The sequence below is a fragment of the Nothobranchius furzeri genome, chromosome 1 (assembly GCF_043380555.1).
Source record: "Nothobranchius furzeri strain GRZ-AD chromosome 1, NfurGRZ-RIMD1, whole genome shotgun sequence".
NCBI classification, from domain to species: Eukaryota; Metazoa; Chordata; class Actinopteri; order Cyprinodontiformes; family Nothobranchiidae; genus Nothobranchius; species Nothobranchius furzeri.
The window spans coordinates 93,705,658-93,777,746 of NC_091741.1; the positions used below are offsets into that span (position 1 = coordinate 93,705,658).

At 41.8% G+C, this 72,089-nt stretch overlaps 2 protein-coding genes across 3 annotated transcripts; both read right to left on the reverse strand.

Annotated features, from left to right (window-relative positions):
- Nucleotides 1-3,515: 3,515 nt before the first annotated feature.
- Nucleotides 3,516-18,974, reverse strand: fbxw11a (F-box and WD repeat domain containing 11a). Of its 2 annotated transcripts, XM_015945253.3 has the most exons (14): nucleotides 18,819-18,972; nucleotides 16,495-16,599; nucleotides 14,287-14,355; nucleotides 13,977-14,196; nucleotides 11,994-12,180; nucleotides 11,698-11,788; nucleotides 10,622-10,759; nucleotides 8,622-8,740; nucleotides 4,984-5,233; nucleotides 4,791-4,909; nucleotides 4,280-4,390; nucleotides 4,117-4,195; nucleotides 3,708-3,872; nucleotides 3,516-3,616 (listed from the first exon to the last, which is right to left on the reverse strand). In XM_015945253.3, exons 1-13 carry the CDS (start codon nucleotides 18,855-18,857, stop codon nucleotides 3,711-3,713), a joined length of 1,689 nt encoding a protein of 562 aa, XP_015800739.1. In that variant the 5' UTR covers nucleotides 18,858-18,972; the 3' UTR covers nucleotides 3,516-3,616; nucleotides 3,708-3,710. The 2 variants fall into 2 exon arrangements, with proteins under 2 accessions (XP_015800739.1, XP_015800746.1); XM_015945260.3 differs by lacking the exon at nucleotides 16,495-16,599 and having other exon boundaries at nucleotides 18,819-18,974.
- Nucleotides 18,975-20,170: 1,196 nt separating this feature from the next.
- etf1a (eukaryotic translation termination factor 1a) lies at nucleotides 20,171-26,367 on the reverse strand. Its single transcript, XM_015945272.3, has 11 exons — nucleotides 26,230-26,367; nucleotides 25,737-25,847; nucleotides 23,086-23,261; nucleotides 22,811-22,950; nucleotides 22,530-22,668; nucleotides 22,220-22,410; nucleotides 21,657-21,786; nucleotides 21,404-21,577; nucleotides 21,259-21,323; nucleotides 21,024-21,171; nucleotides 20,171-20,880 (listed from the first exon to the last, which is right to left on the reverse strand). The coding sequence occupies exons 2-11, from the start codon at nucleotides 25,820-25,822 to the stop codon at nucleotides 20,798-20,800; spliced, it is 1,332 nt and encodes a 443-aa protein (XP_015800758.1). The 5' UTR covers nucleotides 25,823-25,847; nucleotides 26,230-26,367; the 3' UTR covers nucleotides 20,171-20,797.
- Between the last annotated feature and the right edge of the window lie 45,722 nt (nucleotides 26,368-72,089).

Genomic DNA, 72,089 nt, shown 5'->3' on the forward strand with positions numbered 1-72,089 from the left:
AATCTTACTATGATGGTTACTATAATTATGATAAAATTATTTCATTTATTTATTTCAGCTCTGTGTGCAGCAGTCTTTCTTGACTCAGTAAACCTTACAGAAACTTTTCAAATGCCTCCCAGACTTTTCTTCCTCAGCAGTTTCAATACCCGCTCTTCTAAGATTTCCACTGGTCGCTTGGAGAAGTTGAAAAATTACACAGCAAAATAGGGACTTACAATCTTTTTTTTTCTCATCAAAAGGCCAAACATTGGCAGGTTCCAGCTATAACATGGGGTTCTGGTTGCTTGTTTGTTTATATCGTTGGAAATCGGGAATTTGGTACTCCCAGACGGATGGAAAACAAATAAGCTCTCTCCAAGGATAACCTTTGAAACTCTAAACAAACACCAGGTAGGCAAAGTAAATACAATTTCAAAGCAATACACAGAAAATTAGTCATCAGATTATGTTCATGCACCAAAAAAAAAAAAAAAAAAACATTCCCACATAATTGTGGGAATTTAACGAGTAAGACTTTTTAATTAAAACCCTGGGTTGGGATGATTTTTCTTGTCAAGATTCACCAGATTTCTATTAACATAGTTCTGCTTTTATATTAAAATTTCTTTTATGTTTGAATTTAGAATCCCCAGAAAATGGTTGATGCCGAGTCCGAACAAAACATTTTGCTTTAAGATAGTAATTGTTTAATAGTCAGCAATTAAATACATTAATTAAACTAGTAGGTATCTCCTCTGTCAAAATAAACAAAATGGATTATTTGAAAGCAAAAGCCAAAGAGAAATTGATGTTTACTTTCTTCAAACACTTGAAGAAGTGAATTTATGTTGAGCAAGAAGTTAAGGAGTCCAAATACCAAACCTTGAGGAGAACAAAAGAATTCAAATTTCAAATCAAATAATTACAAAGTTAATATTTTCCAGTCTTGATCTGCAACCATTTTAAAAATGTTTTAATCCAGATTACATTATGAAGAAAGCTGCAATCCCAGCAATAACAAACTAGTTTTCAGTTTGATGTGGTGAGGCAGTTTCATGTTCTTATCTCGTGGTTTTGTTGTCCACGCTGCCCATTCCTCCTGCATCCTTATCAGAGGGATCACACCCGGTCTCATCAACAGCCACAAACAGCTGATTCAGGAGGAAGGAGGTTGCCCTGAGCTGAAGGGGTGCTGGTTTGAGGAGGAGACTCAAGAGGTAGAGGAGAAACCGTCTGTGAGGTTAAAGAAGAGAGAATATAAAAAGGGGGGTGGTGCTGGTGTAAGCTGTTCACTTCTGGAACGTTGCTTCAGTTCCACTTGGGAATGATGGAAATATTCTGTGTAGCCAAAACCCAGAGTGGAAGGTGTATGGTAATCATGTCGGGGGAAGGAATGCCAAATATGTGCGTGAGAACGGAGCTGTGACCTGAGAGCTGCAGGAATTATGGGCCAAAATCCCACAGACCCAGAGGAAGCACACACACCCATATCCAACACACACACATCATATATTAATGCTGCTCCACCAAGCACAAATCTATCCCATATTACTTACTCCCAGAATCTGAAACATTCTACTGTACAGAACCTTGAAACCTAAAAAAAAAAGACTCCCTCATTGGGTGGAAAAAATATTTTCATAGTTTTACACTAAAACGTAAAACTTAAATTCTTTTAAATTTACAAAATGAGTGTTGACAAGACTGATTATGAGACCTTCTGCAACAGGTTGAGACTCCAAATGTGGCAACCTGACAAGCCTTCCATAGATCTAGTTTTAGGCTAACTGTGAGCTTACACTGCCACCTGGTGGTCATTTTCACAACACAAGCAAGTCATTCACGAAGTTCTGACAAAGTCTTGGTAATGGGTAAAATACAAAACGTGATGAATCATCAGACGCATGTTTGATAAAATGACAAACATTTAGAAATCCCATATTGCAGTCAGTGAAGCATCTTTTTAAGTTATTCACGCATCAACAAATGTGTTTGGTGCGTCGTACTTTTGTACTCTTGATCAGCGATCACCAAGACCAGTCCTAGAGGGCTACAGCACACCTGAACCAAAGAACTAATCACCTCCCCCCCACCTTGGACAGGTGTGTTAGAGAAAGGATGCAGGAGTTAGCATTCCAAGGACTGGAGTCTGACTCCTGCTTTGCTACTTTAACGTTAGTCAAACTTTTTGACTCTGCTTTCCAACTTCTCCTTCATCAGAAGATTAAACCATTTTTTTGTTCTTCTCTTTAAAATAAATGTTTATATTATCATCAGTTCTACAGACAATACCCAGTTAGCTCACCGCTGTTTGAGAGGAAACCGTGTTTTCCATCTAGGGGTGATTAAGAGAGACTAAAAGCCTCAACGCCCGCTCGCACACGAGCGGGTAAATCAAACACTCGTTCCTGTTAAGAGTTGGCTCAACAGTCCACCAATGTCAAGTACTTTATTCACAATAAGTTTTCATTTTCTTCTTTAAAAAATCATTTTAATATACAACACAATTTTTGACAAGACAACTCCGTTTACAACTAAAATCGAGCTCTTGAATTCCAGCTTCTCTCATGACCAAAGCAAGCACTTAGATGGTGGGAGAGAACAATGGCGTGAAAGGGACAGATGAACACAGGAGGAAGTAAAGAAGAAAGAACGAGGGGGAAATGAGAGGAGGAATAAGAGTGTGGCCGGAGGACTATGTTTAGTATGATTTCAACTTTTTTCCTTGAACTAAGAAACAAAATACTCAAATAAAATTAGAAAATAACAGTAAGAAAAACAGTAAGAAAAAGTTATGAGGAAAAAAGCAGAGGTGTGCCATGACGCCGTATCCATGGCAACCTCTCATGCATGTCTGACGCTTCTGCTCCGTTCTGCCATTTCACAAGTCCACATAAACAAACACACACGTCCTCGAGTGTGTGTACCCCCATGATCCTAGCAAGTGTGCACCCCTGGAGGGGCTGTGACCGGGAAAATGGGGGGAGCGGGGATGGGGGGGGGGGTGGAGAGGAGCGAGGAAGAGTGAGAGGGAGCATGGACGCCAACATCTCCCTCCATCTACCATCCTTCCCTTCTTTCCTGTAGCTGTGTAAAGAGTCTCTGTCTCCCACATCACAGCTCCGGTCATCCTCTGCCCAACTGTGCCACCGTGAGTCGGGTGTAATGTATATATAAATATATATCTATAAGCAATTCCATACCTGTGGAAACCTGTTTTGGCCACGGGGGGAGGGGTTGAAAAGTGAGGAGCTGAAGCTGCTTGTAGTTTGAATCAGGGGAGAAAAGGGGAGCTTGTGACATATACCAGGCCTACATTAATACTGTCATTAGTGTACTTTACAAAACATAAATTAGTGGTTGGAGCTGAACTTCTGGGAGGGATTTGCATTGGTTCTGTAGTAGGAATCCTCATCGGTGTTGACCTGTGTGCATCTCACTGTTTGGTCAGGCGTTGGGCACAAGCGTCAAGTCTGTCGGAATGGGCGGGGCCGGACCAGTTGGAGGAGGGGGGCTAAGATGGACAGAGTGATGACGAGGAGGAAGGGAAGAAAAGATGGGCTCTGTTGCACCACAGATGCACCCATCAGCCAGTCAGCCCTGGATGTCCTATGAGTGAGCTTAATGGCGCCACCTAGAGGGGAAAACAAAGTCATTCAAAAGGCCTGCTCTGCAGAGTTCACTGTGTGGTTCCTCTGAACATGCAGATTCAAACTGAAGCACACCTGCTATCTAGAAATGTAGGTGTAGGTGCGAGATGGAGACCGTCCCTCTGACTGGCCATTAGGTGAGACGTTCAGGAAGTCCCAGATCAGAATGGTGTCATCGTGAGAACTGCTGATGATCTGAAACTCGTCAAACTGCAGGCGGAAAACACGGCCAGAGTGTTCCTGGAAACACCAGATGTGGGAAAAACCATTTATTACACTATCCTGCATTTATACATGAGTGAGTGAATGAATGAGCGAGTGAGTGAGTGATGGGCATGGAGAAGTATCTTATGGGCCTTTTCTATCCTCTACAACACACATCAGCTTTAATCAGTGAAAATATGAGGTTTAGACAGACTTTCTGGAGTGCTGCCGAACGCATCGCTAGTTCTAGTCAGTGAGAGGAACAACTGGTGCCACTCACCACTAGAGTGCGGAGACATAATGTGCTGGCGGGGGCCCTTGGGTCAAGTGCAGCTTGCAGGTCCCACACCTTTATCTTACTGCAAATACAAACATGGAACCAAAACAAAGTCAGAAAACAAATCGGGCCTCTGCTCAGAACTTTGTGACGAGACAATACGAACCCGTCGTAGGCACCGCTGACAATCCTTTTGTTGTCGAAACGAATGCAGCGCACCAACTCCTCGTGACCTTCCAGCACTCGCAAACATGCTCCGCACTCAATGTCCCATAACCTGCAGGGAGACGAGCATTAGTGTCCGAGCCAGTAGTACACCTGTCCAAACGACATTAATATTTATACCGTTCATATAGAAATAAATATTTTTACAGGTGCACTTGTAGTGATGCGAGATAGTTTCTCTAGCTGCATCATCACAAAACTTAAAAAGCAATTAACCTTGATAGTTGCTGAACGTGTTCTTGCACTTGTATCGTGAGTTTGACTCATTAAACTCAAAGTGCATGAGACAATGAGACCAATCATGCAAAAATAACAATGGAGGTACGTTTGTTAATCAGATTTCGATTTACTGCAGTTTAGGTTTGAATGAAAAAAAAAAACAGCTTTTGCTTAAAAGTGATTTTAGCCGCCCATGTTCACAAACAACAACAACAAAACTAACGAAAACTTACCGTATTGTGTTATCAGACGAGCCACTGACTACTAAACGGTCTCTATACTGTAAACAGGCGATTCCCCGCTTATGACCATTTAGAGTACGCACAAACTCACACGTACTGGTGCTCCATACCTGCAGAAGAGGAAACACACGGCTTTGTAAGAAAAATGTTGCGTAACTTAACAATTTTAAATCATTTAGCCCACCTTGATGGTGCGGTCCCCTGAGGCGGACACAATATATTTGTCATCAAAGTCAACAACGTTGACAGCAGCACGATGTCCTACAAGGACCCGACGCAGGCTGATGTCAGTAGGCGAAGCCATGTCCCACACAGCTATAGAACGGTCTTTGGAGCAGGTGACCATCAGCCCATTGGCGAACCGCAGGTGAAGAACCGCCTCATTATGGTGGATCAGCGTGTTCAGTACCTCACCCGTCGTCACCTCCCACACCCTGAAGACAAAGGAGGACACGGTTTAGGGACAAATAAACACAAGCTGGGACAGATGTTCCTGTGGTGACAAATGTTTTATAGAGAGGAAATAAATAAATAAATGGAGTAAAACTAGAACAGACATGACCGACGGGAAATAAGTAAACAATGAGAAGAGGACTTTAGTAGGAAAGGACAAATAGGAAGACAAGCAACAGAAGCAAAAACAAAAAAGTACGTGAGAAAATTGAAGAAATGCAAGGCTGTGTGTTTGCAAAAAAGTTGGACACACACACACACAGAGACAGAGAGAGACAGAGAGAGAGAGAGAGAGAGAGAGAGAGAGAGAGAGAGAGAGAGAGAGAGAGAGAGAGAGAGAGAGAGAGAGAGGTTAATGCAAAACACACTGGAAAAGCTGACAACGACGTATACAAAGTGCACATCAAAGCGTTGCTAAGGAAGTGAAGTCATATTTTCCTTGGATACAATCCAGTATGGCTGAAGTGTGAAGTAATAAGGAATTCATTTGGAGCTTCTGTGTGTGGCGGCCAAGGAAATGTCAGCATATAAACCCTGGGTAGGATTTTAAAGATGCCCCGTAAAACACACACGTGTATTTAGTACCAGCAGTACACCTGCTTATTTATGGATGAATCAGCTTTAATGATCTGTTTGTTTCATGAAATACCTGCACTGTGAAGTTTGGTAGGGAATGGGCTATAAATGGGCACAAACCAACAAGTCACAACTGGCAGCTACAGAGAAAGTAATGAGCTGTTTGATATTCAAATCCTAATAAACCAGACAGATTTAACAGGACACCAACTGTGCAGGAATTATCGCGCTGATTTAACAGCAGCAGTATTTTAATCGGCAGGAAACACTAAAAAGATGGAAATAGACAAAAAATAACACAGTTACTAATAAGTTTAAAAGCTTTAATTATTACTTTACAAACACTTTGCAATGCTAAAGTTTTGTCTCTACTACTAACACACGCCTGGAGGAATTCTGCTGTCTGGTGGAGATGCTAATGCTAATGGTTAGCTGTTACTTGTACGCTAAGCCAACAACTGCGAGTCCATGAATGCAGATTTTCATTGTGTAGTAAATCTGACGGGCTTTTACGATCAGAGCGTTTTTCTCATTTTTTTCCCCAATGGCGTTTAATGCAGGAAACTGGTATTTTCATTCAGTTTGCATGCAGTCTCTCCCTTACATAGGCGTAGCCATGGCGGCCCGCCACAGCTGAAATCCCAGCGCCACGCCTACAAGATCCCAAGTTTTATTTATTTTATTTTTTTGCACTGTTCCCGAAGAAGCAGCGGGAACTACTCTGTTGTTGCTTGTGATCACAGCCGGCAGGCAGCAAGGAGGCGGCGGTAGGGTGGTTACAGCTAGGGATGAGCGGATAAAGCATTTTTGACGAATACGAGCATGAAACGAGTAAAACTCGTAAATATCTGCAATCATGCTGAAGGAAAATCCTCATTGGGTAACTGACTGTCTTCATGCTCTGATTGGCCAGTCACAGAGCGCCCGCCCCTCCCTACACACAAAACTCTGCAGCCGGGAGCTCAGTCCGTCCGACCCCGGTCTGATCCATCCACGCACACACACACAGACAGTAACGGATCTCTCTGTGTTTGCTTCACTGTTGCTCACGTTTCTTAAGTCTCCCTAGGTTTTCTTCAGCTCGCCTCTTTTTTGGTTTAATATTTAAAGTTACATTTTTCGTAACGTACGTGGTGCATTTGACAAGACAGAGCTGAAAACGACTCGTGCATGTGTCAGTCACTGCCTCCGTTCCGGTCGTTTTTTATTTTTTTTTTTATTATTTTAACTCTCTCTCTCACACACACCTTAATCAACATTGTTTTGTTTAACTGTATGTGGGAAAAATGCCAACGTCGTTAGGAAAAAATCAGTTAAATCAAATTAAAATAAAAAATTTTTAAAGTTGTATCTGGTTCTAGTATTTCATATTTCCTAGTTCCTACTGCATGAGTTCAGATGCCTTAATTCATGCACTTAAATAATAATGTTCTGATGTTACTGAAAAGCTTGTTCTGTAATAGTTCCTTTACTATTGTGGTCAAAAATATTTAATCTAAATTCTGAGGCTGCTTTGTAAATAGTTTTCAAATAAACAATACACATAGCAACTTCTGATAAATCCAAATCAATTTCAGATTTAAAATAATGTATTGATGTAAACCACACCCACTAATTTCTAAATAATAAATAAGAGGTGCATTCATCTGTGTATCTCCTTTGATCCGCATTAGTGATATTTTCAGCACCAGAACAATGAAGCAAAGAAACAGATTCCTGAGTTTATGTTAGTAATTTTATTTATTAGGTGCATCTGACCTGTTCTATTTTTCTCTGAAATGAGATCAAATCAGTGCTTCTATGGGTTGTCTCCTCTCTGCACTAGAAAAATGTACTTTATTATAATGTTCACTGTAATGCATCTTGATGTTCTTAACAAATAAATTAAATCAAAGATATTGGTCAGTAATGCAGCAGTTGCCAGATTGGTGCAGTTCAATGTAGAGTGCCTCAAATAAAACAATATTAACATAAAGGTAAGACGTGTCATAATTTCACCCCCCACCCCAGTTGGAAAAATTCCACTGGCATGTGAAACAAAACGGTTTAAAAAATAACTAGTAAAACATGGTTTCTCAGAGAACCTGCTCTTTAAACAACTGAACAGATCAAAACATATGGTAAGTGCATTTTCATTGAGTATATTCAAGTTTCAAAAGATTCTTAGTTGAAACCTAATTTCACATAAACCAGGAGAGAAATCCTGGATAAAGGAGGAGTGAGCCAGGTCCTAAAAACAATTGTGAACAATGGGAGCACAAAGAAAGAACATCTGAGGTTTCTGGTGTCAGAACATTTTGAATCGATTCTCTGGATCATGTGGGATGTTGGGTGGGGTCGTGTGTATGAGCTTTGGTTCCAACAAATACCATCAGAACTCTATTATTATTGGTATCTGGGTAGGTCTTTTAGGGGTCAAGCTCTTTACACCCCTTTGCATTTTTTAAACTGACTTGCTACATGGTACTTGTTTACATAAGTACCTAAGACCAACCAGAATGGAGATTTTCTTCCCTCTGTCCATCACCAAATATAATATTAGGGTATTTTAGAGTTGAGTCAAAGATGTGGTGGGCGGCCATTTCTGCCTCCTGTTTTACTGTAGTAGCTCAGGAAAGTGAAGACATGATGTTGACGCTAGAGTGGATTAAATGGTTCATACTGAGGGGATATTGAGGTTAATTCTATTTATTTACAATCACTCATCAAACCAAAGCTATAATATTAGTTTATTTCATCATTCTTGCTTTCAGAACACAATAAATTCCTGCTGTGGAAGGACGGACGTCATACCTGACAGTGGAGTCAGAAGACCCAGTGACAATGACCCTCTCGTCGTATTGGAGACACAATACTGAGCCTGTGTGACCGGTCAGTACCTTCAGACATTCCAGTGTCTGCTTATCCCAAATCTAAAGGGCAAACAGAAGAGAGCAGCGTAAATTAGTGTGAGAGCGATTTAGGCACATGACAGATAAGTGGAAGGAGAAGTGGTTCTGAAGAGGACGCAGATTTGGGTCTTGCTGAGAATGGCCCATTCTTACAGAAACATTCATGCCCCATTTCCTCATGGCTGTGCTGAGCTCTGAGTGAATAAAAGCCAACGAGCTTCACTTCCCTGGCGGTGTGCCAGCCTCCACCTTTACAAAAAATAAAAAGAAATGTGCTCCTTTGCTGGTGTCCACCCTTTAGTGGTCCTCCTCCTCCTCATCATCGTCGTCATCATCTCGTCTCCCAGGTCAGACAGATAAGTGGAACATACAAGTCTGGAGCTGATCCTTTTATCCAGTAATTTACTTTTGCCCCGTCTCAGCATCTGCCGTTTCCGTCCAGAACCACACAAGGAGTTAATAAACCACTCTTATCTGTGCCGGGAGAACAACACACTCAGAAACACACAAACATCTCCCGCTCTCAGGGAATACTTTTTGGCCCCTGCTGCTGGTGCTTGAACACACAGTTGGGATCAATTGTAAGGACTTGAACAAGTCAGCTTTGGCCAGTGGTTGCAGACTGTAACATGGCAACAACGTCTTTAACTGCCTCAGCTCCATACAGCACGACCGGGTAGCCCAGAAACGTTTCTCTAACTGCAAAAGTTAAGATTGGTGGCTGTACACCGTCAACATGTTAAAGCAGGAGGAAAACATATAGTTCTATATATGGACATAATGGGAAAAGAGAACAACAGAAGTGATTCTGCTGCAGTGCATGGTGCATCAGATCTCAGAATGTAAAACTTCCTAGGATGTAGTTACGTTGCATTAATGTCAGCCTTACAAAAGAAGGAAAAGTTTATTGACCCAGGCTTTTCCCTCAGACTTTGAAAGGCGCTATACCAGTGGGAGTCTTTTTTTTTTCTAGAGGTTTGAACATTCATGAGTTCACATTTATGGAGATGGCAAAAGTCGAATCGTGTCAGTAGGGGGCAGAGTTGTGCCGTTTAGTGGTGAGACAGCAAAAGTCTGAGAATAAATTTACCTTCATCATAAAAGCACTTTACAACACAGCAGTCATTCACACACACACACACACACACACACACACACACACACACACACACACACACACACACACACACACACACACACACACACACACACACACACACACGGTGATGAGCTACAATGTAGCCACAGCTGCCATGAGGCTCACAGACGAAGGCGAGGCTGCCGTACACAGGTACCAGCGGTCCATCGTACTGCTCACTGCCATTGAATCGTCAGTTGCATTTTTTTTTTACTGTGTGGGCGTCGGAACGAGCCCCCGCACCGTGAGAACAAACATCCCAGCTCTAAAGCTGATCTTCATCGTACGTCACGTGATCAGGAAAAGAAAATCCATGTGTTAGATCGTTTTGGGCTGCTGCTGTAAAAAAAAAAACCAAGGCACGAAACGGAAAAGCTTCTGCCGATCACAATTCGACAACGCATTATGAAAGAACGGATAACACTAGAAACACGTAAATTACTCCTGTTATTAGAGGCGAGTCTATTCTTTGTTTTGGCATTTACATCATCATAGAGTGCAACGTTCTGTGACTCTTCAAAAAAAAAAAAAACTGTAAAAACACTCAAACGCTGACAGCCAGATGCTTTTCTCATCAGGAAACAGTTGGCAGTCAATGAGTTAATAAGGTGGACCAAGACAAAAGCTACGTATGCAGGCATACTTCCTAAGCAGAATGGGAAACAGAGTTTTTGGTTAGTTACATGGTGTTCTGACTGTTTGGAGGTCAAACTGAAATATAAATTTACATCCTTGCACAGCCAAAAACTAGAGGAAGCTCATACCTTGATAGAGTTGTCCCTAAGGCCACTGATGATCTTGTCATCATCATATTGAAGACAGTAAACACCTTTACTGTTTTCTGAGCGACACTGGATCCTCTGCAAGTTGTGTCTGCCACACCGCCAATTAGCTTCAATTGTCTGTGGACGTAAATGCAGAATGACGGCTGACATCAACAGAACAGAGAGAAAAACCAACTATTTTAAAAGCAGTCAGAGGAAAATGGTTGGAAGGAAAACAAACATGAATATTTTAATTATTTTGGACTAGCTGCAGGATTAAACATGTTTGAGCCTTGAAAGAGCGAGATGCTTCCAAGTCAACCACAGATATGCATCATAAAGTAAGTAATGCATAATGCATGTTAAAAGATTTTCCTACAGGAAATAAAAAGCCTGCAGAGCACTGATTTTCGATAACTCTTCAATGAAATGTATTCTGTCAGACAGAATAATTCACACAATAAAACCAATGCTGGTGAGTGATCGCCAGCCTCTGGGTGCCAACAAGCAAAAAGGCGGAGAAGCATTTAAGCACATTTATCTGGTTGCAAAAAACAAATTTCAGAGTGAAAATAAAGCAGAGCTTCTTGTTAGACTAAACCCATAATCAAATCCTCCCAGTTCGACCCATGAGTTAAAAGTGGTTGCACTAGTTTCTAGCAGCTGAAGAGAGCTGAGAAAGGTCAACAAAGGTCACGAGTCCCATCTTTCAGCTGCCTTTTATGCACTGCTCAGAGCGAACAGCCAGGAGGAGGAGGAGGCAGCCTCACTCCTGAGAAACCAAGCTATAACTCCAGTGGAAACAAACCAGTGCCTGAAGTGATGTAAACATCTCTTTTACATACTTTATTATCAAATAATTAAAATAATCTTGGCACTATGTACCATGGAAAAATAAAAACAGAAACCAAAATGTTTCTACCAATACTTTGATGCTGATCTACAAACTCGATGTGTTGATGAACAATTTGCTCCTAATTTCTGTTAATTTAAAGCCAGAGATTCTTTCTGCTGTTTTTGTTTTCTCAGACTCTGAAATCCAACGACAAAATGTGTGTTTGTTTTCCACGTCTTACCTCTATGTCTTGGATGATTTTAGGATATAGAGAATGATAGTAGGAGTTGGGCGGGACTTCTGCTGTGCGGTTTTTGAACAGATACTTCTCCCTGGGGTAAAACAGAATAAATACAAGGGCATTGAAAGTCCTGTGTCTCCTCTGGGAGTTATTCTACCAAGACTAGAGACTCAAGACAAAAACATTTGTTACATTATCCCATTAACCTTTCCCTTGGGCAAACAAACCAGGAATATTTTCAGTCCCCCAGCCATCTTTTACTTGATTTTTACATTAGTGTGTGGTTTGATTCTCACCACTGATGTCTTTCAGACAGGCCCTTCCAAAGTGGGTCGGTCCGGACCATACGTTCAATGAGCTTCTTCCACAGCATCCCCTCAGAGATTACCCTCTGCCACTCTTTACACACCAGCTCTGCCGCACACAGCGAGCGTGCATCCAGAAAAGACAGGATGTTCTCTGCGATGTGATCCAGACCTTGGGCTAAAGAGAGGGAAACAAGAAGGTGAGCGTGAGTAAGGGTACAGAGACAGTCGGGTTCTACATCGTCTTTGATTTTCTGCTTTCCTTTTCTCCCATCAAACTACATGTTTGGTTTATTATTAATTATGTTAGAAATAAAGTGTTGAAATGTATTATAATTCAGTATTCAACACAAACTTTGTTTCATCTTATAGTAGGGATGTATATAGTTAACCGGTTAATTGCAGTTAATGTTGCAACTGGTTAAACTAGTTTTGCCTGGTTAACTGCTTCAAGTACCTTTGCTACGTTTGAGTGTAATATATGTTGTGCCACTAGAGGGTGCAAGAGCGCCGCTATCAAAATGTTTACTGGGCAACCGCAGAAGAAGAAAGGAGCTTATCACATGACCAAACACAAAGAGTGTGGGAGCAGTTTATTCTTAGTTATTTCATTCTTGGAACACAGTAATTATTTAGTTCAATGTAAAGAAACTAAAGTGTTTTTTAAAAACTTGGCTTCCAGAATGCGCTCATAAGCACGCAATCACAAGCAGCGCTGTGCAGATGATGCCAGACGGTCCGCTGTGCTACAAGTTCTGAGTCTGACGGACATTTCAGCCGTCATCTCACTCTCTTTACTTCCTGTTCATAAATGTAACAAGTGTGGGACTTTAGTCGTGCCTCAGAATTATATAAAAGAATGGAGAAGGAAAAAGTGTACTTATAGAGCAGGGGCCAAGGTTTGTGTGTGTGTGTGTGGGGGGGGGGGGGGGGGGGGGAGTTCCGTTTAACCAGCTATTAACAGTTAAGGGGCGTCAATAGCCGGTTAAACTTTTTTAGAAAACGTGCATCCTCATTAAATGCTAAATTAATAGAATTTTAATCCCAATTACGATCAGTTTTGAACGACTGTATAAAAACAAAACAAGCAGATTAGTTGCTCCTCCCTCTTGAGCTGCTCCGATTTGTAAATCAAGCGCTCTTCCCACAGTGTTGCCAACTTAACGATTCTGACAGCTTTTCAGACCCCCTTCTTGACTTTTTAAATCTTAAAAGTACCTAGCGAACAACCTAGAAACCTCTCTGGTAACCCTTATCTACTTTCTGTAAAACTGTCGAACCGATAAATAAAATGTGCATGCGCGGCGTGCTAAACACACACAGCTTGCTTCTGCATTGCTGGGAGAGCGGGTTGGAGGGGCTGCAGAACATCTTCGATCGCTGCTTGTGACAATAATTACATTAACTGATGGGATCTGTAAATAAATAGTTTAGAAATAAGTTCCTCACACTGATAATAACGCATCTGTCTGAGTGACACGTTGCTGGTACACTCACCTACAGCACCGCTGGGCAGGACTAATTAATTATTATGCAACATTTTGTTATGATATGTTTTTATTTATTTTATATTATAAATGAACTGTTTAACTTCTGCTGTCAGTATTTGCAAGCTTGGGTCCATGTTGGGTTTGCTTAAATAAGTGATACCTCAACCTCTGGGTTATAAACTATGAGCAAGTGTATTGGCCTTTTTATACTAGGAATCAGTTGTTTTTTGTGATTATCTCGTTTCTTTTTCTTTTTGTCCTGATTGTGCCCTGTGCAATATTATGACTGACTGAAAAAACAAATAAATCAGCATTAATTTAAAATTTGTCTTAATTGAGATCTCAATTTCAGTCAAAACAATCGTGATTATCATTTTTGTCGTAATCGAGCAGCCCTAATCCCTATCTTATTGTTTTAGTGTGTCAGATATTTAAGTAAACCCACTAGAATCTGGATTTCCATAGCAAGAATGCAGATTTGTACCTGGCAATGCAGTGATGAAATCCCTCTGCAGCATGGGTTTGAGGTAGGAGTTGATGTGGCCGTGCTGGTAGTGGCACATTCGGGAAATCAGGCGTTCGACAAACTCCACCTGGTCAGCTTCTGACCACTGGTCAAACAGGGTGATGCAGTGTTCCTTCTCCTTCTCATAGTTCCCTTCTGACGGACGCTTGCGAGAGCCAACAACAGGACCGTTACTAAGCTGTAGACAACAGCAGAAAACACAGTTTAACAGGTGATTCGTGTACATGAAACGTCTGTAAAGTTAGAAGACATTTCAATTAAAACACACCTTCAGAACTGTATTCTTCTTTGGCGAAAGATCGTCCACTAGGTTCTGGGATTCCATTCCTGATGTATTCTATAGAAAAAAAAAGGCGTAGGTTATAAACGCTCTAGTTTAGTCCATAAAGGGCATTTTTAGAGCCAGAGCAGCATCATGGACAGGACTCAACACAAACGTAGCCATCAAAAGGTTACCATCAACAGCTTTGATGTGCTTGCACAAACAGCCGTGCATAAACACATATACACACTGAGCATTTCAGCTAAAGAAAGCCGTTAGCTTGCCTGTGATGTTGGGTAAATAATCAGGACACTCCACTGTTGCCTCACCAAATCTACCATTGGTCCAAGAAAAACTAGAAGGACGGCACTGACTCGGGAACAGCGCTCCTTTGGAACAGCTTTGGGATCAGCGTTGGATGATTTAGACTTACTTTTTCTTTGAGACATGAGCAGATAGAGGTACTTAAATTGAAGTATTTTTGCTTCTTTTACATCTCTGATGGTGTGTGGCAGACTGCTCCTTTGACTGATTCTCAGAAAAAATAAATAGGTCACATTTTTCGCTCCAATTGGTCCTAGTGCTGTCCAATTGCATGTGGAAACAAAGCATAACGTTTTAAGACAAATGTAGATTCTGCTCCACAACCGAACTCTATCTAGTGGTTGACACCAGACAATATATTTACGTATATAGTATGGCTTGTCATGCCAACATTCAGAGAGAATTGGAGAAAAGGCAACCACACTCAACCAACGTATAGAATCTAAAGCCTAGTTCATACTTCTCCCTCTGCGTGGAAACGGGATACATGCGACGTAATTACCCGTCGATTCAAGGGCTCTCCGACGGGCTCGCAGAGGTTGTTGGAGCAATGCCCAACTTGTTAACTATCTGTCAAAAGTGACGGAGACCACAAGCTTTGATTAGTCAGGATTCCACTTCTTTTAAATTCATCAACAGCACCGCCTTCGGCCCCGCATCGTGACTGTAATGGTGGCAGGATACCCTCTGTTGGGCTGGGGGGGGGGGGGGGAAGACTTGCTTTGCAACAATCCACAGGTGACAGAGAAGTCTGAATTGAAAACCTCTCAGTCAATGCATTTGCACGACTCCACACTCGAGCTGATGGAGAAGTATACATCAGGCTAAATGTTCTACAGCCAACCATAGGCTGACACCACTACTGTCAAGTTGAGTGCGCTGTTAGAGATTCTTTCCTGGTTCTAGTTGTGACCGACGACATCCAATTCTAGATGTTTGGTCTTTTTAACACTCATTTGCATGAGTCAGTAAAATTTGGGTAAAATTTGCATTATTGTGCAGGCCCTGTGCAGCATGTTGAGACTGAAGCCACAGCTAAAGGACATCCATGCTACCTTTGAGTGACAGACTTAGTTCCCAATTGTTAATGCTTTTGTATACTTGCTTATAGTCCCTAAAGTTGGCTTAAATGGCAAATTTCTGCAACCAAATTTCCTTGTTAGCACTTTCCCAGCAAAGAAGATGGATCTGGACATCCATCTGGTGCCAATGTGTATCAGTTACAGTAGGAAGAATTGTAGAGACATCATGAGAAAAAGCAAAGCTGCCAAAACAGATTAGTGGTTGCTATAAATACAACCACATAAATGGAAGGTCCAAGTACAAACGCTGGAGCAGACAGGACACACAGCCAAAACAATGTTGCTGGTAATCATGCAGAGAAAAAAGAACAGAAAAGAACATAAAACAGACCAGGTTATGCAAGGCAGAAAAGCAAGCAAGCACATGGCCTCTCAGAGCTTTAAGGAAGGCCCCCTCTCACCTCGGCCCTCACACCTTCTGGTAGGATAAAATAATTCACTCCTCAATGCGTGGTTATTCTCTGATAGCTTCCTCCATTCACATGGCAAGAAATTTTAATTATCATCTTGTTGCAAAAGTGGCCCTTTTGCTAAAAACTTTTTTTTTTCTTTGGACAAAAATTTAAATGTTAGTCTAAAATTTTGTTTCCAACAGAAAGAGCAGGAAGAGGCACCAGAGAAGAACCCAAGAGCTGAGCAGGAGGAAAGGACAACAGATGGTGGTGAGGTGGATCGTGAGTGGATGCTGTCTGCACTATAGTGGGAAGAGGACTTGTGTGGAGAGGTCAAAAAAAGAGGAGGGATGAGATGGCAAGGGAGGAAGGGAGAAAAGGAGGAGCAGCAGAATTTAAGAGGAGAGAGGCAGAACCTGGTTGTGAGCCCGGGTGGAGGGGATGCTCTGCAGGCACCTGAGTGCACACAAACTCTCAGCCACCGAGGAGCAGCCCAGCCAGAGAGAGCGAGGCACAGAGCACTGTGTGAAAGAGAGAGAGGAAGGGAGGAAGGGAAGAGGAGAACCGAGTGGATAGGGTGAAAGAGGAAAAAGAAGAGCAAGAGGCCAGAGATGGGGAGAGAAAAAGTAGAGGGGAGGGTTGATGAGGAGATTTGGGCAGAGGAAACCAAAAAGAGGCGAGTGAATGAATGACTCAAATGGATGGACGGATGAAGTGGGAGAGTTGGTGAAGAACAGAAGAAGTGGGGTGTGGTTTTGTGCAAGAATACAAAATTAATGAATAAATAAACAGAGTTTGGTTTGAAATTGAGAGAAGGCGAGTGTGTAACCATCAAAAGGTGAAGAGAAAAAGAGGGAAGAGGTGGGGGGATAGTGAGGGGAAAAACCAGTATTAGAGCTACACACATTGGCACAGTGAGCGTAGGAACACACATACACACACTCACTCATTCACACGCAAGATACAGACTGATAAACATACACATGAAAGCATTATTAGACATGAACTGGGTGGAGATAGGTAGAGAAGCAGGAGGGGCGACACATTTGGTTGACAGTTCTTGTCCTTGATTTAACACAAACCCCACCCACTGTTCTGCCATCCCCACTCTCATGAGTGGTTAGTGAGTAACACTGGGACAAAAATAAATAAACAAAAAGTAAACAGACACACAACCCAGAGAAAAAAAAAAGAGAACATTCTCTAAAAGCTTACACGTTTAGTTTGCAAAAGCAGAGAACAAATGTAATGCTTTACTAATGTGTAATATTTTGTGTGAATAAGTTTAGAAAAGTAAAGAATCAATGACAAAAGACAATACTTGTATTAAACACAATAAACGTGGTTTATAAAACCTACGTATTCAAACTAATTTAATAATAGACCAGTTTTGTTTTAAACGCAGTTCTACTTAAGTGGTACTGTATTAGTATGTTCATACATTTTCATTTCTACAGATTTATAGTTTAGAGTTCTCTAAAGGGATTTATATGAGACAATAAATCTAATAAAGCACACCATCTTTAATCTGGCATCTACTGTGTAACACTATACTTGTGTGTAGTTTAGAAACTGATAATCATCTCCGATATGTAAGAGATTAAAAAGTAATAATTTAAACGCATAGAGATTACTCCCAAATTATATCTATCAATGCTTTATTCCATTTTATCCTAAATAAACGTCGTGTCACACAAGATTGTACATTGTAATTGAAACAATTGTCATACGAATTAAGGTCGGTGGGGATTTTGAGACATTTAAAACTTATATAAAGCAATTAGAGAAGAAGTACTCAGTTACTGTATAAGTTAACTAAAAAGAAAACCAGTTTCAGCACAAAATTAAAGGCTTCATCCGACCACAGTCTTCAATATATTGATAATGGCTAACACTAAGTAAGCTAACATTTTGTGGCTGGCTTACCGAGTAAAGTAGAAAACTGTTAAAACAATTCACTGAATATGGATATCTTAAAAGATGGGTTTTACAAATGAGTTACTTCATCTTTCAGCGTATCAAAAAGGTTGTTGTGACACAACTAATTGTGTGTTTCGGTATAAAAGCGTCGGCCAAGAATACGAGCTATTTTAGCATGCTAGTTTTTAAGCTAACTGCTAATGGTCGTGTGTAAATGAAAAAGCACTTCCTTCTACGCACTTAAAAATATAAACACACAAGCGTAGAATACCTGCTACCTTTCATTGTATTGTGACATATGTTTAACTGCTCCTGGGAACTATTAGCTTGTGTGAGGTTCATTCATAAACTACATAATATTACAATGTTACGCTTAAATTGACGTGGTTCATCGCCTCCTAGCCAGTGTTAGCAGGACGGCTAGTTAGATGTCAGACAGGGCCCTGTTAAAGTGGCGCAGCGTCACCGCAGTGAACGCTACACCAAGATTCCTCGCCTGTCTTCCGCCGACGAGTGAACATTAACCTATTAACTTCTCAATATTAACAAATTCGGTACCAAACCACACGTTTCACATTCAATGTATACTCCTACACAGCTCCCCCTTTTCAATCCAACCAGAGTTGAGCTTTTCTCTTAAAATGTTCAAGTAGTTTCAGGGCCTCCCTCTGATTTCTGGTCCCCCTCCTTTCTCCTCCACCTCTCCCGACAAGCCGCTTTAGCTCATTCCTACCGTCGAATCGATTCGAGCCTCGGCGCTTCTCCCAATAAATGGTTAACATATGTCCTTTCGGAGGCCCAGTACTGAAAAAGACCTTACCATCAGTTCCACCGTTTTGTCCTCCATCTCCGGCTCCATGTTGATGATCCCCCCCGAAACTCGGTGTGAAAATGGAAACCCAGCCCTGCGTCGGCGGCCCGCAAATTCAGAGACGTCATTCACTTCGCACAACCACACAGCTTTGGTTAGGCAGTGTCAAAGGAGTGGGTGGGGGGATGGGAACGCCCATACAATAAAGAGAGACGCTGATAGGATATCACTTGTCTAAGAAGGCGGGGCATGAATGTCTTGCCTTTTATTGATTGGCTCGCATTGCTACCAAGGCTTTTCCCGGTGACTCCCCCAAACAAATGGATGAAGATGCTGTTGCTATCCTGGAGAGGGATACACTAAGGCAAAATCAATCATCCGCATAGCGTTGCTATGAAATGTTGCAGGATGTTGGTATAACTAGAATTAGAGGTACTTAATCATTTAAATTCAGCGTGGCATCAAAGTGATGCTTAGGTCAGAATTTATCAGAGCCATGTCCATCCCAAATTCAGTGCATTTTCAAAAACCCCATGACTGTCACGGGTTCAAATGACAGGAACTATCATGCTAAGATTTGTTTGGTCCTAAGTTCACATCTGCTAAGGCATTTCTATGAACCCAGTTCTCTTAGAAGTAATGGTGTGTTGAGCACATCCCTCCTCCTAAGAGATTTAAATGTACATTACTGCCTAGGATGTGGTGTAGAGTAGGGTGCTTGGGCACTTGTATTCAAAAAAACATTTGAATTTTTTTTCTCCAATAGATTTAAAATATTTAAGAATGCTTGAATGTTCCCCGTGAAGAAAGAGGTTTATCAAATGAAATTAAGCTTGTCAAACATTTGAGGGTTTAAAAATGTTATTTACTGACATGTATCTAAAAACAATTACCTCAAATCTATCCAGAACTGTAAATAAAACCCCACCCTTGTACTGTTTTTTATTAAGACAGGCATACGGCAAATTCTTTTTTTCTAAACAGGTTGCATTTCATTTTTAAAAGTTGCATCTGTTAGATTGCATTGATACATTTACGTTCTGAATGAAGGTATAAATACAAAAAGTCTAGGATAAATCTACATCATAAATGGAATCTGAGGAAAAAGGACACTTGTGAAGTAAATTGTGTCTTGAAAGCTCACTGTAAGGCCAGAGATGATGACTGAATATATCTGATGTGATTTCTTCATGCAGACTAGAATAAATCTATGTCAGGTTGCCTAGTGTAAGTTTTGCATATGCCACTTATACATGGCTTGTGTATTTAATTTTAGGGCCAGGAAAGTGAAGGGTTGGCATCCTCAATAACAAGTCACACATGGCACAGTGGCAAGACCACAGCAGATGAGGAGGTAGCAATGGTTTTCAGCAGTTCAAATTTAATACTTTGTCCCTCTTTCTCTACAGAAATCCCAGGTAAAAAAAATCCCCCGCTCTCATAAAATACAACAGCAGCAGTTACCAGTAAAAAAATGAAATGCCAAAACAAAAATAGAGAAAGCATAGAGGGAATAAGGGATAGAAGGGGCATGATGAGGAAAGAAAAGAAAATATAATTTTTATATCTGAGAAGTGAGTCCAATGTCCATCTTCAGACCAAGTAAGGGGCAACGAGCAATCTGTGAACTTGCTGTTGTGTTCATAATGGAGGTCAGGAGGGGGAAAATTGAACCAGAGTCAAGTCCAATCCAACAAGGGGAAGGAACCAGCACTAAGGCAGGGATTTTTTCGGGAAGGGCTTTCTCCCTCTCTGGGGGAAAGAAATTCTCGGTCCTCTTCAGCCTGTTTGATGCATTTGATGTGTGTACTGATGTATTTGCAAGTTTGTGAATGCAACAAGTAAATTGGAAGGTGTGTCTGTCATACATATGGTCAACACAGTTGCTCCTCTCACTTGCTGCAAGAGAGGTGGCATTTTTATTAAGAATTTCAAATTTCTTCATCCATTCCTTTAATTTTCTCGGCCCGATTTCAGTCCAAGACTACCTAGTAGTCATCCAAATCGAAGAACTCATCATCCTCTCCTTGGTACTCCATGCCCTGGAAATCCACCCTGTATCGCAAGATACCTGTGGATGCCAAAGACCATTCAATATTGTAACACAAGATAATGAGTACAAACAAGCACTTCTATTGGCCAAACTCAATGCCTGAAACATTGAATTCCACTTTGTAAATGATCAGCAGAACCATCCGTCAACCATGAGCTTACCCCCAATGCCTCCAAAGCCCTTAACAAACTGGGACCCTTCCTGGCTCTTGTCTGTAACAATTTCCAGCGTGGCTCCAAATTTTTTGTAGTTGTTCGCAAACCACTCAAGCAGCGGCATGCTCTCGATCAGCTCATGCTCCTGCCCCGTCTAGAAACACAGAATCAGAAAAGCATGGAACCGTGGAAAACCGGTCAGATTTACTTTGCAGAGCCGTCTTTTGTCTGCAGTGCCTACCTCCTTGTCCGTGAAGTGCGACTTGTCTTTCTCCTGCTCTGGCGTCAAGTACAAAATCTTCTCATCTGAAAAAGCCAATTAGAAAAAGATCATTTAAACTATGAAACCTGTCTCTCGGCTGTCATAAAAACATTGGTTTGTGTACCATTCTCTGCGCCATTGCTCTCCGCCCCATGCACACGTAGAACATAACGCATGGTGTCTAAGTTCTCATACACTATGAGGATCTCTACTGCTCCCATTTCCAGGGCTTTGAGTGTGTCCTCCACTCCAAAGCAGTACTTGCCCGTGTCCTGACTGATCTCATCAAAGTACCGTCCTGTTGACACAAGGAAGAAGGAAAAATGTAAGAAAAATGTCAACCACTAGCATCTTAAAATAAAATCTTGATACCTCACCTATGAGTTTTTTCTCCTGGATGAATTTGACATTTGAAAGGACCTCTGCTGAAAGCTCAATAGCCTGATTGAAACCGTTTTCGCCTCCATATGAGATGTCAACCAGCTTCAAAACCTTCGCTTGTAACCTCTGTGGTAAACAAGTACATGTCAGTGCATGAAGGTGACAAAATTCAGACAGAACAAGTTTCACTGAAGGTATTATTGAAGTGGGTCCACTAAATATTCATACGGTTTAAGATATGAAAAAATCAAAAACAAATATATACTAACCCACTTATGTTTTAGGTATATTTTTAACCATGTGGTCGATTGTTTTAGTCCTTGATTTTAATTTTATTTAACTGAACAAACAAATAAATAAACTAAAAATGTAAAAATAAATAAACTAAAAATGTAAAAAAAAGTGAAGACATTTAACTTGCCTCTTACAAAAAAGTTTCGTGGCAAAATGTTTATAAATTAGTCTAATAGTGTTGTTGTATTTCTAATCAAGACGATAATTAAAAGTGATGTAATGAACATCTTAAAGAATGTTAAATTATTATTTTTTTTTAACTTACTGGGTCAAACATGTCAGACTGACTAAGTTCAGTCTTGAAGTCAGCAGAGCCAGCCAGGACCATCCCCGCCACATTCACTTTGTCATTGGAAACAAAGAGTTGGACAGCTGTCTCGGCTACTTTTCTCACATAGTTATGTCTCTTTTCCATTCTTAGACGTGCAAAACGCAGAGCAGACTGTCCTCCTCTGCCTGAAAGAGGACAAGACAATATTTATGACTATTTTATAACAGACCCCAAAGCTTAAAAATTCATACATATTACACGTTTCGTGAAAAAGTGGCCTTTTGTGATTCTTGTGGTTTAGTACCGTGCTTCTTGGGTAGGTCCACAGTGAACTTGTGCAGCACCTCCCTGGTGTTGCCCTGCAGTGTGCCAAAGAGTGCTCCACTACCATCAATGACGATAAACCCAAATTTACTGTCATCAGAGAGCAGGGCTGTCAATGCCTGTGTTGGTAGATAGCATAGAAGGAAATAAAATGTGATAGAAGTGGAAGGGGGGAAAGATGTAAAAGATGAATTTAGACCCCATGAATATTCTTGGTGGGAGAAAAACAGAGATGGAAAGAGATCAGGTGAAACATCTCACCTCAGTGTGGAACTTGTTGTCACAGAGGTACAAAGAGGTGTTGATTGGTTTAAAAGGCTCAAAGTCAATATTGACTTTCTTCTCCTTGCCTTCCTCTGTCACAATTGTGCCACAATACACAACTAAACCATTTGGTGGCACTACAAGGATATAAATGGACAACAGATTGAACAAAAATTAAGTTTCAACAGGAATACAAAAGACTTAAACATACCTATCAGGGTGCATTTACAATTTAAATTTCTAAATCCAAAAAGACTTCTTTTAACGCATACCCTTGTTGTAGAGTTTTAGTCTCTGCTGCACAGACGTGATGGCCCCAAGTACAGAAAGCCTGTTAACTCGACTCTTGATGTTTGAAGCAGTGCCAAACTCATCGGCCAACATCTTGGCCACTCTGGATATCTGGTCCTTTGGAGGGATGATCAACGAGATCATACTGGTTCCATTACTGTGTAGAGATCAGGAATAAAAGATAAAGCAAGACTTACAATATGGCAACATAGTAAAAGATGTAGCACATTAGCACATAACACATTGATAATTAATGAAAAAAAAATACAAACCAAATGCACTAAAATGTGCATTTTTTAATAAACATTGCTATTAAGCATCAGTCACAGGAACTAATCAAATTTCCCTTTTCAACTTCTACTTGACCTTCTACTTCCATTACTTCAATATGACTTCCATTTCTTACTGTGGGTTTGTTTTGTAAACACAACTGTTCTTGACAAAATATCCCAGCTACAAGGTCTGGTAAGCTGAGGCACGCCCAGAGTGGTCTTCTGGTTATACACAACATAGCTCTGCCCTTGGAATTAAAGACAGAGCATCAGTGGCGCATGTGTCATTGTTTATGATCAAGCTCACCAGCGCAGCCTGACATCACTGTGACAGGCAGGTAGAGGGAATGAATGTTGGGCAAATAGTCAACTGTGTGTGACATGGCAGACCTGGGTGATCAAGGCTGCTGCAGAAGAAGAAGAAAATATCATTTCTATAGCACCTCTCAAGATAAAAATCACGAGGCGCTTCAAAAAAACAAAAAATGTAAAAATATAAAAACGCATTTAGAAAATGTTTAAAAATATATTTAAAATGAGCAAAAATAGGCAATTGGGATTTAAAAGAAAAAATGTTAAGACAGAGAGAGAGTGGATAGGAAAGAGGGAAATCAGTGGATCCTGAGGAAGGTGGAATAGGTGGGGAGAGCAGAATAAAGAGAGAGTGTGAAGAAGGTCATACAAAAGCCAGCTTGAACAGGTGAGTCTTCAGCTGCTTTTTAAAGGAGACCACTGAGTCCACTGATCTCAGGCTCAGGGGGAGAGAGTTCCAGAGTCTGGGGGCCACAGCAGCAAATGATCTGTCACCTTTGGTCTTTAGCCTGGTGCTGCACAACCAGTAGGCTTTGATCGCTGGACCTCAGGGACCTGCTGGGGGTGTAGGGACTAAGAAAATCACCAATGTAAGATGGTGCTTGTCCATGTAAGGCCCTATAGACCAGAACCAGGATCTTGAAATGAACCCTGAAGTTGACTGGCAGCCAGTGAAGCTGGAGGAGAAGCGGGGTGATGTGGGTGTATTTGGAGGACTTGGTCAGAAGCCGAGCACAGGCATTCTGAACCACCTGTAGACGGTTCAGGGAGGTTCTGCTCAGACACGTGAAAGAGAGTTACAGTAGTCTAAGTGTGAGGAGATGAAGGTGTGGAGAACTGTCTCAAGTTCAGAGCGAGACAGAATGGGACTCAGCTTAGCAATGTTCCTGAGATGGAAGAAGGAAGAGCGAACAAGAGAACTGACATGAGAATCCAGGGTGAGAGCTGGGTCAAAGGTCACGCCAAGATTCCTGACAGAAGGTTTGGTGTGAGAAGCAAGCTGACCAAGAGAGTCTCTGACTTTGGGAACCAGCTTGTCTGGGGCACAGATGAGGATCTCAGTCTTATCTTCATTCAGCTGAAGAAAGCTCCCAGCCATCCAGGTTTTGATAGAGTCTAAGCAGGTGTGTAACAGCTGCAGCTTAGACATCTCATGGGGCTTAAAGGAGATGTACAGTTGGATGTCATCTGCATAAAGATGGTAGGAGATTCCTTTGAAGGAGCTCATGATGTGCTGAAGAGGAAGCAGATAGAGGAGGAAGAGCAGAGGCCCCAGCACAGAACCTTGTGGGACACCATGGGTAAGAGCGGTGGTGGAGGACCTAAACTTGGAGACAGCCACAGAAAAGGAGTGAATAACAAGCCAGAGCTGCAACAAGCAGGTTTAAAATTCAAACACCATTAGTGTCATTACCGGTCAGCATCAATTACGAAGCATTTTGACTTAATCTCAATAGGGTCAGCCTCAGAAGTAACGCGATTGCCATGCGGTGGCTAACATATGGACCATTTTAGGGAATCGCAATCTGTCAAATGAGCTACGTTGAAAACCGACATGGCAACCCGAGCTGAAGCAGTGAAATATGCACCAAGAAATACAAAAAAGCACAACCAACTGAATGCTGGTCGGTCTCTCTTTCTTGTTCGTGTGCGTTTTTGTTTAAAAACCCCCATGGCGGCCTGTTTCATGAGATGACGTTTGTTAGCGGGCTCCGGTAGCATCACCACTCATAATTTTGTACTCGCGGTTGAATCGGAGACGGTCGCCTTCGCAGTGTCAGCCCTGACATGTTATATTACACCACAAACAGCCTCGAACATCAACATAACATTACAACCGCACGCGCCCAATATGTACAACGGTAGTTATCGTCTGGCCGCCAGCTAACAAAATAGCAGTCAGTGCTACCGAAGCCAAGTTAGCTATGCTAACCACTCCCAAATTCGGCCCCACTTATCCGATCTCTTGCCGCTGGCGCGGTTTACATTTACCTGTGATCTTAAACTACAGCAAACCTAACGAGGGCATCCCTAAACCAACCACGTACCCACGGGCTGCTTCCAAACTTTTAATCAGCTTCTTGATTTTCCAGATCTCCACGTTCCTGTCCGCCGCGCTGGGGTCGTCCGCCATCTTTCTGCTGTAATAGCTTCAGCACCTGAAAACGTGAAATAAGAGGAGCAAAAGTTGAAGTGAGCCGCCTAGGAGACAGTCTGGATATTATACTGCACTGGTTTAAGTTGGCAGGTGTCATGTAGCCAATCGAACCGGGCTAGTACCTCTACGAACTACTGGCGCTAGCGCCGTTGCTTCATCTGCCCAGTGCTGGCAACTGGGCTGACCGTAAGAGGAGGACTCAAGTCTGGTGATCTCCGTTAGCACAGAGCGCGGAGTAAATTAGGCCTGGAGTTCACCAGGCCCTAGAGTCCACCCTGTTCTTATCTAACACGACCTACTTTACTCAAGCTCCCCTGGAAACCATGTGTCCACCAATCGTCCACTATAGATGATGCATGTATTAGTAAAAACGGTACCGTTACCTGCCTCGGACAACGCCGCTCCACTCCGCTCTCTTTCTGTTGCGTTACGTCGAGTCGGTGGTGCGAGGAATGACGTTGCTTTCTCCACCGGTTTCTCTCCTTCACACGCTGCGCGTGGAGCTTTCGACAGACAGATCACATGTGGGAGGTGGTTAGAAAGTTGGCGTTCACTTCCTGGAAACCCGTTGGAAACCAATGACATCTCTCATATGAGATGTCAATCAAAAGATATACTAAAAGTTGATTGGACAGAATCCAGAAGCATGTCATGATTGGGTGGTCGTTCATCACACTGTATCATGGGAATTGTAGTTAAATGATGAGACGAGATTTCAGAACTGTGAAGACATCTTCTGTTTTATTGGTCATTGTGTTTTTGACATGGTAAATTGCTGCAAAGTACTGTACATAATGTGTGTGTAAGTGTTCACACCCCACTGGCACACACCGAAGGCCTTACCATCATGTAAGTCAATCACAATGGTTGGATCGGATCCGTGCATTAAACTCAGCCAGTCATCAGTGGACTCAGCATCAATACCGGTCTTGTGAACTCCCATATAAGAAAAACGAAAGTTTAACTTCCTTTGTGTTTGGAGATTGGGTTTATCATTCATGGCCAGTTGAGGATTATATGGAGTTTCTAATGTGACAAACTCTGAATCATTTATTTCTGCTTTATTCTGACTTTTCTGATGGAAGCAAATCGCAATCCTTGTCTTTTGTTTTAACAAGTCTGAAAAGTTCTCTGACAAACACAATGGGCTTTCAGTTGAACACGAATGTTGTCCTTGACACCAAAGACAGACTTTTGCTTTCACTGATTCCACTGTCTCTCATTTGTAATGTGTCAAAAAACAAAGCCCATTTGTACAAGCTGAGATTTCTATTGCACTAAGTGCCACTTGTAAATACAAATCATCTTGGCCTTTTGCAACGACGGAACACCTGCAATTCAGAGTTTATACAGCATATATATATATATATATATATATATATATATGTGTGTGTGTGTGTGTGTGTGTGTGTGTGTGTGAAATTCTGGTGATACGATACGTGTCATGATACAAGGTAGACGATACGATATATCACGGTATATTGCGATACATTCAGTCAGATGATGTTGGCTTTTCTTAGAATCAAATTATTGTAGGAAAATTCAATAAACAACCCAAACTGATATGTAACATGTTAAACATGAGGTATCTGAATCTCTGAATGAGCTGTCCGATGAGCTGTCTATATATATATATATTCTCAAAAAATTAGCATGTTGTCATTAAGTTCATTATTGTCTGTAATGTACTGCTAAACATTAGACTTTCACATATATTAGGTTCATTACACACAACTGAAGTAGTTCAAGCCTTTTATTGTTTCTAATATTTAGTCATACAGCTCATGAAAACCCAAAATTCCTATCTAAAAAAAATTAGCATATTTCATACGACTAATAAAAGAAAAGTGTTTTTAGCACCAAAAAAGTCAACCTTCAAATAATTATGATCAGTTATGCAATCAATACTTGGTCAGGAATCCTTTTGCAGAAATGACTGCTTCAATGAGGCATGGCATGGAGGAACTCAGCCTGTGGCACTTATGGAGGTCCAGGATGCTTCAATAGCGGCCTTAAGCTCATCCAGAGTGTTGGGTCTTGCGTCTCTCAACTTTATCTTTACAATACCCCACAGATTCTCTATGGGGTTGAGGTCAGGAGAGTTGGCAGGCCAATTAAGCACAGTAATACCATGGTCAGTAAACTATTTACCAGTGGTTTTGGTACTGTGAGCAGGTGGCAGGTCGTGCTGAAAAGTGAAATCTTCATTTCCGTAAAGCTTTTCAGCAGATGGAAGCATGAAGTGCTCCAAAATCTCCTGATAGCTAGCTGCATTGACCCTGCCCTTGATAAAACACAGTGGACCAACACCAGCAGCTGACATGGCACCCCAGACCATCACTGACTGTGGGTACTTGACACTGGACTTCAGGCATTTTGGCATTTCCCTCTGCCCAGTCTTCCTCCAGGCTCTGGCACCTTGATTTCTGAATGACATGCAAAATTTGCTTTCATCCGAAAAAAGTACTTTGGACCACTGAGCAACAATCCAGTGCTGCTTCTCTGTAGCCCAGGTCAGGTGCTTCTGCCACTGTTTCTGGTTCAAAAGTGGCTTGACCTGGGGAATGCGGCACCTGTAGCCCATTTCCTGCACACACCTGTACACGGTGGCTCTGGATGTTTCTACTCCAGACTCAGTCCACTGCTTCCGCAGGTCCCCCAAGGTCTGGAATCGGTCCTTCTCCACAATCTTCCTCAGGGTCTGGTCACCTCTTCTCGTTGTGCAGCGTTTTCTGCCCCACTTTTTCCTTCCCACAGACTTCCCACTGAGGTGCCTTGATACAGCACTCTGGGAACAGCCAATTCATTCAGAAATTTCTTTCTGTGTCTTACCCTCTTGCTTGAGGGTGTCAATGACGGCTTTCTGGACAGCAGTCAGGTCAGCAGTCTTACCCATGATTGCGGTTTTGAGTAATGAACCAGGCTGGGAGTTTTTAAAAGCCTCAGGAATTTTTTGCAGGTGTTTAGAGTTAATTTGTTTATTCAGATGATTAGGTTAATAGCTCATTTAGAGAACCTTTTCATGATATGCAAATTTTTTGAGATGGGAATTTTGGGTTTTCATGAGCTGTATGCCCAAATCATCACAATTAGAAACAATAAAAGGCTTTAACTTCTTCAGTTGTGTGTAATGAATCTAATATACTGTATATGAAAGTCTAATGTGTATCAGTACATTACAGACAATAATGAATGTTATCACAATGTACTAATTTTTGAGAAGGACCATGTGTGTGTGTGTGTGTGTGTGTGTGTGTGTGTGTGTGTGTGTGTGTGTGTGTGTGTGTGTGTGTGTGTGTGTGTGTGTGTGTGTGTGTGTGTGTGTGTATTCTTAGAAATTCTTAATTTTGGGTCCTTCATGGATTAACAGCTTGGCAAGAAATCAAGTGTGAATGAAATTGCTTGAAACAGAAAATAAACTGAAATAAATATTATGGTTAAAGAATCTAGAGAACACACACTAAATTCTCCAGAACAGCTCAGTAATCCAGATAGACTCTGATGTTACAGTTAATAGTTTATACATAACAGGATTACAGGATGACTAAGCATTTAATTACATAGTATACACTGTAAATAAAGTGTGGCTAGTTGTGTCATTACAATCAAGTCATGAACCTGTCATAGTCACAGGCTCTTTGTAATAAGTACCTCTGTTAAAATTATGTTCAGAGCAAAATGTAAAAAGAGCAGATATGGGTCTGAAGGAACATGCTTGATTGCCAGACATTTATTTTTTATGATTGGAAATTAATAACCACAGTTTTTCCACCACGTGAAACTGTTAACAGAAGGCTTGAGGGCTGAGACAACTTTGAGCCACTAGATGACAGCATTGGCTAGTGAAAGAATTAATGCCTTCAACTGTGTCTCAGTTTTTATTAGCTGGAATACTCAATTTTCCCAAAGCTTCTTCGATACTCAGTGAATCATTTAGAAGCGGGCTTTTCCGGATGTATGTCTAATTTTGGCTTGCTGTTTGTAGTCACTATTAGCTTGCCATATGGTGCATATTAGTCACAGTCTTTAATGAATTGTGACTGTTTCTAGCAGAACAAACATCTGTTTATGCATGGTGCAACAAGCTCCAGGAGGATCCCTGCAGTATTAGTAATCTCTGGTGAACTGGAGAAGGAGGGGGGTGTTGTGGAGTTCTGAAATGGTTGGCACTCACTGGACAGCTACATCATGGAGAAAATGTGATAAAGCAGTTTGTGCAACTCAGTGGCTCTGAAAATTTCCAGCAGTTTTATCAGTGCCAATTCATCACCATCTGTCGACCGTCACAGCTGCAATGATCTGTCGCCTGGAAATAGATGGTGTGCTGTGCCGTGAATGGGAGCTGCCCCAGCCAGGGTAACTGTTCCTCATTCCACCTAGTTGTCACGCATGAGCGTGAGCAAAGAAAATTGACAGGTTGTTGATTTCTTCTATTTCATCCAAAACTTGACAAAAATGGAGACTTCATAAAAGCCAAACTTTGTGGTAAAAATACATTTTTTGTTCATTTTTGCTTTTCAGTATTTAGCGTTAACTGGACCCAGACCGTTTCTAGTTCATTATTGAATCAGTAACTCAATTAATGCAAATGATTTAGTACAAATGGTAAGCCATAAGCTTAATCATTAAGGTCACAAGACAAAAAAAAAAACTTAATCAAAATGTCTACATGATAAAAATTAAGTTTTTCTTTTGACTTTTTAATAGATGTGTAAAATGGAAAGATTTTTTTCTTTGCTCTGAATTTATTTTTATGCTTGAAATGGGGTTGATTCTGTTTTTATTTTCACATCAAGATTCACAACAATAATTTAAATATTCATGTACCCTACCCCCCAAAAGATTAAATCCTCCAAACAGTTGCTTCTAAATTAAGCTATTACTACTGTAATTGTGGTAGTTGGTGGGATTACAAAACCTTGTCGTCTGTAACATTAGAATTAATTACCTTCAAGTCTCCTCCTAACTGATAAATAGTCTTTTAAGTGTGCTATTTTTTCTTAATTATTTTTTCAAAAAATATGCTATCCATCAATCCATCCATTCCTTTTCCTCCGCTTGTCCGGGGTCGGGTAGCGGGGGCGGCAGCCTAAGCAGAGAAGCCCAGTGTGCCCTGGATTTTCCTTTAGGTCTTCTCCCAGTTGGACTTGCCCAGAAAACCTCGCCAGGGAGGCGTCTAGGAGGCATCCTAACCAGATACCAGAGCCACCTCAACTGGCTTCTCTTGATGTGGATTAGCAGCAAATTTACTATGAGCCCCTCCCAGATGACCAAGCTTCTCACCCTATGTCTAATTGAGAGTCCAGACACCTTGCGGAGAAAACACATTTTGGCTGCTTGTATCTATGATCTTATTTTTTCGGTTACTACCCAAAGCTTGTGACCATAAATAAGGGTAGAAACGTAAATCGCCCAATAAATTGAGAGCTTTGCCTTCCGGCTCAGCTCTCCCTTCACCACGACAGACCAGCACAACGCCTGCATCACTGCAGATGCCGCACCATTCCGTCTATCGATCTTGCGCTCCATCTTTCTCTCACTTGTGAACAAGACCCCAACATACAGGTCCTTCTAAAAAAATTAGCATATTGTGATAAAGTTCATTATTGTCTGTAATGTACTGATAAACATTAGACTTTCATATATATTAGATTCATTACAAACAACTGAAGTAGTTCAAGCCTTTTATAGTTTCTAATATTGATGATTTTGGCATACAGCTCATGAAAACCCAAAATTCCTATTTAAAAAAACTAGCGTATCATGAAAAGGTTCTCTAAACGAGCTATTATCCTAATCATATCCTGGCAATAAAACAGAATCGATGACAAAGGGCAGCCTTGGCAGAGTCCAACTCTCACCAAAAACAAGGTTGACTTACTGCCAGCAATGTAAACCAAGCTCTGACACCGGTCATACAAACATGGACAACATTGTTGTCAATGAAAAAAAAAAAACCACAGTGGTCACAGAAGTAACTTGAATCTGAAAAAAGTAATAATAAAGAAAAAAATCAAAGAGACAGATAATCCGAATGGTAACAAAAGAGCCCAGAAAAAACTTCTAAAGAGATCCAAGGTGAACTTCAAGCTCAAGGAACATCAGTCAGATCACACCATCCGTTGTTGTTTGAGCTAAAGTGGACTACATGGGAGACGACCAAGGGGATTGAGAAAACCAGACTAGAACATGCCATACTACATGTTGGCAAGCCACAATGCTTCTGGGATTATGTTTATGTTTATTTATTTAGCAGACGCTTTTATCCAAAGCAATTTACAATTTATAACCTGTAGGGCATGTTGTGATCTGTGGGGGAAACCGGAATACCCGGAGGAAACCCACGCATGCATGGGGAGAACACGCAACTCCACGCAGAAAGGCCGCAGCCGAGCCGAGTTTTGAACCTGCAAACTTCGTGCTGCGAGGCAACAGTGCTAACCACTGCGCCACCACTTTGCCTCATCTGTCCAGAAGATGGAACTTTTACCAAGACACATCAGCTCTATGTTCACAGATGGAAAAAATGAAGCATATCAAGAAAAGATCACTGTCCCTGTGAAACGTGGAGGAGGCTCTGTTGTGATCTGGGGCTGCTTTGCTGCATCTCAGGGTGTCTTGAATCTGTGTAGGGTACTATCAAGGGGTTCTACAGATAAATGTGCTGGCCAGTGTCAGAAAGCTTGGTCTCAGTTTTGCAACAGGACAATGACCCAAAACACACAGCTAATAACGCCCAATGGCTAAGAGGAAAACACTGGACTGTTGTAAAGTGACCTATGAGACCTGACCTCAATGCTAGTGAGCTTCTTTGGAAGGAGCTGAAACATGCCGTCTGGAAAAGGCACCGTTCAAACCTGACACGTGGAGCAGTTTGCTCATGAGGAGTGGGCCAAAATACCTTCTGACAGGTGCAGAAATCTCACTGACAGTTATATGAATCATTCGATTACAGCGATTGCCTCAAAAGATTGTGCAACAAATTATTAAGTTAGGGGTACCATCAATTTTGTCTAGGCCTAATCCACAGTTTGTAAATGTTTTAATTTTTCTCAATGATATTAAATGTTTAACTATATAAAGAGGGGTAAATATGTTGCTTTTAAGCTTAAAATACTACCTTTCCTCATGACCAATAAGATGTGATATTCTATATAAATGTAGGATATCAACCTGATTGATCTTTGAATGCTTAATCAGAAGAATTAGGATTCTTTGCTTTTTCAGTGATCATAACACACTTCATATTAATTCAGACAGAGACAGGTTTATAAAAAGTAAGAAATTTATTTTCTAAACAAATTAAAAACAAGACAAGTTATGAATAAGATGAATGTAATGGATGAATATAAGTGGATGGAACGTGATGTATGATGATGGAATGGTGTGTGATGTTTATCAGAACCTTGGATCTAGAGGAAACTGAGTTCTGAGTGGGGTTGAATTTGGTCTGCATTAAATTATAAGTGATGGTTTATAAAATAAAAATCAGACGCAATCTTGCTGTGTTCTACATACCCTGAGGAGAATCTCTTTCAGATACAAGAAGTCGGGGGGTAGGGTGTCCCCAAGGTACCGAAGTTCGTAGAAAAAACCGCAATACGACCAGGCCGGTCCAGAGTCGTCTCCCGGATCACACCAGGTAGTTGTTTGCGTCTATGGAAAGATGGACTCTGAAGGAGTCCTGGCTGTGTCAGCTTTGTTCTGAAGGAGCAAGTTTCTGTGTCGCTGCAGCGTGCAACAGGTTTGACAGTTTGCCAAGAGATGCGGTGGTTAGAGAGTTTCCTCCGGTGGCCAGTCCGGAGTTCGGCTCAAAACTAACTGAATCACTCAGCAAGTGATTCTGTTTTAATAATTGCCATATTATGATTACATGGCCAACCAGAATTTGACATGTAAAGAGGTGTTAACAAACAAACCTCAGAACCACACCTTTCCCAGATACAGGATGCTCTGATATGTGGATAAGAAAATATCTATGTGCAGTGACGTTAACTTTAATTTGCGTCATGGAGATATGGTGAGTGTGTGCTTGTCCAGTCACGTACGCTGATTAAATATATGGGTCATATATTTCATTTCATCCTTATTAATCTAAGCACATGTAACAGAGATGAAAATGTGAATTTCACCAAAAGTGATGTGCAGTGATTGTTTGTTTTTGGAGCCGCCTACTGGTGGTTAGGCGCAACTGCATGCAACGGGTCCTTCAGGCGCATTCACGGCCCCTCCCACCAAAGCAGTAATGAAAGCTGGTGGAGGTAGGTGTACTGTGAAGCCGCTCTGCACTTAAAGTCATTTTAACCTTTAATTAATATATCAATAGGACTTGTTACAGATATTTAAGTGTTGTTAGAGCATATTTTGAAAAAGGTTAGCTGTGTTTGCATTAAATTAATAACTTTATAGCCGATATTCACGCTAATGGAAGCTAGCTTTTCAGTCCTTTTAGTAATGTTTGGGTTTTTCTTTTTGCCTTGAACAGACCGTTGTATGCAGTTGCAGCGCACACACACTGATGTATTATTGTGTGCTTGTTTTTACATCAGGTACGTTCAGATGTGTTTGGTTAAAATATGATTTGTAAATGTTTTATTGTTTCAACTGCCGGTGGCAGTTGACTGTTATACCTACTGATGGCAGTTAACTATTTCAACTGTCGGCGGCTGCGCTGTCATTGTTGGTACTATTAACTATTTTATATGTTTTATCAAAAAGAAAGTATGTATTGCTCTGAAATGCAAGTTGTTAAATTAATATATTGCTGTTGTTATTAAATGTCACTATACGATCACATAATGGAAAAAAGAAAAGCAGTAATGAAAGCTGGTGGAGACCGTTGTATGCAGTTGCAGCGCACACACACTGATGTATTATTGTGTGCTTGTTTTTACATCAGATCCTGCCAGTAAAAAGCTCTGAAGGACAGTCCTGTGTCTGTGGCCTGATTGTATGTGTGCAGTGATTTGAGGCAACTCCAATAACCCTGGACGGACAGAAAGAAGGAAGCCGTCACACACAGATTAATCAACTTTATTAATTTAAGCACAGATTAATCAAAAATATTTCATTTAACCAAATTGTTCATTCACTCTATGATTAGTTAAATCATTTGAGCTGAAAATGTTTACTTTTATTCAGAGGCAGGAGGAATCCTGTAGAAGCGATAAGAGAATGCTTAATGCCTTGAAACGGGAACAGTTTTGTTGACAACATGTTATACTGTGTTCAAAGCTGCAGAGGCCTGGACTCCAGCTGATAAAATAGCAGGATCCAGCAGATTAAAGGCACTAGATGTAGACTCATGTCTCCCTAGGACCGGATACTGAAGAGGTCAAACTGTAGATGAAAATCTGACCATTTCTGGATGCTACAACTAAAGTTTTATTTATTTATTTTTTCTTCCGGCTCTTGGAGAGTACAGCACTTTTTTCTCCTCTCCCTCCCCCCTCATCCCAAGGCCCTTTGTCCTGTCTTTGTGTGCACGGCACTTTCAGCATCTTTTCTGGAAACTGGAAATTATAAAAAATGAATCTGGTCAGTTGGTCTCTCAACGCGATTGACAAAATTTTTTCAACGATGAGAATGGGAGAAGGGGCTCCCGGATGCCCCTCTGGGACAGAGCCAGCTGGGTATATCATGGACTCCTGGAAACAGTGGAACCTGATCTGCCTCTCTCAACTGTCTGTAGAGGACTCTGAAGATGTCTGGATATTTGTCGTTTTGGTGTCGGGATTCCTGCTTTTTGGCCTGAGCGGTTACCTGGCTTACTGGAAAATTAACGAGTTCCCGAGAGGTCCCGGGTCGCTGGGTCCCGGGCTCGGCCGGCTAGGGGGTGGGAGGCTGCGGGCGGACCTGAGGGCTTGCCGCTGATATCTCCAGGGACTCTGCCGGCTGCTGGTTGTGGCCCCCCGGGGCGATCCTCTGTGCCTCTCGAGGGGGGCGGGGGCCTTCCTGGTTGCAGTCTCCTTGGGGTTCCTGCGTTCTGGGGCAGCGCCTGGATCTCTGGGACTTGGAGCTCCCCCCGTCTCCTGCGCATCTTTGGGGGACAGATCTGTGGTCCCTCACACTCTCTGTTGGGCGCTCCTATAGAAAAACCTTAAATAAACAAGCGCGTGTACACACACAGGTGCTCACATGGTGCTCTCAAAAGTATGGGCTTGGGCACGTTAAACACAGGTCTTAAGACTATGGTGGGCACTTAATATGTTGTGATTTATTATCGTGATTCTTCAGTTAAGCAATGTTGATTATATATATATATATTTTTTTCTTTTCATCAAGTTGACGCAGTGAGAGGTAGATCTTGTTGTATTGTTGTTGTGTCCCTTTTTTGTGTCCCTTTGTTTTTTTTGTCTTTTTTCTGCAGGTCTAGAAGCAGACTCTTGTTCATTATTGTTTATTTTTGTGGACCCCCCCCCCCCCCCCCCTCTCACCACCTTTTCTTTTCCTTTCTCTTTCACCTCTGTCTCCGTGTCTGGTCGGAATTACAAAGCATTCAGCAACAATAACAATAAAGTTTTAAGTATCAGGCGTGACATTAAAAGCAAACGCTTTGATGCTCCACCTGAGAATAAATCTGTAAGGCTTGTCACCAGCATTCAGACATCAATTCTGCTTGCTTCACAGCCAGACAGGACACAGAAAAAAAAAAAAAAGAAAAAAAAAAGGAAAATTAACGAGCTTTCGAGGAATATTGGCTTAATCCCGGAGATCAGGGATGGAATGCATCGCGCTGTGAACGCACAAACTCATATAATTGTCAAGATGAGTCGTAAGCTTGGAACTTTGGCTGAAATTCAGGCTCTGGCGCAGAATGTGTATTCCATCAAGGAGAGAGTTGACGGATCAGCACAGATTGGGATTGATTAATTACGCCATTAATGGATCTAGAGGGGTTGAAGACCAACAGAACTCTAAGGTAGAGAGGAAATTATCTCTGTCTGTCCCCAAAACAATTCTTATCTGAATCATGCCCTTGAAGCCTGTGAGGCTGAAGTGAAAACTCCCCCCTCAGAAGAAATGTGGAATGCTGCCGTCACTATGGAAACTCTTTCTCCCTATCCAAGCCTGGGCGGGACTGTGACCGGGGAAGGCCGTGGAACTGTATCTAGGAGTCAATGTACCCTCTAACCCAATATCTCCCTCCCCTGTCCAAACGGAGGTGATGCTTCTCCATGCGATTGCACGCACTGAAGTGATAGTGAGTGATAGTGAAGTGAAGGGAGTCCCAACCCTACCTCCCCACCTAGTGGACACTTATGTTGTGTCTGAAGTCTGTGTGCATATCTGTCTGAGGTGTTTTTTTTGCATAGCAAAATTGCCCTCTCTGTGGAGGGTATCTCTGAAGTGCCTTTTCTTTCCCTCCCCCTGACTCTATCCTCAAATAAACCCTCTTGATCTATTACGGTAGCGTGACTCGGGTTGCGAATGACCACAGTCACCAATTCTTGTCTATGTATGTATGTCTGATCTCAGAATTGTGTGTACTGAAACTCTAATTTCCCTCTGGGATTAATAAAGTATTTTTGAATTGAATTGAATTGTGAGCTTTCAATGCAGAAAAATCTGGGTTTTGAGAGAGCATCTTCACCCTCAGCACGTAATGAAGGAGAAGTGAAAGTGACTAATATTCTGTGTCACATCTGTGGGTTCCATAATGGCCAATCCATACTGGCATAACTAAGAAGGAACCACTGTGTTTGTGTGTGTAGGCTTAGATTTGAGAGTTACTGCATACACTGAGTCAACCAAAACAGATGCAGCCAGGTTCATTTAGGCCCTATTTCAATTTTGTGGCCATCTGCTTAAATTGAGTTGGAGAGAGAGAGGGGATGTGTAGGTAGGAAGAGGGATTTACAGGGGTAGTCAAGGACACAGTCTGGCTTGTCATTATTAGATGGACTCAGGTACACAGTGAGCAGTAAAAAAAATAATCCAATTTAGAGCTTACAGAAGAAATAAAAATATAAAACTAAACTTCTCAAAAAGGCTTGATGACATTTATGTAAGAAAAACCCGTGCCCTTGTTCTAAATAGAAATTAAGTGGGTTTTTTATATTTTTAAATACTTTTCTTGAGCCAGTATTTGCTAAAGAAAGAAAGAAAACAATCTTTTAGATAGCACCTTTCAAGATAAAAATCACAAGGTGCTTAGTATAAATAAGAGTTTAAAAATGATTAAAAATAGAGAAAAATAGAGAAATTGTAATAAAAATAATAATGTAAGGAAAGGGAGACAGAAAATTAATAGAAAAGAGGAAAATCAGTGGGTCGCTGGAAAGGCGGAACAAGTAGAAAGAGCAGAATAAAGAGAGAGTGGTGATGAAGGTCACACAAAAGACAGCTTAAACAAGTGAGTTTTCAGCTGCTTTTTACATGAGACCACTGAGTCCACTGATCTCAGGCTCAGGGGGAGAGAGTTCCAGAGTCTGGGGGCCACAGCAGCAAATGATCTGTCACCTTTGGTCTTTAGCCTGGTGCGCTTCACAACCAGTAGGCTTAGCTCACTGGACCTCAGGGACCTGCTGGGGGTGTAGGGACTAAGAAGATCACCAATGTATGATGGTGCTTGTCCATGTAAGGCCCTATAGACCAGAACCAAGATCTTGAAATGAACCCTGAAGTTGGCTAGCAGCCAATGAAGCTGGAGGAGAAGCGGGGTGATGTGGGTGTGTTTGGAGGACTTGGTCAGAAGCCGAGCACAGGCATTCTGAACCACCTGTAGACGGGTCAGGGAGGTTCTGCTCAGACACGTGAAAAGAGAGTTACAGTAGTCTAAGCGTGAGGAGATGAAGGTGTGGAGAACTGTCTCAAGTTCAAAGCGGGACAGAATGGGACTCAGCTTAGCAATGTTCCTGAGATGGAAGAAGGAAGAGCGAACAAGAGAACTGACATGAGAATCCAGGGTGAGAGCTGGGTGACAGAGCACGCTTGGGTCAGTGTTTTTGATAGGTTGGGTGTAAGTAATGACTCTAGTATGAAGCTAAACAGTAAGTTATTACGGAAAAATAAAACTTATTGAAGTTTTTTATTGATCCACTTTTTTCCTATTGAACCACACATCTATTGATCAATATATATCGTTATTGAATTATTGTCCAGCCCAATCAGACATATTACATTTATACACTGAACTAAATTATAAACACAAAACTTTTGTTTTTGCTCACCTTTTTCATGAGCTGAACTCAAAGATCTGAAACATTTTCTACTGACACAAAAGACACATTACTCTCAAGTGTTGTTCACAACTGTGTCTAAATCTGTGTTAGTGAGCACTTTGCTGAGATAATCCATGCCACCTCACAGGTGTGGCATGTCAAGGTGCTGATCAGACAGCATGAGTAATGCACAGGTGTGCCTTAGACTGCCCACAATAGAAGGTCACAGTTGGATCACACAGCACAATGCCACAGATGTCATAACCTCTGAGGGAGCGTGTGATTTTCATGCTGACAGCAGGAATGTCCACCAGATCCGTTGTCCATGACATGAATGTTTATTTCTCCACCATACGACGTCTCCAAAGGCGCTTCTGAGAATTTGGCAGCAGATCAAACCGGCCTCACAGCAGCAGACCACGTGTAACCTCACCAGCCCAGGACCTCCACATCCATCATGTTTACCTCCGTGATCATCCGAGACCAGCCACTCAGAGAGCCGCAGCAGCAATTAGCATTTTGATTTGCCTTACCAAGGAGGGAAGCTCATCTGCATGCTCGTCATCTTCATCCGGGTTTGTTATTGTAACCGGCTTGAGCAGGGATGGCGCCTGGCACGTTGCAGAGGTTGCAGACGGTTCAGGGAGGTTCTGCTCAGACATGTGAAAAGAGAGTTACAGTAGTCTAAGCATGAGGAGATGAAGGTGTGGATAACTGTCTCAAGTTCTGAGCGGGACAGAATGAGACTCAGCTTAGCAATGTTCCTGAGATGGAAGAAGGAACATGAGGATCAAGGGTAAGAACTGGGTCAAAGGTCACACCAAGATTCCTGACAGAAAGTTTGGTGTGAGAAGCAAGCTGACCAAGAGAGTCTCTGACTTCGGGAACCAGCTTGTCTTGGGCACAGATAAGGATCTCAATCTTATCTTCATTCAGCTGAAGAAAGCTCCCAGCCATCCAGGTTTTAATGGAGTCTAAGCAGGTGTGTAACAGCTGCAGCTTAGACATCTCATGGGGCTTAAAGGAAATGTACAGTTGGATGTCATCTGCATAAAGATGGTAGGAGATTCCTTTAAAGGAGCTCAGGATGTGCTGAAGAGGAAGCAGATAAAGAAGGAAGAGTAGGGACACCCGCACAGAGCCTTGTGGGACACCATGAGTGAGGGATGTGGTGGAGGACTGAAACTTGGAGACAGCCACAGAGAAGGAATGCTCAGACCGATGAAATTAACTTTAACAGTAGGGGTGTCAAATTCAAATTCAGAGGGGGCCAAAATGAAAAACTTGGATCAAACCATTTACTGGAAAATATAGTGCATTTGCCCATTTTCCTTTCCATCTGTATTGTTGAACTTTTTAATTTAGGAACAAACTTATTTGTGCACAAACCCTGAATCTTGAGTAACCAAATTACACACAAGCAAGTAAATGTGAAATTAAACACACATCAGTCATATTCATCACTCATGTTTCAATTAAAATAGTTTTTTCTTAAAATGTATTTATATTTAGCATTTTTGACTTTTTAATCTTTGAGTGCTTCTGCATCATGTTTTCTTGTTGTTTACCTTTTATTCCTTTTTTCTCCTCTCCTTTCTTGCTCCTGTGTTAAAGTGACACCAAAATATCCACACAGAGGGACAATTAAAGGTATTTCTATTTTATTTCTATTCTATTCTTCTATCTGTAGCCTTGCAACACTGCAATTTTTGACTCTGCAATATATGTATGTAATTATCAACATAAGCTGTTGAAACTAATGGAACACAGAAACATCTGGCAAATAGAACTAAAACTAATGAAGCAGCAAACTTTTTGAAAAACTGCATTTAAGTCATTTCCAAAACATTTGGCCATGGCTCTTCCATACAGCTCAGAGAGGGTAGCAGACTCTAAAGCTTTCAGTGGGAAGTACACAGGGCTTATTCCTGTTCACTAGTATGCGAATATTTCTTAGTTTCCTCAGCTCTTTCTTTCCAGGAAAATTGAAAAGTGCATAAATATTTGGTTTGTCAGCTTTCTTCTCACTTAAACCAATATTTTTATTAGAAGATCCATTTAAGTTTAGTGTATTCTACGGGTGAATCCACAATGGCTGGCATCTGCCAGACATCTGCTTTGCCTTCGAGCTCTTACTTCAACAGAGGACAGCGGGGGGTTTGTAGGTATTTTCAGTTGTCAGAGTTGCCATTCTTGTCACATCCCTGCCTCTCTTACTGCTCACAACAGAGAGGGAATGAGATTTACGGGTCTGCGTCATAATATTGAGTGGATTAATCAAAAGAATAAGGGTTGAGGTTGTCATAAATATAAATGAGTTCTTTTGAGGCACTGCGTGAGGCATACCTCTTGTTCACACAGTGTAGGCTATTAGAAGTTTATCGGTGCACTGGATTAAGACCAATAACCTCAATTTAGAGGCCAAGACACAATGTCAATCTTAATGATGCATTGGAAAGGGGTTAAACCCAGAGGTAATATGGACCAGATGGCTTGCATACTCCGCTGACTGACCCAGGGCATAAACCAATTGTCTTTCATGCTTGAGGGAGCAAGGAGTTTAATATATTTTACTCTCTGTGTTAGAGTTTAAGAGTCCTGAAGACAAATTTTTGTTACTGTAAGAGTAATATACTATTTACATGTCAGTGTTCACAGATAGGGTTGAGTCACATGCTATAAAAACATAACTGATCGGTACAATTCACCCTCTAAAAACAAATAGAGGATCCATTCAATCTCACTGCTGTTTCTGCTATATTATTTTGGCCAGTTACCAATATTGAAGAAAAATGTGGCTATCTTTAGTGTATTCACAGGAAGCCCTGACAAAACCAATGATTAAAAGCAAGTATAGACCTTGATTTTAATAATTCTGATGCTTGTGTGTGATTTAATGTGCTTTCTGTTGAAGGTTGAGCATAGCTGTGTGCTGGGGAAAAAGACAATCAAGATTTTCTGTATTTGGCCATTGGGCAACAGAAGACCAATCAAAAAAATGAAAGCACACGTTTGACGGTTTGATCAATCAATCTGATTCAGAGCTATAGCAAATTGGCAATTTCTTCAAACTCTGAAGGCAAATACTTTAGAAGCCATGCTGGTGGTTGTACGTTTCCCTTGGCGACTGAACATGATAACTGTCGGATATGATATCGTGGAGTTATTCATGTTATTTCTTGAAAATAGGACTGCTTCACACAAAGAGGGAATTTTTACAGTATTTGTGTTTGTTATGTATACAGAATTGTTTGTGCTGGTTTGTCCAGTGTTAGTTAGGACCGGTTCCTTCATGGAATTAAAGCGGGTATAGAAAACTGTTTAAGTGAGAGTCTAATAGAGCTGTAGAAATGTGTAGTCGTTATTTTGGTGCACTTGCCCCTGATTTGGTTGAAAACAAGAAGGGACTGCTTCTAACTGAGTTTGGTTCGGTGATGTTCGACCACCGGGCAATGCCTCCTTTTGGCATATTTTTCAAACAGGAAGTGTGGGTGGACTAAGACTCTTATTGGGGCATAGATTGCTCTTTAAAGCACAAAGTAATTAATTTGTTTATTGCAAAAAAATGTTGATGATCATAAAAATCAAGGTAAGTATTTCCTCCCAATAAAATCAAAATGTTATACCAACTATTTTTTGGTAGATCCTTGCCCCCACTCAGGCAGTGCAGCTTTAAACCAGTCTTAAATCATTTTATTGAAGTCACCACCATGTCAACTCAAAAGACACATTGATAGGGAATGTAATATGGGAGGAGGGGATAAAGTAGAGAAGAAAGATGGTGGGAAATAGATTTTGTTTCTAGTTGCATTAATCAAAATGACTCCAAACAGGACATTATCAGTTCAATTGATTTAATATGGTGAATAAAATGAAGACAAAGGCATACCTAGCAAAGCAAAGCTAATTTGAAGGATGATGATGGCGAGGAAGATCAAAAGTCGGTCCCAGATGAGAAACAGGAATACATCTTAGTGTCAGATTATTTGTTCAAAATGCATAAAATCATTGCCTTCATTCATCATATAAAAGTGTTTTGTGAAAAACATTTCTGAAAGTCTGCAAATTAATTTAGCTGAAAGAAAACCAGGAAACAGAAAGCATGAGGCAGGGTGCTCGTTTTTATTCAACCACAACAGAAATGGAAGAACAGCATCTTTCATTTGGATTAGGACCGGAAAAAACACGTTCCACCTGTAAACAGCACCGTAAACTATTTACATCACATTCATTCACATCTGCCATAAATTATGATTCATAATGATTATTCAGTGAATTAATTTATTCAATAATCAGTAATTCTAATTGTTTACCATCATCCACTAAACGTAGGACTTACTGTTTTCCACCTAATATAAGGTAGCATATTAATATGTAAAAGGTAGTTATAAAGAGCCAATCACAATAAAAGCTCCTACTTTATATATACATGAATAAAAACATTAAAATTATCAGGACTGATGGCATTAGGATGAACAAAATGATGGCTTTCTGTTAGACATTAGATTTACACAGCAATAGCAAACATGGAGCATTTCACCAATGGGTTTGTTGTGATTCAAATTTGATTTAAATGTAATATTTCAGCTGTTAATAATTGAAATATTAAAACTAGGAAGTACATTTGACATGTTAGGATAACTAAAGCCTGCACATGGGCCCAGATTCTCTTCTCAAAAAGTTTCCTCTGTCATTTATTCACCATAATTTTTAATTTAATCACAGGCTTTGATGCTGATCATGTTTTATAAATTATTCCGCCAAGAAGTTATAATTAGTCACAAGATTTCGACAAGATCTTACATGCAGGTGTAGTTTCTTCTTTTTGTCCAGATCTTTGAAATAAATCAAACATAAACCCTTGAAATGACAGCTCGCTAGACGTAGAGGAATTTAAAGTTCCCCATGGACACATTGAATGTCGCTTTGATGTAAACGTGGATGACAGCAGCCATGCAAGATGACATTTCACACACTCGCCCATGAAGAATTTCCCTCATATGCAGTCACTGTGAAAGCATTCAGTGGTTAAAAATGGCAAATACAAGGTTTTAAATGCTGAAAAATTACTTCTTAATTAATTCCTGTTTGATCCCACAATACTAACGTCCAAGAACGTCTGAAAAAATATAAATTTGTAACTATTTTTACTTCTTTTCTTTGAGCTTTCAGATATTTAGTTTTTTACTAACTGCTTATTTAATATATATTTTTTGGCCAACAGCCTTCCACGCTGTTTCATCCTTGTGTGTCTTGCTCTTTCTCTCCTCTTTCCGTGTTTTGCTATCCTTTTCTCCCTCTACCACTCGCTCTGCTTCCTGCTGCAGGGGACAGTTCAACCACTTATTTTTTCGTCACCTGCTCTCCAATTCCAACTGCGAAGGTCCATTGACGACGCCTCGTATTTGAAGGGTTTCCTGTGTTTGGAAAAGAGCGCAAAGTGAAATTTTGTGCACCAAACGTGTTTATTCAGAAGAGTTTCATTTCTGTGACTTTCATTTTATCCTCTCTTCATTCACTTTTGCACCCACTGCCTCACTGGTCACGCTCACCCCCTGTTTTTGAAGGTAATAGCTCCACTTGTCACCTCGCTGTTCTAGTAGACGTGAGAAGAGTTGCAGAGGGCCTTCTTATGCATTCAGGTAAAAGGATATTCTACCATGATTGATTCAGCGGGTGTCAGGGGACTGGACAAATTTCGTGTCCCACTTGTACAGCGATAAGGAAGTGTTTGTAGAAACATGTGACACACTGACCTTGTATTTCATTGAAAATTAAAGTGTAATAAAGAAATTTCAATGCATATTTTAAAACCTCTTTTTTTTCAAAGGCTAATAACAATTTTATCTTTTGGTGGCTCGCAAACTTAAAAATAGGAGTTATTTTGTAGGGCAGATATTTTGATGGCAATAAACGAAAAATTACTTTTACTTTTTTTCACCGAACCTGTCCTGTTTCCATGGAGCCCACTTCATTTTCCAAATACAAATGTAAAACCACAGTTTGGCCAACTGGAGTGGGAACAGTAATTACTTCTTTAGACATGCTGATGGTGAGCAACACACTTTTGTATTCCAAAAGGGACCGTGCACACCTGGAATTTTAGACTGGATGAGCATTTTCACACTCATACATGTGTCCCTCATGGGCAGAGCTTGAACTGTTAGGGTTAGGGAACATGAACACCAAGGGGACATCCAGTGTGTGGAGGTCATAGTTGCAAGAATAGAACAAGGTTTCCAGCCGTCGGGATACCAGGTTCACTGCCGACACGTGACATTTTTTATTTTGATCCATCTGTTGTAGGCTTCACCTAAACTCACTCTGGTTTTAGATCTTTTATGGTCACTCCTCTTCTGAGTTTGGGCTTCATGTTCATCCTTTAACTGTCACTTCACAATAACATTCAGACTTGCAGTGCCTCAGATGCTAGATCAACTGTTGCTCCTTGTGCATAACTTTTAAGCCTTCTTTATTTCTCATGAGTCATTCATCAATAAACCCAATTAAATTAGAAGCAGTTCCTCCTGTTTTCAGCCATCGGTTACAATGGGCTCTTACACACCTCTTGTACCAGTGTCTTGTGAATCAGCATACAGTTGGTCACACTGATATTGGCATCTTTATGAAGAGTGATAACTTATTACATTAAAGTATTAATATTTGGCATATGCGTGTGCGCATGTGTCTGCGCTGTCTTCAAAAAACCCCAGTGAGTCGCAGCGGCTAGCTTCTCCTGAGCCAGGATCCTCTTGAGCAGGGGTGGGCAATCCCAGTCCTCGAGGGCCGCTGTCCAGCAGGTTTAACTTGTTTCTCTGCTTAAACACACCTGGTTTGAATCTACTGGTGATTAACAGGCTGCATCAGAGCCTGATGAGCTGCTGAACAGGCGATTCATCCAGGAATCAGGTGAGTTGGGGCAGGTAAACAACTAAAACCTGCTGGATAGCGACCCTCGAGGACCAGGATTGCTCACCCCTGCTCTTGAGGTTTCTTTCTGTTAAAAATGAGTTTTCCTCTCCACTGTTGCTGCATGCTTGCTTACTATGAGGATTGCTGTAAAGTCTCTGACACAAGTGATTGACTCAATGCAATCTACTGGGTTTTCTTACATAAGACACTTTAAATGAATTGACATAATGAACTGAACTCAACTGGAACGTTTAATTTATGAAGTGCATTGAGGCGACTCTTGTTGTGATTTGGTTCCATATAAATAAACTTGTCATGGGTAAGAGGTTGTTGTAGGACCCAAGTGCAGGAAATCCAAGAGGCAGCCAGGTAGGTTATAAATTCAAATGTTTATTATAAATGGTGTGTGGACCAGGAGCAGGACCAGGACCAGGACCAGGACCAGGAGCAGGAGCAGGAGCAGGAGCAGGAGCAAAAACACAAACATAAGGAACCAACAGCAAACAGTAAACTGAGCTGGGTTTAAGTACACTGAGGATGTGAGAGGAGACAAAGGGAGTAGGTGCACTGATTACTGATGGGAATGACCAACAGGCGTGACTGACTAAGCTGAGGATGAGAGAAACATGGAATGGACTTGGGAGACAAGGGACACAGGACATGACAAAACTGAATTGACTACTAAATGGTAAATGGCCTGTTTTTGATATAGCACCTTCTAGAGTCCTAGAACCCACCAAGGTGCTTTACAACACAATCAGTCATTCACCCATTCACACACACGTTTACATCCTGGTTGTGATGAGCTACAATGAAGCCACAGCTGCCCTGAGGCACACTGGTGGAAGCAAAACTCCCGAACACTGGAGCCACCGGTCCCTCCAACCACCACCAGCAGGCAAGGTAGGTCTGCTGGTGGCACTGATGGTCTTCTCTGGTGGATCTTCAGTATCTTGTCCAAGGACACGACAGCAGAATTGTCTGCCGGGAGCCGGGGTTGACCCTACAGCTCTCTGATTACTGGACAACCCGTCCCACTTTCTGAGCTACTGCTGCCTAAGGATACTGAGGATTACAATTTAGAAGGGCTGGCTTTTCCAATCTTATAACATGTGAATTTATAATGATCAGTCAGACTTAACATATCTGAATGAATATGCACATTGTTTATTCTGTTACTTTGTTGAAGCTGTTCATCTCAGATCTGAGGTATGTTTCCTCCTAAGTTTATTATGCACTTTAATTCTTTCTCTACTTTCTTCTATTGACAGCCTTTTGAATTTGGTCATTGCAGTTTGTTCCCACTGACACTTGTCCTCTAATTATTCTCTTGTCTTCTTTTACTTTTATACCCCTATTCTCTTTAGACTTTGTTGTCTGTCCTACAACAAGTCCCTAAAAAACCCGCTTTTCTGATTCATGTGGTGCGACCCAAATTGTTTTGGACAAGCACAGCAATGGTGCCTGTGATGGAAGTCCTTTTGTTGGGAAATGAGTCAGAAAGCTGAAGCAAAAACATTTACGCCCTGGGAGGCGGGCAAAGGGACATGATGTGCTGAGACAAAATCTCCTGTTAGCTGTTTTCTTTCCACAGCACAGCAGGCTCAGGTCAGCTTAAATATGTCAGAGTCAGAAACACGACACAAATCAAAGTTACTCAGCAGAAACACATGAAAAGCACTTAGGTCGCTTGGGGCATCAGGAACCTTCCCACCTGCTCAAAACACCCTTAATGACCGTTTTATCCCAGGGCTAACGCTCTGGAGCTCCATCAGTATTACTGCTATAACATATGGTGTAATACTTTTCCAACCAAGTTAAAAAGGTTAGAAATATTCCAGAAAAAAGTCCCACGTACAATCATGGTCACAGCTCTCCCACCCTCATTGTTACCATGGTACTGATTACGATTATTCTCAGAATGCTCGTTGTTGACATCCTCAACCATAAACTGTGTGATCTCATTTCAACCTTCTTCACGCACGCATATACAACCAGGAAAAGAAGCCTAATTATTGGGAACATTAAAATGTCCCAGTTTTAGTTTTTTGAAAAAGGAACTGCAGATTTGGAATTAGCTCGATGAGAAGCTAAAATGTCACATCCCATCTCTATCTATGGGGAAAAAAAAGTCATTTAAACATATAATTATTTCACTGATCATGTCAAATGCTGGAATATCTGGCCAGTATGTGGACAATTATCTGGGTAGGGGTGCAGCTATGCCTCTGATGCAAAGCTTTGTACAGTTTACCAGAGATGACCCCCTTCACACTCCCAGTTTCATGTGAAAAAACTAAATCTTTAAGATTTTTGGTCACTCATTTCATAAAATGAATCTATGTGGGATAATTACAAAGCGAAATCTTTTGGCTCTTTTCCTCAACACAGCTCAGCTCGGCTAAACTTGACTCAGCTCAGTTGTTGTGGTGCAGGTGGGGGGTGGGGTCGGCTGTGGGCGCGAGGCAGGAGGTAGAAAGTTCTGGAGCAACTAGTGACTCCTTTCACCAGCCAGTCGGTGACTGACATTCGCTGAAGTCTTGTTTTCGGAAAGGCTCAGCACGCCAGCAACCACAACAAAGCAGTAACTAAAAAGTTGGGGGGATTTACCAAACCCTGGGGCTTTCCAGCCAAACTCCATTTCAAGCCCTTTTTGTCACTTTTATGATTAAAAGGAATAGAAAAACTAAAGAAATGATAAAAATCCCAAATGAGAAGTTTCTGGTCAAAATGATCATTTGATTGTGACCACCGGAACAATTAACCCTCCCACTGGGTGACCCCGCGAGGAAAGTTGACCAATGAGCAGGGTTGATGGTTTATCCCTTGAGGTCCACGTGGCAGGGGTGAGGTGGTGCTCACTCCTCACCCCTGCCACGTGGACCCAAGGGATAAACCATCAACCCTGCTCAATGGTCAACTTTCCTCGTGGGATCACACCCATTAGGACAGTGGGAGGGTTAAAGTTTAAAGGACATTTTACTTTTATCTGGAAGCTTTTATTGGGATGTTATGATAGGAAACCTCATGGATTTTTTTCTTTTACTAAACCATAAAGAATATAAAACACAGTCTGATTTCACCTCTTAGCTGACTTAAAGAGTTACTAGTAACTGCAGCAGTCAGGTGTAAAATGACAACTGACCTGTTTCATCTTGACCTTGTAAAGTTCAGTCAGTTCTGCCGTTTGATTATTCATGAGAAGAGAAGAAAACAGGAACAAGAGACAGTCGATAAATGGAGTGAGTCATGAGGATGCCTTGCACCCAGGAGGAAGCTGTAGTAAACAGTCCAGCCGGAAGGCCGTGTTATTCTCGTCAAACACCAAGTATTGATCTGAGCCACAATAAGGCAGATTAAAATAAATAAATGAACACTGGTTTGTGGCTGCAGGTAGCCTTGTGCCAGTGCTCTGTTCAGCTTCTTTTTTCATACATTGTCTGTTCCCTCTGATCAATAAGAGGATCAGAAACAAAGAAAAGTAAAAATGGTCCTTCGATGACACAAAGTGGTTTACACCAAGCAGGACATCTGGAAGGGTGGGGTGCAGACATGCATAGATGATAAAACCCCGATAAATGTGGTTCTGTTTTCAAATAAACCTCACTGATATCAAACGCTATTAATAGATTAAACCACAGTAAATGAATGAACAGGAACCAAATAAACGGAGTGTAATTATTCTGTGCCAGAAGAATATGATCGTGTAGAAATACGTTTGGTGCAACACAGCTGATAATCTGTTAAAGCAAAATTCAGCTAACTCATTTGTGACAGTTACAACTCTAACCTTCAAAATGCCAGAATGGTTTGTGCAAATGTTTATTATTCTGATTCCTATCACGTGTTTTGTCCTGAACTAGAAGAACTTTGCAGCAATCCTTTTACCAGCAAATAATACAATTTTATGTAAATGAAAGTTGAATGTGAAATGAATATCTGTATAATGGGTTATGCTGTTTGAATAGGAGTGTGCCATCTTAGGTTCCTCACAATTCAGTTAGATTTAAATTCAGGGTCTTATTATTGAACCGTTACCATGGTTACCGCTATTTTAGTTTTTTTTCTCCTGTCATAACTTTTTAATCCTTTCAAATGATTTCAGCACACGTTGATTCGAGTTACCAAATACCTTTTACTCCACTATTCCGTTCATGCAAAACTGAACAGATACCCAGCTTTTGTGCTAAAGGAAAAATGTGAATAACGAACATGAAAGTAAACACGGACAGCGAGCTTTGCTTTGTATACAGAATCAGCTGACAGATGGCGAACTGCAGTGATCTGGAACCTTCTGGACTTTAGATCTGAAGCACCAGACAGTTCACCTTTTGGAGCAGCTTGTGAAAAAAACCAAAGGAGTGTTGCTACAATCGGCAAAAAAAACAAATTATGTTCAAGCTAAAAGGAAGTCCATGACAGTGTGGGGACTACACCCACACCCACTTTATAGCGCCATTGCGTAATCCTCTAATGACAAAAAGGGTGACCACCTATAAATGACCAACGGCTTCCAAGTGCCTCAGCTTTGCTGCAAAGTTATGCCGTGGCTCTTGGAAAAAGGCTGGAGTTGTGGGCAAAAGCTTTTTGGTCCGTCCTTGATTGTTGGCTGGATAGGAGCAACAACCACCAGGTGTTTATTATCGTATTCGAACATTTATGGATCGATTTGAATCGGCACCTGTCACATGGCGATGCATCCATTAAATGGTGAATCAGCACATCCCTATTTGAATGAACCTGTATGACATTAGTGAGATTAGAGTTGTTTTAAGATGATAGAAATCTGCTTTTATCTTGGCACTGCTTTGTGAGATTGTTAATCCAGATTCAACATAATTTCAGCTTCTCCAAATTGAGTTAACCCTTTGGTGCATAATGGTCACTACAGTGGACAGGTACTCAAAATTGTTATTTATTTACTTTTGCTATTAAGCACAGCTGTTGAAGACTTTATTGCATTTGAGCCCCTCCATTTGGACTTCAGTAAGTCAAGCCAACATATTTCATGTTCAGATTGCACGCCGTCCACTGAGGTGGACGTGTAATAAATTATTTGTAAATTATAAAATTTTACAATAAATATTCATTGAAATTTGTTTCATTCCCACCTAAAGATGAATGGAAAAAAATGTTACAAAAATCATGGTTGAAAATTTCATAATTCATGCATCAAAGGGTTAATTCAGATGGTTACAACCAGAAAGATATTAATGGTTTATAACCAGAATTCTACTTCAAAAGATCTGAAATGTCGTTAAAAAGCAACATTGGTCTTTTGATGTTTTTGTTTCTGGGAGGTTTGATGAGAATCTATGAAACACATATTCTCCATTCTCAATCAGAGATATTTGTATTTTTTAGGTTTAAAGTGCCCTGTTCCACCTTTACTTTCACTCACTTTGGTTTTGATCAGATTAAATAGTCACATTTTAATGCCGAACATGTTTATGTGCAACTTTTGGGTGCGTACAGAAAGCAAACTGTTGAAACTCTAGGAAATGTTTGACAGAGTTACTCTTCAAAATCAAACAGTTTTTCTTGTGTGTTTGTTTATGTCAGAAGCCTTGCACCCGTTTAAGTGTTTTAGTGGCTCGGTGAGGTCCCAGGCACACGAACAGGGACACAGTGCTTTAGTTCCTCTAAAAGCATCCCCATCTCTCCAAATCCAAAATATTCAGCAAACTTCTTATCCTAATAATGATCTAAACACAGAAGTTTGCATTAAGCTACAGCGGAGTCATACAGGTATGTACGGATGCTTCATATCCGAGTCTTGAAAACACAAGAGGAGGGGAAACGATGATGCTGACATGCTATTTATCTTCAGCAAACAGATGCAGCCATTAGGCAGCCGTATAGACACATCATTAGACACGGAGATGTTCAGTGACATGCTATTATTATTCAGAGCAGCAAAAACCTGATGCACAGCAGAAGGTAGGATGGGCTTCTTCTGAATGTAATTTAACAGGATAAATCTCTTTTCACAGGAGTCACATTTATGGCTACTTAAGAAAAGTTACAAATAGACCTGAGAAAAGTTAGATGCATTTAGAGTAGACCCTACCTACCACTGACACAGGGCTGACATGTGTTTACCAGTGTGGCACATACAGTTTAGTCAGGTGATGATGAACACAACAAAAACAAATAGCTGTCTGGTTATTAAAATGTCATAATCTTAATGTGTACTGGTAAAATTAGCCTATTTACTACTTCCCTGTTAACTTTCAACGTCACACAGATGTGCAGATCATGTCTATGTTGAGTCTGTCGGTCCAGATCATGTCAGTAGAATGTCCAGACGAGGTCTTTGCTCAGTGGGTTGAATGCTGCTGATTAGTAAAACGAGCGACTGCATCTAAGGAGGGTAAACGAAAGGAATATCTGACATGTTAAAGGGCTATTAGATGAACATGCTGAGTTAGAGCTGCAGACTCCTCTTATATTTACCCCACAGAGCTGTTGGAATAAGTTTATGGCTGAGGCTGTCTGTCTGTGGCTTCACACTGAGACGGAAACAGCGGGGAAGACTGGAAAACAACAACAGTCTGGGGTTTGTTTGATAACGCCTTATCTCTGTAATTTCAACCACCAGGGGGCAGGAAGATGCAAAAAATATGCTGCTCAGTGTGGGTTTTATACGAATAATCCTTTCTATTATTCCCCTGCTACACAACATCCAGGATAAAAGCATGCAACAGATTTGTAGCTGTAGATTGTATGTTTAAACCAGTTTTAACAGCATATTTGTACATTGATTTAAACAACGACAATTTAATAATTTCATAATTACATTTTTAAAGCCTGTTTACATCAAATTTATGGATTACAAATGCAAAAGCTAGATTTTCAGTATTACTGAAAACCCATCTGTTCAGGCTGGCTCTTGTGTGACCTTTGTGTGACCTATTGCTGATTCTTCCTCACTATAGCTTCTCTTCATGATTTCATTACTACCTATTCTGCCTTTCCTGTGTTACCTTTTCTTATTCATTTTTTCCTCTTTCATATTTTATCAGCATTTTCCCTTTCCCCCATTTTTATCACGATATTTTTCAAATAATTTTTAATTTTTGTTGTAGTGAAGTGCCTAGTGATGCTAACTTTAGTATTATAAAAAAGTTTGTTCTTGTTTCTTGTTCTTGTTCTGTTATTAAGAACTTTCCTCATGAATGTGGTGGCTTTGTTGAATTTCTCTCAGTGGGATTATTCAGATTTCTTTGATATTTGTTTTGTGACTTAGTCACATTTTCTCCCCACATGTTATTGCATGCAATTGATCTTCCTTGAAATTTGGTTGATATTTGGCAAATATGGCTTAAACTTCAAACAAAGACAATAATTGCACTCTTAAATTGAAGTGGTTTAAATTTTCCACCCGACAGACTCTCATAAAACACTGAAACAATAAAAAAATGTGGGCTGCTCATTACGGATCGTACAGGAAGACCAAAACCAGCCTCTCCCATTTCCTCTCCATGGCGATAGTATCATCATCCAGACACAGCTCACTCCTGCTGAAGGTGTCGGAGATCAAAGCAGCTTGCTACTATGAGCATTATCTTATTTCACACCAGAATAATGACAAAGACACATTTCCAGGTGACAGACGGAGAAACAGGAAACAGCTTAAGGTGGGGAAAAAAAACTTTTTGAAGAAGGCAGAGGCAGTAAAATAACATCCTGAGTCACTTTGATGTCGTAATTATAGGATATCACACATGTTCATAAAAAGACTACATAATGATGGGAATTGCCACTCTGGCATTGTTTTATGGAGTCGTTGGAAGTTCTTAGTGTTCACCGTCCAGGCTTCAGAACGACCATTTTGTTTTTATTAAAACAGGTTTTTCATTCAAATCCGCATGTTTGGTTTATTGAGATGTGAGTGACCAGTCTACCCAAATTGGCACTTTTGTTTAACCAGTCAGAAGCCAGCCCACTACAGACGAAGGGGTTGACATCAGGGCAAAGAGGGCTGCAAAAGAACAACAAAAAAGACAAGTGGAGGTCTGTAATCTGTCTTTCTCTTAGAATATGAAGGCTGCACAATACTCAATTCACCAAACAATCCAGAGCCGGCCTTTCCCATTTCCATTAAGGGAACAGGGTCAAGATCTCCGTGGACACTGAAAGTATGACACATGCTGCTACCTCGGCTGTGAGGGGTCGTTTCATTATCTCCATCTGAGGCTCTCAGAGGTTTCCTCACCTGTTTCCAGGGACCATTTATATTTTAGTAAGATGTCCTCTCAGCCTTTTCTAATTGTTCTTCATGGATGCTGATTTTTATTGTAATTTTATGCCTCAAAACAGCCTCAAGTTGCTGCATGATTTGTAAAAAAAAAAAACATTTAGTTTATCTGTGGTTGTGAGTTTTTGTATTTTTGTCACATGGCTTGCTCCACGAGGTTGTAAATAACCTGTTTAAGCTGTGATCCCATGCAACTAAATTTAGGCGGCATTGCTGGCGCCAAACACGTGACTCCCATAAGACGAAGCTGCCTGAGACAAAACACAGTCGTGTTTAACAGATGAGATGTTCTGTTGTGGGCGGTAAGCTGCTGTATTTTGATAAAGATTTCCTTTTGTTCATAAGACTAACTGTGGTCTATGTGATTTCCCTTAGGAACACAGTAAAGTCCTTTATGGTTTCCTTATTGTTGCACTGATAATATTCTGTAAAAAAAATTAATTTGAAGAATGCCTTGACAGCAGGATCAAACTAAAACCAAACTGTTAAATGCATGAGTGGAAGCATTGCACAAAAAAGCTATGTAAGCAGAAAAACAACAGATATTCAATAAATGTTGATCCTTTTAATAGTGATGTTCCGAGTGAACCTTTTGATCAATTTAGTATTTTTCCAAAACATTAAGCAGCTTCACAGTGGATTTGCTTTAGTATGACTCAATGTGCCAGATGTTCATGTTCTTTGTGCTTCTTATGGTGGCAGTGTGTAGTTCCCTGCCACTAGGGGGCAGTACATGCATTTCAGAGTAGTTTTTACACCAAATCACTGTGACTGAAATAAGACATTACCGTAAGTGTTGTTACCTGTAAAGCAGAAAGCATGCAACCTTGGCGTGACTCCTAAGACGTTGATGGTCCTTCGGATTACTCAAGCCTGTTCTGACCAGATCAGCCCCAGCCACTCACCCTGCCAACTCACAGTAAGTCAGCTTGTTTCCTTTTGGAGCCGCCGTGCTCACCAGCTTTGTACGGTTTGACTCCTAGAGCAAACGCGTGTCTTTCTGCCCAGTGTCAGTCACTCTGCGCTTGGGTCAAAACATACGCTACAATCCGAACTCTTGCTCCAGTTCAGCTCAGCTCGAGTCAAGCCTTACAGGATGACTGAGTCCAATATTGACCCAGCAGACTTCGAGTCCCTGTGATCGCAGGTGGTCCAGATGGGAGCTACTCTGGGACGCCTAGCTGATAAAGTGGAATCCATAGCCACAGTGGTTATCCAGCTTTCCGCTGCGCAGCAATAGTGGCAGACCTCCAGAGAACGGGAGGAACTGATCCTCAGCCTCCCAGAGAAGTGGGACGGAACGCACGGCTCCCCTGAGGGCATGTTAGCCACACTCGCCATGACCTTCGAGTGTCAGCCCCACCGCTATGCCACAGCCCGCTCCCGCGTGGCCCTGCTCACCTCCCTCCTCACCGGCCGAGCTCAGGAGTGGGCCGCAGCCCTGTATAACAAGAAGTCAGAGGCCTGCAATGATTATGATGTTTTTGTGGCCGAACTGAGGAGGGCTTTTGTTCCCCCCAGCGGCGAGATATCAGCGGAGGCCCAACTCCTTCAGCTCCGACAGGGTAGTCAGACTGTAGCCCAGTACACGTCCCGGTTCCAAACCACGGCTGCCAAACTGAGATGGGGGGATGATGCACTGAAAGCAGTCTACCTGGAGGGGCTCTCCCCACGTATCCGAGACGGGATGATGGGGAGGGAGACCCCAGAGACCCTGGATGAGGCGGCCAACCTCGCTCTACAAATGGACCTACGTCTTTTTACCCGTCGACCTGCTGAACCGCCAGTGGCAACGGCCTCAGCGCCAGCCCGTCCTCGCCCAGCCAGTTTGTCCCCTGACGAACCCATGCAGCTGGGACACCTGAACCCAGAGGAGAGAGAGAGACGCTATAGGGAGGGGTTGTGTGCCTACTGTGGTTCTCCTGGCCATCGACGTATCACCTGTCCCCTCCAGCCGGGAAACGCAGACTCCAAGTAGGCAGTAGCAGAGGGGTCCTACTTGGAGTAGCCGGCGCCCCCTCGACCCGCACTTTGCTCACAGTCACCCATCATCTTCCCCAGGGACCCGTCGAGCCCCTAACCCTCCTCAACCCGATTCTGAGCCTGGCCACCCAGTTCCTGAGGATGTCGACAAGTCACAGTTCCCCTCCTGTTATCATGACCTGGCTCAGGTTTTTTCAAAGAACGCTACCACTGGCTTGCCTCCTCACCACCCTTATGACCTAGAAATAAATCTCCTGCCCGATTCTGTTCCCCCTCGGGGACGCTTGTACTCCTTGTCTCCAGCAGAGACCCAGGCCATGGATGCCTATATCGCCGACGCCCTTCAACACGGGTTCATATGCCCTTCCACCTCGCCAGGAGCCGCGGGTTTCTTATTCGTGAAGAAGAAGGAAGGGGGTCTTTGACCCTGCAGCGACTATCGGGGTTTAAATAAGATCACGGTCCGCGATCGTCACCCCTTGCCTTTAATGACTACCGCCCTGGACGTAGTGTCCCAGTCCACCAACTTCACCAAGTTGGACCTGCGCAGTGCTTACAATCTAGTCAGGATAAAGCAGGGCGACGAGTGGAAGACTGCCTTTATCACCCCGACAGGCCACTGGGAATACCTAGTGATGCCTTTTGGCTTGTGCAACAGCCCCGCAGTTTTCCAACGCCTTTTCACGGACATCCTGAGGGACATGTTGGGCAGATGGGTTTTCGTGGATCTCGATGATATATTGATTCATTCCCGAACCCTAGAGGAACATGTCACATATGTCCGAGCAGTCCTTTCCCGGCTGTTGGAGAACCGGCTCTACTGCAAATTGGAGAAATATGCTTTTCATCAGGAAACCATTTCCTTCCTGGGGTTCATCGTCTCATCTCAGGGTTTCTCAGTGGACCCCCAGAAAGTCCAGGCTGTGGCCCAATGGCCGATACCTACTTCCCTGAAGCAGCTGCAGAGCTTCCAGGGCTTTTCAAATTTCTACCGCCGCTTCATACACGGTTTCAGCTCCATCGTGGCCCCTCTTACTGCCCTAACCAAAACATCAAACCAGACCCGCCCATTTCGTCTAACTCCTGAGGCCACACAGGCTTTCCACACCCTGGTCCACCTCTTCACCATTTCCCCCATCCTCGTACATCCGGACCCAACAAAGCCTTTTGTAGTGGAGGTGGACGCTTCTGAGGTGGGGGCAGGGGTGGTCCTGTCCCAACACGGTCCCAATTCTAAGCTTCATCCCTGTGCTTACTTCTCCCGTAAATTCTCTCCAACCCAAAGTAATTACGGGGTAGGTGACAGGGAACTCCTGGCCATTAAATGGGCCTTGGAGGAATGGCGGCAGTGGTTGCTGGGTACACCGGACCCATTTACCATCTGGACGGACCACCAGAACCTCATCCACATCCAGAACGCTCGGCAACTCAATCCCTGTCAGGCCCGCTGGGCACTGTTCTTCGAACCATTCCACTTCCACCTGGCCTACTGCCCTGGTTCAAAGAATCTGAAGGCTGACACCCTCTCCCGCCGTTACACCCAATCTGCACCCGTCCAGGAACCGCCACCTATACCCAGAGGTACATCGCAGCTCTCCACTGGCCAGTAGAGGGCACCATCCGGACTGCCTTGCCCACCGAACCCAAACCTGCCGATGCGCCCTCCGACCGGCTTTATGTGCTCTCCACCTGCTGCTCTGAAGCCCTGGCCTCGGGGCATGCATCCCGCCTGGCTGGACACCAAAGGAGACCCAACCCTCTAGTTCCTGCGACGTGCGCTATGGTGGCCCTCTATGGTCAAAGACGTCAAGGAATACGTGGCCGCCTGCTCCACTTGCGCCCACTCCAAGACCCCGAACCAACCCCCGACTGGAGCTCTACAACCTCTCCCAATACCACACCGACCATGGTCCCACATCGGCCTAGACTTCGTCGCGGGGTTACCTCCTGTCAACCAGCTCGAGACCATCCTAACCATTGTGGAAAGATTCTCGAAGGCGGTCCACCTGGTGGCGCTTCCTGGCCTGCCCACAGCCAAGCAGATGGCCAAAATCCTCCTGGAGCAGGTGGTCCACCCCCATGGTTTCCCCCAGGACATAGTCTCGGATCAGGGACCCCAGTTTATGTCCAGATTCTGGAAAGCTTTCTGTCGGCTGGTTGGTGCCAGTAGTAGCCTCTCCTCTGGTTACCGCCCACAAACAATGCGCAGACAGAGCGTGCCAATCAGCAACTTGGTCGGTACCTCCGCTGCTTTGCCTCGTCCCAACAAACCACTGGGCCCAAATACCTCTTGTGGGCAGAGATGTCCCACAACCTCCACGTCTCCTCGGCCACTGGTCTCTCCCCGTTCGAGCTCTGCTACGGATACCAGCCCCCTCTCTTCCACCACCAGGAACCTGAGACTGAGGTCCCCGCTGCCCAGACCCTGGTTCGGCATTTCCGCCTCGCCTGGATCCGTGCTCGGGCAGCCTTCCAGCGAGCTAACATGGAATACACTCGCCAGCACAAACGCCGCCATCAGACAGGGCCGACTTTCCAACCTGGCGACAGGGTGTGGGTGTCTACCCGGAATATGCGCCTGCCCGCTGGCTCCCGGAAGCTTGCTGCACGATTTCTGGGGCCCGACCCGGTGGAGAAGGTCATAAACCCGGTGGCGTATCGCATCTGCCTGCCCAGGCCTCTTGAAATACATCCCGTCTTCCATGTGTCCCAGCTGAGGCCTGTACGGACTTCTCCCCTCGCTCCTCCTCCAGATCCCGAGCCTCCGCCTCGAGGGGTTGGCGAGGATGGGATTTTAGGTTGGCAGTACCTGGTGGATTGGGCGGATTACGGTCCGGAGGAACGCTTCTGGGAGCCGACGAGCGCAATCATGGACCCCTCGCTCATCTCGGATTTCTGGGCCTGCCGCCCTGGGACTTCTGGGGCCGTCCCTCAGGTGGGGGGTCCTGTCATGCTGCCTCTTTCACAACCCACGACATCCTCCCCCAGAGGATCCCACACACACTCAGCCCAACCGAACTCCACTACCCAGCATTCCCAGCGCCAGCCTTCCGGCCCACGTCACCCACCACGTCTACATAAGGAAGTACAGCTCAACACCAAACCACTCAGTCATCATTTCTAACCGAACTATGCTCCGAGTTCTGACCAAACCCAACCCGATCATTCAGCCCATTCTGACCAGATCAGCCCCAGCCACTCACCCTGCCGACTCACAGTAAGTCAGCTTGTTTCCTTTTGGAGCCACCGTGCTCACCAGCTTTGTACGGTTTGACTCCTAGAGCAAACGCGTGTCTATCTGCTCGGCGTCAGTCACTCCGCGCTTGGGTCAAAACACACGCTACAATCCGAACTCTCGCTCCGGTTCAGCTCAGCTCGAGTCAAGCCTTACACATGGTGAAACATTTGGTGGAGGTTGAGGTCTACTGCTTGTCCAGTTTTTGTTAGCAGATTCACCCAAAATCAAATGAACGAGTGATTTAAAAAACCTCTATCACTTTAGAAAATACATGAAAACAAACACTTTACTGATGGTATAAGGATCACTTTGGTGGTATTGGGCTGGACATCCTGCAAAACTACGTTAACTCTTCATGACAATGATAGAAAAAGGAGTTGAAATATTTTCTCAGTCACTGCAGATTTCTTAACTGCAAACCCATGAGGAGCACCTCCCTTTCCATCCCATCCCAAAGGTTCTGGACTCGACAGAGGTCTGGAGACTGAAGGTTGTTGGAATCCAGTGAATTTCTGGTGATGTTCTAGAAATCAGTTGTACATCTCATAAAGGGATAGACATGGTTAGGTAGGCGGTGATGTTTAAACCAGGCTCAGGTGGTGCTGAGGGGTCCAGTGGGACAAGAACATCTCCCCCCACACCGTTACACCACTAAGGCAAGACACACTTCCATTATGCTTACATCAAATTCTGATCCAACCATCTGTTACAGCTGACATCCAGACTCATCAGTCCAGGAAGCATTTTTCCAGTTTCTTCTGGTCCAGCTCTGGTGATTCTGCGGAAAGAGCCTCAGTTCCCTGTCCTTAACCTGCAGGACTAACACTTGGATGGATCTGAAAAAAAAAAAAGTTCAACAGACCCGTCAATCTGCAGACATTGGTTGTAAATAGTTGATATCTTAGCTACTGTTGCCTTTCCATCACAGACCCATTCTCCTCTGACCTTTGACATCCACAAGGAATTTTCATCCAACTACCACTCTGGCTAGTTTCTCTATTTTTCCAATCACTCTCTCAAACTCTAACAAAGGTTGTGGGTAAAAATAAGTCCAACAGATGAGCTGTTTCAGAAATACTCAGCAGAGCTACTTTAAAGTCACTTAAATCTAATTTCTTCCTGATTCTGTTGCTCAGTTTGAACTTCAGGAAGTCATCATCACCACGCCTAAATGCCTACTGGCATGTGATTGGCTTGAGTATGACTTTCAAGCTTTGGCAGATTTATTTACCTGGCCCTAACAGAAATGTCACCAGGATATAAAACAATCATTTCTGCTTTATAACTGCTCTTCCTGAGCGTTAGGCCTGTGAAAAGGTGGTTTTCAGTGAATAAAAAACAAGTAAAACTGAAGGTTAAAACGACTCCACCTCTTGAGAAAACCTCTTGAAAGATTAAACAGATTCATTTCACAACAAATAAGCATCAAACGCTGTGTTTTCATTCCTGTGGCCACAATAAAAAGTTTAAATACTTGACCGGCCGCCAATGAGGGAACAAAAATGTAACAACGTGGGTTTCTATACAGCCACTACACTGTAGGTGTGTTGTAGGGCTTTCAACGGGATAACACTCGCTAAAAGCACAAGATCAATGTAGTGGCCTCATAATGGATCAAGTTCATGTTTGCATAAAATGATCCAACTTGTTACAAAACCATGCTTCTCCACCTCTAAACCTGATGGATGAAAGTGCAGAGAGTTAGATGAGTGGATGAGGAGAAAGCTTTTTATAAAAAATCCCATTCATGCTCACAAAGACGCTTTCGCTTATAATTGCTGCCTCTTAAACGCGAGTGGCGAGGAGGTGTGAGCATATTTGATGTATATAACAGTATTGATTTTAAGACACTCATAAACTGCTGTTCCAGAAATATGTTCCCTGATCAATGAATTCTTTGAGCTTCAAAGTCAGCTGGACTAAATCTAAGACCGTGTCGTAATCAATAAACTGTCCTCCACAATGGGAAGGATCAGGTGGCTGTTTAAACAGAATCCCTCAGGCGTGGAATTAAACTCCGAACAGGCAGGAAGAAATACATCCAACCTCCGGTCTAAACAGAACGCTATTAGCAGCAATCACAGCTTCTCACAGCTGAAATGATTAATAATTTAAAAACATGATCTTGTTAAACATCAAAAGAGAAACAAGGGAATTCCAAATTGCTCATAACTGCTCTTCTAAGAACAGTGAAGGTCTTCTGGAGAGTACATTTCTTCCACAACAAAGCTGTTTTTTAATTTTTATTTTTTTGGTAAATGCATAATTTCTTAAAAAATAAATTGATGTCTAAGGTGTTTTTATTTATTTATGTATTTTTGGGCAGCCACTCTTTGTCACAGCTCACCAAATGCAGTTTTATGACAACAAAACAACAGACCACAGCGGGACCAGTCAAGATAAAGGATGGGACTCTGCACATCATAAATATCAAGTGTCCAATGGGAATTTCCACCTGCATCTATCAGGAAAACGTTTAAAATGAACTGAATGAGTCATTTTGATATACAGAAATATTCCTTTAACTACTTTATTTATTTATTTTTCCTTCTTTCTCTATTCTTAATTTTGAATCAAGTCCAAAATCTTTGCATATTAAGTTATTTAACTGGGCTTCTCAACTTTTCTTCAAGTGAATGCTGAACATTATGTACGTTTGCCTCTTTGCTTTTAACAATCAATATGTCAGTTAATTGAATAAAGTAAGTAAAACCCATATCTAACCTACCCCCATTTCTAAGGTACAATACGCCGTAACACATTTTTAAAGCATTTTCAGGAAGAAAATTTTGTCACTTTTTGAAAGTATTTCTACATTTACTCTGTAAGTCTTTTCTCAAAATTGCCAGGAAGTCATTTTGTATTATTTTAAAGAAGGCAGTCAGAAAATGACGCTCTGACACAGCGTGTCGACTCCAGGGAGTCCCAACACGTTGGAAACAAACGCTTGGTCACACAACGTCATTTGTCGACGCTCTAGGTGTGAGAATGTGTTGAAAAGGTTGATAAGTAAGTTGTAAGGGGGTCCGCTTGAAAAGAAAATGGCTCATTCCAAGCAGTTTTATCCTCCTAAAATATAAAGCAGGTCTTCATCCGCGTATGTCACACGTCACATGATCAGGAAGCAGAAAATCCATGAGTTAGGAGATCGTTTTGGGCCGCTGCTGTAAAAATAAGTGAGGCGCGAACCGGAAAAGCTTCTGCCGATCACAATTTGACAACGGACAATGAAAGAATGGATAACACTCGAAACGCGCAGATTCTTCCTGATGTAAGAGGTGAGTCTCCTCTTTGTTTTGGTAGTTTTGGTGCTGACATCATCATAGAGCGCAACGTGTTGTGACTCTTAAAAAAATGGTAAAAAGGCTGAAAAATACGGGCAATGAAGGGCTTTTCTGATCAGGAAATGGTTGGCAGTGAATGAGTTAATAAATAAAACATTTTTTTACTGTAATGTTGAGATATTGGTAATTGAAAAAATTTTTTCAGATATTTCTAGAGCCGACTATTCTTTGCTAATTCACTGTTAGCATGGCTCAACATTAGTCTCTAGTTTTCTTTACCCGATGTTAGAGGAACACAAAAGGATGTCATGGTTTTTTTAGGGATACAAGATATAAAGTCTTGACTTGATAAACTCTGGGTCTTGAAGTTTTGTGTCAGTGGGTGTCAAATTACAAACGCTGAAGCTGCAGCGTTAGCTGGGGCTGACTCAGCAACCTCATGAACTCAGATTATGAACTAAGACCCTCTTCAGCCTTCTTCAAAGGAGAATAACTGACGACCCCCCAGACAGCTGAGAAGATCTGTTCCAACAGAACCTTTCTTCCATCATGATGGGGCATTACCCCTGACTACACATTGGAAGCATCAGTGTCGCGGAACGGCACTGCTTCAATAGATTACATCATAATCTATGGAGTGTTTCAAACCAGTTGCAATGCAGCAATTTTCAGACGCATTCCAGAATATTCTCGCCACACAGCTGAAGATAGGATCAGGTTCTATTTTTGCCACGTGCTGCTTCTGGGATGCTTCAATTTCTGCAGTTAACATAGGGCTAGAAAAGAAATCATACACGGTCTCAGTGTAAAGTCCTCGGGAATTTTCAAAATAAAAGTATTGCAGCGATGCTATTTCATATATATATAAAGCTTACGTGTCACCCAGCGGCAAGTGCAGTGGCATGTTTTTCATGGCTTTACTCCTGACAGTGGAGAGGAACAACATCATACAGCGATATCAAACGTGATTTCCTTCTTTTTGGTTTATTGGCGGACGGCATAAACAAACCGTAACCTTTGAAGTCTCAAGGGGTTTTGTGATCTCGCAAGTCGAGCAAAGAGCACAGCAGAGAAGCCTCTTTGCTGCTGAGGCTCTCCCGGTGTGCGCCGGAGTGCTGTGATTGTCGCGAGTAAACCGTTCAGCTGATGCTTCTTGTCTGCAGTAGGGGTTAGACTGTTTTGTGATTTTTTTCAATGTTAAATTATAAATTTTTCCCCTAAAAGATTTCTGTCAACTTACATTTACAGCTATGTGTTTGTATGTGAGCTAAACTCAAAAGCCTGAGCCCGAGTCCTTTTTGTGCATTCAAACAAGTATTGTTAAACACGGACAAAAATAGAAGTTTTATTTCTGTACCGACAGCTTCGATATCACCCAAATCTCTCAGTGACAAAACATTGATTTCAGAAGTAAATCAATCCCTTCCCAGAATGTACCCTTTGTGTTTGGGGTGGAGTGTTTGCTCTTCAGTCAATGAATAATTCAGTCACTGAGTACAAAAAAATCAAAGTGTTTAAATAAGCTCATCAGTAACATGACTGACTTCAGAGTGAGGTATTAATGGTGCCTGTCTCCAGCTGCTCACGTTCTTTTACTCATGCTTGTAATTTTAGAGCTGACATCAGTAATATTTATAAAAGCAGCTAGGTGACATGTTTTGTGACAAATTTAATAAGAAGTGAATCAAACTTTTAAATCAAGTTGATTTTACTCCTTCTACAGTATGTGCATGAACCTGCTGTATGGCCGAAAACAGCCAACCGGAGACAGGGGTCTCCACCCTGGGTCAGTCGGTGCTTGTGACTGACAGTCATGGAGCTTTACAATAACTTCATCTGTTTTTCTGTTTCGATTTTGGCTCCAAGTATTTATATAACCAATGTGATGGAGACAGAAGGTAGCCACAGCTTCTCTTAGGCAGCATGACAGTTTTCACCATTAGTCTCCTGACCGCCATCATGGAAACAGCCAATGTACAGAGACACAAAAGCAAAATGACTTGGAATGAGCTGGCATTGAACCAGCAACCCTATGATTTATGGCAAACCCTCATATATCTCCCTACAATTGTTATATCATCCAACTCAGTGCAATTCCAACTTAAATCTATTATATTTTCTCTCAATTTTGTGTCTCCAGCTATTTGCTAACAGAAGAAGCCCAGTGAGAAGCACTTTTGTCTCACTGCAGTGAAAACAAACATATTTGTAATAATCTAAATCACCTGTCATACCTTATAGGGGATTTTTTTATGCCAAATGACATTAAGAGAAACCCAAGCTGATTTATTCATGGACCGTTTAGATTCTTTATTAAATTGACTCAAATGGCGCTCAGTTGGAACTTTCTCTTTACGTTTTGTCCTCATTACCATAATTCTAATCAGCAAATAAAAACTAACAACACCAGTTCGTTGAACTGTGGGTTTTTTGGCTCAGACAGAATGGCCTTGTACTGCAGGAGCTTGACCCAGCCAGACACGATGCTAATTGAAGCACATCAGCACGACTTTAAAAACCCGTGCTGGCTGCAGGCTTTGTTCCTCCTCCAGAGATGATGTGAGCCCATCAGGACTGGCTTCCCATCACCGACACAATCTGTTTTTCACAAGTTAAAGCCTGCCTCCACTCCTAGAGACCTATTTGCCTCTTGCTAAGTTACATCTAAGGATGAACATTTGAAGCCCTCACAAACCCTTTTGCGTTTGGTGTTTGTGCGTTTTGTTTATTCACCTCACCAAGTTTCCAGTTCATTATCATTTATACACCAGGGTCAGAGCTCCATCGACTCACAACTTCCTGTGTGACTTGTAAGTGCACGGCAGCTACAATTTACATTAGCTTTTGCTCCCTGACCACAGCTGATACAGACAAAGAGACACACAGATGCACAGGATGCTTTTGTATTGATAACAATTTAATTGGCTTTGTATCCCTTGAGCAGTTGGCTTTCTCAGTTCACAACACCCTAAAGCATGATCTTTTCTTTCTTACTCCTCATTGTTTGTGTTTCTCAGCAGGTTTTATTGTCTGAACGAGATGTGGCACAGCCAGAGTCCTGCAAAATCAGTTATCTACACCAATAGGTGACAATATGATAGTGGCATTGAAAAATATCCATTATCTTCCAGCTGTGAAAATCATAGCTGTGAATAAAAAATAATGCCTAAAATAATATGTGTGCAAGTAAGTCTTACTCGTGTATTTGCAAGATTTGTTAATACCGTATGCTTGAAAATTTAGAAAAATCCTCTCAAAATATTTGCAAACTCATTGAAATCGTTGGTAATCTATGTTGGCTTATTAGGACTGCTCAGGAGAAACCCATAAAGAGTTGAGATTGCAGTAAAAATATTGAGATGAGCCAAAATAGTGTTTGCAGAAAAATAAAACATTGTAGTTTTTGAGAAAAGCCTGAGGAAGTGCACCCCACCGTCTGACTGTAATTGTTTCATTTATTATTCCTGTTTCTCTAGCCAAGGGTTAGGCAAGAACCTCTCAGGGGAAACTGCAGGAAAACAAAAGGGCGCTTTCTTGCATCAGGCTAAGGTTTATTTTTCAAATGCTACAGAATTCATAGTAGAACTCAAAGAACTTCACCCTGTTTTTCACAACAAGAGCTTCACATTTTTTACCTGAAAACATTATTAATATTATTTTCTGATAAAATCCTGCTGCCTAGATCTCTGGGACTTCAGAGACTTTATATCAGGGGAGTTTGGGAACAGTTGGAACCACTAAATTAGGAATGATTAGAGGCACAAAAAATTGAAAAGAACTCAACATTCTGAGCATCAGGAAACTGAGAAAAAACACAAGGCAGTTGCAAGAATGTTGCCTAAATGTCACAATTTATTTGCTGTTTTTTTTCATGTAAAACATGTAAAATTTAGTGTGATTTTATCAGAAATCTTTGGCATTTTTCCCCTCTATTGTCACAACTCAGTGAGATACAGTTTTGACACTTTACAGTGGTCTCTAGTAGGAATGAAGTAACTGTAAGTTGTACTCTGGGGGAAAAGCTCCTGAGTGCCCGTTTGAGGACGTTGAAGTCGGCCAAAGGAGAAGGTAGCTTCAGACAACAGGATTTGGAGTCTTATTTCCTGATATTTGAACATCTTGCCTTGGACTGGATAACAGCAACATGACTCTGCCACGGACTCTGTTTGCTCTGCAACATGGATGTTTTATTTCCACAAATAACACAAGCCTGAATGAGCTCTGCTGTGTGGTGGAGTTGCTAAGGCTAACGGTTAGTTTCTACCAACCAAGGCATCCTCTTCTGAATCCTGCACCCCTGTTGTGAGTCTAGATCAGTAAGTCCATGAATCTTAGGTGACAGTGTGATATAGATCTGTCAAGCATTTCAAATCCTAGAGATTCACCGTCTATTTTCTGTCAGAAGCTAATGCAGGAGATAGGTGTAGGAGACTATTTTCATGTTCAGCCTGCATGAAGAGTGACCGATTATAGTCAGTAAAAAAACATTAAAAGTGTTTATTTTTCTGTGTTCCAGATCTTTAAAGATGAGAATGAAACCTGACACTCAAACTCTTTCTCATGAAAACATTCCAGAACTAGACCAGAGGTGAATGTTCTCTAGGAACAAGGGTTTTCCACAGCGGGAGACACTAACCCTTGTAGGAATCTCCAATTGGTGGTTTTTAAACTCAGAGGAAAAAGAGTAACAGACGATTTAAATCACAATCCAACTGTGAAACTAGGATTAATGTTCATAAATTATGTTTCAAACAGTGTTAATCAATTCATTTGAGAAGTGTGATTGTGAGGCTACTCTGTCATGTTCTGTGTCCTGCGTCCTCCTCATGTGTCTCCTATCACTCCTTGTTAGTCCCTACTTGATTTTATATTAGTTCTCCTCATCCCTCTAGTTATAAGTTGTTTATATTTTCCCTCAGTCTCTAAGTTTAGTTATACGTGTTTTATAGGGTAAGGTTTATCTGCCCTCCTGCTTGTTTCTTTCCCCCATTTAGATTATTGTATGCACCTGCCTTCCCTCCAGCTCTCACTACTCACACCTGTCACCTGTTTCCCTGATTGTTTCCCTCTGTGTATATAACCCTGTCTGTCTTGTAGTGTCGTTGGTTCATTGTAATTGTCAGCATGTTCTGTCCTCCTCTAGTTACCCAAGGCCCTGTCCACACGTAGCCGGGGATCTGCCAAAACGTAGATATTTTTCACACGAAAACGGATCTTTTTAAAAACTCCGGCCAAAGGGAAGATCTGCGTTTTCTCCGTTTTGGGTGTCTGCGTGTGGACAGACAAAACCGGAGTTTTAAGGTCCGCAACGTCACTTTCCGCGACAAAAAAATGCTGACATCACGTGTGAGACCTGTGTTTACACTAGCCGACAGCATGGATGCCCTTAGAGCTGCACTCGCTTCATCAATTGTCCAAGCGCTTTTTGCTTGTTTGTTTTTGCAAGCGGAATTACTGCTCCTTGCGGAAGACCACAGACCAAGGACGAGGTTAAGAACGGGGGAAGTACTGCCGCCTACAGGTCTGGCATGTCCTTAACAACGTATTTATCCGGGTACATGTGGACAGTTTTTTTTTTAAATGAGGTGGTGTGGATGCAAGTTTTTGGAGGGGCGGATATTCGTTTAAAAAAAAAAAACCCGGCTACGTGTGGACTAGGCCTAAACCCTAGTTTGTGCTCATGAGTGAGCGTTTGTTTGTTAGTTTGTTTGTTCATTCAGCGAGTTTGATATTAAGTTGGGTTTGTTTTTGTGCCTCTGGACTTTGGCGCACCCACCTATAAAATAAAGGAAGTATTCTCTTAAACCTCTCCTGCCTTGAGCCCTTCTGGGGATTCATCATCTTGGGTCCTAACCTCCTGCTCTCACCGTGACATTACTCTATGCAAAAAGGGCTAGTTGTGCTGAGCTTTATGCCTCTGCATGACACATTCTAAACAACAGATACAATCACTAAGGCAAAACGTGTTAATCTTTACAATAAAACAATATTTCAAACACAAACATGTGAAATCAAGATACATGTTCATGTGCCTTCTGTTATGAAAACTGAAGGCAGCTGCTCAGAATTTGCATAAAGCATGATTAAAGAAACTTATGGGCTGGTTACAAATCTTTATTATTCTTATTTGCTTAGTTATATGCATATTGTCTTGTTTTTGGAGAAAAAAAAATTAGCAATGTTTTCAAATTTTATGTTATAACATAAAGTACATTTTATAGAATTTTTTATTGTGTTTAATATTGATTTCTCTTAACAGATTTTTTAAAGTATCAAATAGATTTAAGTGCTGTAAACAGAAAGATATGTTTATTTATCTACAGTAAAACATATTTTACTGCTGATGGCTGCAGCACCTCTTGTCACTTTCTGTCTGAAAAACTTTGCTGTCTCTTTATGGCTGAGAAATAATCATGTTTTTTCTTAAATTACAGCCTTTTAGCACTTTTACAATCCTGACAAAGCCTAGTGTATGACACAGGAGCAACACTGGCTTTTTTCAATGCAAAAACTTTAAATATCATCATTTTAATCTCACAATGTCTCTGATGTCCTGTAAAATGCTGACAGTCTTGTGTAAATTTTGAAAGATGGGCCAACCTTCTGCCATCACCATCAATTGTGAGACTATCTGTCATTATCAATTGCAGAAACAATTCACTAATTTTCATCAGAAGTTTGAAACTTTGTGAAAACATGTTTTTCAATAATCCTGTTCACTCTTGTTCTCGCTGCTTCGTCTGCATGTAGGAACGAAAGCTGTTTATCGTTGCTTCACATCAGAAACTATTGCAATTGAAACATTAAGTAAAGTGAACCAAATTAGTTTTTGTTTGATGTTTAAAACTGCCAAATTAAATAATAAACTTCGTAATGTGCACACACAGTCCTGAAACATGCCATATGTAACAAAAGCACTGTTCAGTAACATAGTGTTGCCATGGTGATGGTCTCTGGCCACCACTCCGACATTCGGTATGCCTTTACATCTTTTCCTTGAGTGTGTGTGATACAAATGTTTAATAAATGCTGCTTTTCACTCTCATGACAATGGACTCTCCAGATTTCCAGAAAAAAACAGCAGTGAAAAAGAGCAAAACATTCCCTGTTTTTTCTTTCTTAACACTCTTAAACCCTTCGGTTTGGTTAAAATGTTCCAACATGCACACACCTGGCCAGGAGTTACACACTCATCCACACTGCAAGCTTGCTTATTCATGCATGAGGCTTCCACACACACATTTACAGCACACTCCCTCTCTCCGACCCTGAGGTATGACTGACTGCAGCAATCCAGGTTGCAGTAGCTGCCTTGTAGTCATTAAAACGTCAGCTACATCCTGACATTTACCTCATTTTTCGTTTATAGGGAGATGGAAACCAGATGCATTTTAAAAAGCTGGGAATCTGCAGCCCATGCTGCTAAAGTGTCATCTGTAATGTTAACCCGGACAAACAGACGGATGAGAGGAAACATGTTATAGAAAAGATTTTAGATGAGCTGTGAGAGGTTAGTTTCTATCAGCAAATCCAACAGATGTGAGGTTTTGATTGTAATGCATTATCTTGTGAAGGCAAATAGCCGAAGGACTGCAAATGTAAAGACGATTTTCCATTTTCACATCAAGTTTACAAGAGCACAGTAGAGCCAAAGAGGCAATAAATAAAAAAAAAATAAATAAAAACACACATTTTGTGGTTTACAGAAAAAAATTTCGTGAAAGAAAGGCGTACCTTACAGCAGGAAGCTGGAGCTTAGCACAGCGGCATGGTCTCACTTGTGTTGCTGATGCTGTCAGCTGAAGCTGGCTGTGATTTTGTGTCAGTCTGAGTGTTGATAGGCAGGCCATTAATCAGCCTACAGTCACACAGGATGAGGCAGCAGCTGCCTTTGGTTGCTCAAAATGTGCAATGATTTCTGCTTTCTTTTGGAAAGGAGCAAAGATGTGAAACACATTTAAATTTAAGTTTAACGAAGAGCTTCACTGAGAAACCATTTCTTACCTTTTATTTTAGAAAATAATTGGAGACTCTGAGTGTTTCATGCTGGCTGAACATGAAAATAGTCTCCTACACCTATCTCCTGCATTTGCGTCTGATCGAAAATAGTGAAGTTTTTAGAAAAGATCCAACAAATATTCCCATTTTCACTGTGTTTCTAAAAGGCATGAAGGTCAAGCCACCTTAAGGATTTGAATTCTTCAAACTGAATGAATTCCTTTAAAATTTCTGCTTTTATTAAATAAAAATCATTGAAGGAGAAAATCATTGCCACCAGGTTAAAACACTGCAGGAGTTTACACAGAACTGAAGAGCTGGGAGAAGACAGGATTTATCCTCCAGAACATCCTGCCCACAGTGCACCTCGCTTCACAGAGCATCCTAATTTAGAAGCTGGTGGTGCAGCGTGCATTTGTGTTGTGCTGCTTTCATCTGTAATCAGCGTAGCTTATCAGGTCCAACGGTTCAACAGGAATTTAGAGTCAGTCCGCAGTGATTTGTTCACCTGATTATCTCCCCTCCCAGACCACCGATCTGTCCCACTGAGATGAGACAAATCGCAGAGAATTAGCCACCGATTACACTCTGCTAGCTGGCTAGCCTCCCTTCATCTGTCATCCTCAATTAGCCGAACAAGAAAATGTTTGAAGTTAAATACTGATTAGAGAGTGGTGCTCCGCAAAATCACCCCCCCCCCCCCCTTTACCCATAAAATAAAACCCTAATTAATGAGCCATTAATAATTGTTTTCCTCAGTGAAGCTTGTGTATGATCAACATAAGTTTATGTTCACTTATCTCATTGGACAGCATGTAGCAGGAGGGTGTAATTGTTTCAGAAAGACATTCAGGTCAAAAGGTGTAAAACTGTAACATAGCTGTAATGATGGCGATGCTTTTTATAAATGTATTCATGTTTAAAAAATTCTAACCAGAACTGTTTAACTTTCCAGACTTGCCCTGAAGCAACTGATGATGCAATAAAGAACAAAAGTGCTGTGACAAATTTGGGTTTAACAATCAAACTTGAATTTCTTGGACACTGCTGTTTACCTCATCCCATATTTCTGTAGATGCTCTTGAAAATCTCCTTTGTATTTTTTTTTTACTTTCATGCAAAATGTAAACATGTATTGAAGCAGTAAACATTTAAACAGTTAAATATGTTTTTAAAGCTGTTTGCAAAGTAGAAATGCAATGACTGTACAACATTAATCATAAACATGCTATGTTTTGGGGCTCAGGGACTCCATAGCTGTTGCTCGCTTTGGAACACAACTGAACGGCACAGTGGAGTTCTGCACGTGGAAATGATGTCATATTAGAAATGTAAGTGGAGAACAGCTGCTTTAGCTGGGACCTGGTCATGCTGAGCCAGGGTGTGATGAGCCCTGAGCAGTTGA

Coding starts and splice junctions, on each gene's coding strand:
- fbxw11a (XM_015945253.3), bottom strand. CDS start 18,857: ATGGAGCCGGAGATGGAGGACAAAACGGTGGAACTGATG. Junction 12,181..13,976: donor TTTCATCACTGCATTGCCAG/GTACAAATCTGC, acceptor CCCTCTCTTTAG/CCCAAGGTCTGGATCACATC. Junction 11,789..11,993: donor CTGTCTGAAAGACATCAGTG/GTGAGAATCAAA, acceptor GTTTTACCCCAG/GGAGAAGTATCTGTTCAAAA.
- etf1a (XM_015945272.3), bottom strand. CDS start 25,822: ATGGCGGACGACCCCAGCGCGGCGGACAGGAACGTGGAGATCTGGAAA. Junction 22,669..22,810: donor ACAACAAGTTCCACACTGAG/GTGAGATGTTTC, acceptor CTACCAACACAG/GCATTGACAGCCCTGCTCTC. Junction 21,172..21,258: donor CGCACTTCACGGACAAGGAG/GTAGGCACTGCA, acceptor CTGTGTTTCTAG/ACGGGGCAGGAGCATGAGCT.